General features: G+C 41.7%; 1 protein-coding gene across 1 annotated transcript; it reads left to right on the top strand.

Moving 5' to 3' along the window:
• Nucleotides 1-45,889: 45,889 nt before the first annotated feature.
• Nucleotides 45,890-71,431, top strand: NALF2 (NALCN channel auxiliary factor 2). Its single transcript, XM_087829278.1, has 3 exons — nucleotides 45,890-46,829; nucleotides 70,394-70,565; nucleotides 70,985-71,431. Exons 1-3 carry the CDS (start codon nucleotides 45,975-45,977, stop codon nucleotides 71,368-71,370), a joined length of 1,413 nt encoding a protein of 470 aa, XP_087685404.1. The 5' UTR covers nucleotides 45,890-45,974; the 3' UTR covers nucleotides 71,371-71,431.
• Nucleotides 71,432-72,089: the final 658 nt, after the last annotated feature.

Below are 72,089 nucleotides of genomic sequence, written 5' to 3'. Positions count from 1 at the left end.
AGCTTTTCCTCCATTTCCCAAACAATAGTCCCAGAGAGTCTTATCCTTATAATGTCCTTCTGTGAGCTGATCTCCCTTCCCCCTAAGGACTGTGCCCTGAGGGAATGTCTGGGGCTTCAGTGAGCTAAACCAGCCTTTTTCCTGTTGAGGGTGGTGTTCCTAGCCTGCAGGAGAGGTAAGTGTGCTTCACCTCTCCTTTCCAAGATCTGATTGGCTGATCTCACAGGGCGCTCAATTCAAACTCTCCACAGGGCAGACAGAAATCCCGTCTTTTGCTGGTTTGTATTCCCAGTGCAAGCCAGGAAGGTGGATGCCTGTTCAGCAATCAAACACTCAAAAATGCACAAAGCAACAAACAGGCAGAGAGCCCACCTTGTGACCCCAGTACCCCAGTGCCTAGGAACCAAGCAGGAGGGGGTCACAGTCCACCGCACACAGGTCCCCTGAGCAGTTGATCTCGGTAAAGCTGGGCAACTCCTTGGGTGCTATCCCAACTCCCCTCAGAGAAGGTGAAAAATCTCTGATTCACCCCACCTGCAGCTCTGGTGACTGGATACCCAATCGGCCCCACTGGCAGGTGCGGTCCTCTCTCTGGTGGTGAGAGGGCTTTCTTCCCCTTCCTGTGCCACACAGTTCAAATGCTTTCTGGGATTCTACACAATGCCTTACAGGAAAGCAGAGTGTCCTGAGGGTCTGTCCCTTTTCTGTTCAGAAACCACACACTGTGGGATAGCCTGTGATCAGCACCCAAGGGGAAAGTTTCCTGCTGTGGATGCTAGTAGGTGTGTTTTTTCACTGGGAAGGTGTGGTCCACTCCTAGCAGGCACCCTGTTCTCATGGCTCCCTCTGCCGGCCCTTTTTGGGCTCCGCTTCCTTTTCTTTCTGCTTCAGGTTTGAGATCCCAGCTTATGTTTGTTTTTAATTCTTCAAAATATTACAAATGTTCCTTTTTCTTACCATTCACCCATTCCACCCCTCCCCACCCCGTGCCCTGGTACCTCACCACACCATTGTTTGTGTCCTTGGGTTATGCATATATGCATATAAATTCTTTGGTTAATCTCTCCCCCTCTACCCACCCACCAACCCCCCTCCTTCTCTCTGGGATTCATCAGTCTCACACATGCTTCCATGTTATTGAATGTATTCTATTCATAAGTTTATTAAGTTCTTTAGATTCCACATATAAGTGAGATCATGTGATGTTTGTCTTTCTCTGCCTGGCTTATTTTTCTTAGCATAATATTCTCCAGGTCCATCTACACTGTCCCAAATGGTACCAGATCCTTCTTCTTTATAGCTGCATAGTATTCCATGGTGTAAATGTCCCACAACTTTCTTATCCACTCATCTACTGATGGGCACTTGGGCTGTTTCCAGATCTTAGCTATTGTAAATTGTGCTTCTGTGAACATAGGGATGCACATATTCTTTCTGATTAGTGTTTTGATATTCTTAAGTTATGTTCCTAGAAATGGGATCAGTGGGTCAAAAGGCAGTTCTATTTTCAGTTCTTTGAGGAACTTCCATGCTGTTTTCCACAGTGACTGCAGCAGTCTGCATTCCCACCAGCAATGTACTAGGGTTCCCTTTCCTCCACATCCTTGCCAGCACATGTCATTTGTTGATTTGTTGATGGTAGACATTCTGACAGATGTGAAGTGATACCTCATTGTGGTTTATTTTGCATCTCTCTGATGATTGGCAATGTTGAGCATTTTTTCATATGTCTTTTGGCCATCTGTATGTCCTCTTCAGAGAAGTGTCTATTCAGGTCATTTGCCCATTTTATATTTGGATTGTTTGTCTTCCTTTTGTTGAGTTGTCTGAGTTCTTTGTACACTTTGGAAATTAGCCCCTTACCAGATGTATCCTTGGCAAATACGTTCTCATATACCTTGGGGTTCCTTTATGTTTGGAGGCTAATTTCTTTTGCTGTGTAGAAGCTTTTTAGTTTGATGTAGTCCCATTTGTTTATTTTTGTTTGTTTGTTTCTCCTGCCGTAGATGTATCAGTGAAAATTCTACTATGTGAGATGTCTATAATTTTACTGCTTGTTTTCTTCCATGGTTTTTATGGTTTTGTGACTTAAATTTAAGTATTTTATCCATTTTGAGTTTATTTCTCTGTGTCATGTAAGTTGGTGGTCTAGTTTCATTATTTTGCATGTAGCCATCCGATTTTCCCTGCACCATTTATTGAAAAGACTGTCTTTTGCAAAGCTGAATCAGGAAGAGGCAGAAAACCTGAATAGGCCAATAATAACTAATGAAATGGAAGTAGTAATAAAAAAAACTCCCAGCAAACAAAAGTCCTCATCCAGATGGATTTACCAAACACTCAAAGAAGAATTAATACCTATTCTTCTCAAATTATTCCAGAAAATTCAAGTGGAGTTAAAACTCCCAAACTCTTTTTATGAGGCCAGCATCATCCTAATCCCAAAACCATATTAAGACACTACAAAGAAAAAAAATTACAGGGCAATATCCCTGATAAACACAGATGCTAAAATCCTCAACAAAATACTAGCAAACTGGATCCAGCAATACATTGAAAAGATCATACACCATAACCAAGTAGGATTTATTCTGGGGATGGAAGGCTGGTATAATATTCATAAATCAATAAATGTGATACATCACATAAACAAAATGAAGGACAAAAATCATACGATCATATCAATAGATGCAGAGAAAGCATTTGACAAAATCCAGCACCTATTTTTGATAAAGACTCTCAGCAAAGTGGGAATAGAGGGAACATACCTCAACATAATAAAGGCCATGTATGACAAACCTACGGCCAACATCATACTCAATGGGCAGAAACTATAACATTTCCCCTAAAAACAGGAACAAGGCAGGGATATCCACTTTCACCACTCTTATTCAACATAGTATTGGAAGCCCTTGCCACAGCCATCAGAAAGTAAGAAAACATAAAAGGTATCCAAATTGGAAAGGAGGAAGTAAAACTGTCATTATTTGCAGATGACATGATACTGTACATAGAAAACCCTAAAGACTCCATCAAAGTATTACTAGATTTGATAAATGAATTTGGCAAGGTACCTGGATACCAAATTAACATCCAGACATCAATGGCATTTTTATACACCAACAGTAAACTCTCAGAAATAGAAACTGAGTGAAACAATACCATTTACCATTGCATCTAAAAAAATAATATACCTAGGAATAAACTTAACCAAGGATGTAGGAGACCTGTACTCAGAAAACTATAAAACACTGAAAAAAGAAATAGAGGAAGATATAAACAAGTGGAAGAATATACCATGCTCATGGATTTGAAGAATTAATATCATTAAAATGTCTAGCCCGGCTCAGTGGTTAAGCATCAACCTAGGATCCAGGCGATCGGGGTTCGATTCCCGGTCAGGACACATGCCCAGTTTGCGGGCTGTGGCCGATCAATGACTCTCTCATCATTGATGTTTCTATCTCTCCCTCTCCGTCTCCTCTCCTGTCTCTGAAATCAATAAAGATATATTAAAAAAAAAATGTCTATACTACCCAAAGCAATTTATAGATTCATTGCAATTCCTATTAAAATACCAACAGCATATTTTACAGAGCTGGAACAAATATTTCAAAAATTTATAGGGAACCAAAAAATACCCCAAATAGTTGCAGCCATCTTGAGAAAAAAGAACAGAGTGGGAGGGATCACTTTACCAGATATCAAACTGTACTACAAGGCCCTTGTTAGAAAAACAGCCTGGTATTGGTACAACAGACATATAGATCAATGGAACAGAACAGAGAACCCAGAAATAGACCCATGACATTATGTTCAGTTAATATTTGACAAAAGGAGGCAAGAGCATCCAATGGAGTAAAGTGATTCCAGCTTTTGGATCCCAGTCCACACTTCCAAGGGGAGGGAGCTTTGCTGCATCTAACCCTCCGGCCTTGCAGCCCAGCACTGGCTTCAGGGGGGACTGCCCCTTCCTATGCTTCCCTCTCTTACCAGACTCTATGATGTTTCTTCAGTGCTTTTCCCTCAAAATATGTCCACTCAAGTACATTTCTCTTGTTTTTCCAAGCTGATTATGCAGCATTTTAGTGGTAAATCCAGTCTGTGGCTGGGAGTAAGGGCACTCTGCTTCTTGTCAGAGTGCTGCTATCTTCCCTCCTTCTCTTTCTATTGATATTAGGTCACACTTTCTTGTTCCTTCACATGTGTACTAATTTTTATTTTATCTTTGGCCTCATGCATTATGTATTGTGGAGATTGTAGATTTTGCTTTGGTCTCTGAAAAGTGCTGATTTTCATTCTAGTGGGCAAATAAATTGAACTTTGGGGGTATGGTTTTTTACTTTTTTTCATGTAGATCTCTTTCATTTTTGCCCTTAGTCTTAGGGTAAGTCTTTTTATCTTTGGATAATCTTTACACCAAAGTCAAGAGACTTCTGGTATTTCACTTGAAAGTTTGGGATATTTACCAAGAGATATTTACCCTTTTTACTAGGCAGCACTGACACTCTAAACTCTGTATTCCCTGCAATGGCCAACAGCTGAAATCTCTGCTCAGGATTTTTAGCCTTTTAGCTATCGCTTTCTTCCAGATCCATGGAGTACCCTCATGCATGTAAAGTTCAGATTCAGCCAAGGATTTTAAGGGAACCCTCCACAGTTCTCTTTTTGCCACACTTCCCTCTCTAATTTTCAGCTGCTCTGGCAATTCTAAACTCTCCTCTGATACTTCAAGCAAAAATAATGTGATTTCCTGCTTAAATTTAAGCCATTCTGTCACACAAAAATTGGGGATTGTTCTTAGGGGAAAATACATATAATTTTGGACCTCAACCAGTGATATTCTCTTCTTTTTAAGGGTCAAATTTCTTCCATTTTCTGCCTGGTTTCATTCAATCAATCTTCAATGCATTCTAATAGTTGGAGGTTTTTCAAATAGTAGTTTTCAAAATATTTGTCTATGGTTTATGATTGTCTCTGTGGGAAGGTAATCTGATACAACCCATTCTGCCATTACTGGAACCAGTACTCTCCCTTCCCCTCTCCTTTAACTCAAAGTCTCATAATCTCTGATCTAAGCTATTGTAATAGACTCCACACTGGTATCCAGTTGTTTTTGTAATCCATGCTATGCACCACTTCCAGAATGATTTTTCAACATAAAAATCTTTTTTGTGTTGTTGTTTTTCTTTTCTTTTCTTTTCTTTTCTTTTCTTTTCTTTTCTTTTCTTTTCTTTTCTTTTCTTTTCTTTTCTTTTCTTTTCTTTCTTTCTTTTCTTTTTTCTTTTCCTTTCTTTTCTTTCTTTTCTTTTCTTTTCCTTTCTTTTCTTTCTTTTCTTTTCTTTTCTTTTCTTTTCTTTTCTTTTCTTTTCTTTTCTTTTCTTTTCTTTTCTTTTCTTTTCTTTTCTTTTCTTTTCTTTTCTTTCCTTCTTTTTTCTTCTTTCTTTTCTTTTCTTTTCTTTTCTTTTCTTTTCTTTTCTTTTCTTTTCTTTTCTTTTCTTTTCTTTTCTTTTCTTTTCTTTTTCTTTTTTTCCTTTTCTTTTCTTTCTTTCTTCTTTCTTTCTTTCTTTCTTTCTTTCTTTCTTTCTTTCTTTCTTTCTTTCTTTCTTTCTTTCTTTCTTTCTTTCTTTCTTTCTTTCTTTCTTTCTTTCTTTCTTTCTTTCTTTCTTTCTTTCTTTCTTTCTTTTGTTGAAAGTATTACAGATGTCCCCTTACCCCCATTGATCCCCTCCACCTGGCATCCACCCCCACCACCCTCCCAGGTCTTCTCCACACTATTGTCTGTGCCCATAAATCATGTATATATGCATCTAAGTTCTTTGATTAACCTCTTTCTGCCCCCACTCCCCACAACACCTTCCCTCTGAAATTCGTCCAACTGCTCCTTGGTTCTATATCTCTGTATCTATCTTGTTCATCAGTTTATTTTGTTCATTCCACATATGAGTGTGATCATATGGTGCTTGTCTTTCTCTTACTGGCTTATTTCACTTAGCATAATCTGATTCTAGTATCTTCTGATTACATTTCTTCAGTGCCCTTCACCTTCCAACATATATGGAATACATTCAAAATTCCTTAGCATGGCCAAGTTCTTGCCTATATTTTCAGCTTTATATTTGGACAACTGCTCATTCCCCTTGACATCTATGTTCTAACTACACTGAATTACTTTCAGTTTTTCTATTATGCCTTGCTACTTGTTTTTGGACCTTTTTGCCCTGCCCTGTCCCTGATATTAAAACAAAAAATTGAAGAAAATATACTGATAATAATAATAATAATAATAATAATAATAATAGACAACTTATATTGAGTGCATTCTATGTGCCAAGTGCTGTGGTAGGAGCTTTTGAAGTATTTTTTTCATTTGGTTTTTACAATAACCTTATGAGTTAAGTACCTTTGTAACCCTCATTTCACAAATGATAACATTGGCTCAGAGATGGTAAATCAGATTATGCTCACTGTCTCCCACTCAAGCAAAGTGTACTTATAAGACTTGGAAATGAAAGAACTAAGAGTCACCCTTGAGAGTTAAACTGTTGAATTAACATACGATGAATATAAACAAAGATATGCAATGACATCTTAATAAGACAGAATAGTTCCCTTGTCAGCAAGGCTTGACTGTAACCTAATGGAAGTTGTTGACAAATCTAAGGAAATACTGTGTAAAACAGAAGGGCAGCTGTCCAACTACAGATGCATACACAGAAAAAGCCAGAGACAAACATGGGCAGCTCCCTCCAGATACTTTCTAAAGAATATAGTATCCTAGCCTAAGAACCTAACCTTGATAACCAGCATATTTAATGTGGAGAGGGAGATTTCCAAGTTCCTTGGCCAAATGTCTGTATATATTAAAATCATAAGACTAATTCCCTTCACTTTTATTTCATGCTCACTAGACAAGCTTCTCATTATAATTTTGACTTCTTTTACTCTTTGCCTATAGGTAAGAACATGCACAGGTAAAGTTTAGATGTATCTCTTGCAACCATGAAGGAACCCAGACTAAGAGAACACACTGAGCATAGTATCGTGTTTAGGATGGCAGAGAAAAAGGCAAACACATCCTGGGTCCTACATGATATTACAGAACCACTGAATGAAGCAGCCTGGAACCTTCCTGGCTACTAGAGCTTTTTTATGTGTGAGAGAGTACATGTTCTTTATTGTTTATGTCAGTTGATTTGGCATTTTCTGTTATATGCTGCCAAGAGCAACCCAATTTATAGAGTGAGGAAGCTGCCAAAGTCTTTAATGAATAGGGAGGTATTGCTGGGATGTTGGCAGATGACACCAGTGAGGAAAAGAAGGGGTGATATTGCTGATGGCATGAGCCTCATAACCAGGGATTTTCACACAAAGATTGAGAATAATTGCTTGTAAGGGGAAATGAGGAACAAGTAGGATACTTGCCTCACATTCCTGACTTGTGTAGTATGAAAGAAAAACCATATATAGGAGAGGGGGTTTGCTAAGGGACCATCTAGATTGTAGTTATAGCACGAGATTGATGGGATGTTTGAAGAAGTTGAGGGAATTGGCTTATCACAGGGTTTGAGTTCCAGAGGGTACAGTGGAAGGGTTTAGGCTGGATGCAAGGAGGGGAAGAAATCTGGTTAGTTAAGAAGAAGTACAGAGGAATATAAGATGAGTGCACTGGTAATAATGATGTGCTGGTATATTTAGCCTGTTTGCTTTTAGTTCCATTCCATACTTTTCTCCTGTATATGATATTACTCTATTGTTCTTGCCAACTTGCTTTGGCTAATGGGAAATGCTGATCAGAGATTGGAGTATGGAAGAAAGTACAAGCTAGGGTATTTCTCCCTCTCTGTCCTTCAGGGGGTATTTTCTGGAAGTGGCTACATCTTCCTCCATAGTTTCATCTCCCCATTGGGTAACTCCATCATGATCAGCTGACCTTTGTTTTACCTCCTTCTTTGTGTTCCTCCAGTGTTAGGGAAGGTAGAGACTTCCTGCTATGACTTTTGCTTTCTTATCTTCTGTTTGGTTTCTCAGCCCTCCATGACCTGTGTTACCAAGTCCTTATATTAAATTACCTCTGTTTTATATACGTAAAGTGGTTTATTTATTTATTTTCTCTGACTGATACTGGTATCTACATTGGCTTGGCTGTGACTGGTGTTACACCCTTCCAAAAATCATTTTAGAATTTGAATGCAACACTTGGAACTCCTCCCACATGCATTAGTCCTGGCCTCTGTGGTTTTACTTTTATAAGGAACATGTTTTTAAAACAAGAATATTTTCCTGGGATAAGTTAATACTGATAGTGTTGTTTGAACTATCTGTTTAGAAACCTATTGAGATACTAGTATGGCCTCTCAATAGCATGGCAGCTCCATTTATAGAGGCCTGTTAAGGGGGCCTTCATGGGATTAAAAATTCAGAAATGTTCCTGATGTAAGAGAAATAATTGGCTACTTTGAGTTTTGGAGGAGTGGTGTCTTTAACATCACATGGTACTGTCAAACAAATTTAAATTGTGGCATCTGCCTCTATGTCCCACAGCAGGCACCACAAAAAGGCAAGTCTCATCCCACTGCTGAAGGCTTTCATTTTGAACTACTTTCCTTATCCCATACTTCTTGATCCAATTTTTTATTCTCCTGATTACTGATCTCACCATTGGCTTCCTTTTGACTTATTTTACTCCTTGCCTACAGGTAAGAACATGCGCAGGTAAAGTTTCCATGTATCTCTTGCAACCATGAAGGAACCCAGACTAAGAGACTACACTGAGCATAGTATCATGCTTAGGATGGCAGAGAAAAAGGCAGACACATCCTGGGTCCTACATGATATTACAGAACCTTTAATTGGCCATACTACTGATTTCTCTGGCTTAAACATTTTTATTTCCTCATTGTCCACAATCTAAACTCTTGCTCTGGCTATGCTGTCTTTAGCTGCTTTATTTGACTCCTCATCCCACCCACCCTTTTGGTTGAGTCTGTCCAGGTTACTTGGCCACCTTCCCTCAGTTTGCCATGGATAGTACCCCACTAAGTTTTTTCAAGCCCTATGAGTTGGATCATAATTGGTGGGAGAGATGCATCTAAGTCACCTGTGGAAAGAGGAACCTTGAATATAATGGTCACATGCTTTTTTTTTTTTTTTTACCCAGCATCTCTTTGGGGTATTATCCCTCCTGAATTCTCAATTCATGTAATTTGAATGGGGAAAACCATTCCATTTGCCATAATCACAGGGTTGGAAAATGACCTAGGCCTGGCTAATTAGAGTCCTTCCTTGGCTATAGTAATTAGTCCAGGATGGGTTAATAAAAGCCTGACCAATGAAATTCTTCCTTGATATTTTTGTGCATTAAAGATGTACTCTTACTCTCTGAGATCAAAGACAATGGACCATGTAAGCCTGGAGCTGATAAAAGCTGTCACCACAAGCCCAAGGATAAAAGCCAGCAAAGAAAAGCAGATCCAAGAGCTAGAGAGACGCAGATACTTGCCTATATCATTTGAGGCTTGGTTCCAGCTGTACCTGAAGCCAGTTGTGTTGCTATACTTCCCCTTTTGTCTTATACAACTTTGGGGTGGGCTTCTGTCACTTACAACAAAGAGAGTCCTGACTGTAGCACTTAAATTCTTACTTTTCAAATTTCACCTTAGGGACATATTGATGGAAATAAGCCAAAGAAATTTAGATATGGTCATGCTAATTCATGAAGTCACAGAACTTACAAAAAAGTGATTAAGGCAGATTATAACTTTTTGCCCCTTTCTGCCCTCCTTACCACAATTCATAAATTTCTGGAAGACCACGGGTAAATTACAGAGGCTAAACCATTTTGAGTTGCCTGTATCTGATTTGAAAGACACCTCCTTTTCTTCTAGATCCTTTCAAGATTTTCCTTTATTTGGGCTTCCTGAAAATAGTCCAGGACTTGGGATCAGAAGTCATATATGGCACCATTAAAGACCAAGGTCAAGAGTACACAAAGAGCCCAGCAGGTGTGGCTCAGTGGTTGAGCTTTGATCTATGAACCAGGAAGTCAGGGTTTTGTACCCAGTCAGGGCACATGTCCAGGTTGTGGGCTAGATCTCCGGTAGGAGTCATGCAGGAGGCAGCTGGTCAATGATTCTCTCTCATCACTGATGTTTCTCTCTCTCTCTCTTTCCCTTCCTCTCTCTGAAATCAATAAAAACATATATTTTTTTAAAGTACAGAAGGATTGAGTGAGGAGAAAAGATAGCTGTGATCTAAAATAATCCTGTTCAGAGTCTTTGACGTCATACTCTGGTTTTGAGGAGGCAATGTAGTAAAGCACAAAGAACAAAGTTTTAAAATCATATAGGCCTATTTTCCAGTTCTATCCTTGCCACTTCCTAGTTGGGTGGCCCTGAAAAAAACTGTTTTACTTCTCTGAGTCTCAGGCTCTCCAACTATCAAATGAGGGATGTACCTTTCAAAGTTATCTGTGAGGAGCAAATAAAACATCAATACCTATTGAAGTGTTCAGATGCTTGCAATAACTTTCTAATGACTATCCTTGCTATTATTGCCCCTTACCATTCATACCCTAGAAAAAGACATAAAGTTAAAATTTAACTTTATTGAGTTATAATTTAGGTACAATAAATGACTCAATTTAATAGTACAATTTGATGGTACAATTTGATGAGTTTTGACAGATGTACGCACCCATGAAATCACCACTACAATCAAGATAAAGAACATTTTCTTCATCATCCCCAAAAGACTCCCTACTCTCCTTTATAGTCCATCCCTCATTTTACCTCTAGCTCCACAACCAGAGTGACTTTTTAAACATGTAACTCAGATCATGCTACCCTTCTATTTCATGTCCTGAAATGGCTTCCCATCCCTCAGGAAATTAAGTCTAAATTCTTTACCATGTCATTTCAAGGACTTTTGTGGTATAAATCTTACTATCTCAAATCATATGGCCTTGCTATCACTTACTATGTTCTAGCCCACTGGCCCCCTCTGTGTTCATGGAAACTGCCAAGCCCTTACCCACCTCTAGGCCTTTGCTGTTGTCTCCTCTATTTGACATCCTCTTTCTTCAATTAGAATCACTTCACTTGCTTGTCATATTTCAGGTTTCAGCTTAAATGCCACTCCCTCAGGGAAGTCTTTCATGATTATCCATCAAAAATGGATTCCTCTAATTACTCTTTCCTTTTCAATACCCTGTTTCTTCTGCAGTCTCCATATTATTTATTTGCTTACATGTAGTATTTGTCTCATTCAGCTGACTTTAGTCTCCATGATACAGAGATCATAAATCTGTTGCTCTCCAATGTATCTGCAGCGCCTAGCACATAGTAGACAAGCGATAAATATTTGTTGAATGACTTAATTATGCATTAACATACCTAGAAGAGTGCCTGGCATATAACATGTGTGTAATACCATGGAATACTATGCAGCTGTAAAGAAGGATCTTGTACCATTTGGGACAGTATGGATGGACCTGGAGAATATTATGCTAGGTGAAATAAGCCAGGCAGAGAAAGACAAACATCATGTGATCTCACTTATACATGGAATCTAAAGAACTTAATAAACTGATGATCAGAATAGATTTAATAACATGGAATCATAGATCAGACTGACAAATGTCAGAGGGATGGAGGAGGGCCGGTGGGTGGAGGGAGAAAAAAATAACCAAAGAATTTATATGCATATATGCACAACCCAAGGACACGGAAAATGGTGGGGAGAGGGACTGGGGAGGGGTATGGGATGGGTTGGAATGGGTCATTGGAAAGAAAAAGGGACATTTGTAATATTTTAAACAAAAAAAATTAAAAATTAAATTAAATTTAAAAAACACCAAAAAACAAACAAAAAAACATGTGTGTAATAAATATTTGTTTCATCTGCCAACCCCTAATCTCATCTTTCTCAACATGATAAAGGCCATATATAAAAACTTACAGCTAACATTATACTCCATTGAGAAAGACAGAAAGCTTTTCCCTTAAGATCAGAAACATGATAAAGAGGCCTACTTTCACCACTTCTATTCAACGTAGTATTGGAACTTATAGCCAGAGAAATTAGACAAGAAAAAGAAATAAAAGGTATCTACATTAAAAAGGATTTGTAAAATTACCTCTGTTTGCAGATAACATGATCTCTGTTTGCAGATAACATGATCTTATATAGAGAAAACCCTAAGGATTACACACACACACCTGTTAGGGATAATAAATGATTCAGCAAATTTATAGATACAAAATTAACATGCAAAAATCAGTTGCCTTTTATATGCTAGCAATGGATAATCCAAAAAGAGATTAAGAAACAAATCCATTTGCAACAGCATTAAAAATAATAAAATACTTGAGGCAGAAAACATACATTGAAAACTACAAAACATCACTGAAAAAAATTAAAGAAGACATAAATACATAGAAAGATATTTTGTATTTATAAATTAGAAGACTTAATATTGTTAATATGACAATAATAGCCAAAGTGACCTACACATTCAATACAATCCCTGTCAAAATCTCAAAATAGTTCTTTCTGCAAAAATAGAACAACTCATCCTAAAATTCATATGGAATCTCGGGGGATTCTGAATAGCCAAAATACAGTTGAAGGAAAAAAAAAAAAGTAATTACACTTCCTGATCTCAAAGCTGCAGTAATTAAAACAGTGTGGTACTGGCACAAAGACAGTCATATAGACAAACTTAATAGAATAGAAAGCACACAAATAAACCCTCACATATATGGTCAACATTTCATTTTCAACTCAAGTACCAAGACCATTCATTGGAGGAAAGTATGTCTTTTTCAAAAACTGGTGTTGAAAAACCTAGATACCCACATGCAGAAGAATGTAGTTGGACCCTTAACTTACACTATATACAAAAATTAACTCAAAATGGATGAAAGACTGAAATGTAAGAGCTAAAACTATAAAACTCTTAGAGGAAGACATAGAGTAAAATCTTTATGATTTTGGATTTGGTAATGATTGCTTGATATGACACCAAAAGCACAGGCAACAAAAGAAAAATAGATAAATGAGACTTTATCAAATTTAAAAACTTTTGTTCATTAAAAGGCACTATTAAGAGAGTGAAAGGTAACCCACAGAATGAGAGAAAATATTTGTAAATCACATATATGATAAGGGATTAATATTCAGAATATATAAAGAACTCCTACAACTCAACAACAAAAGAAACTAACATGAGTAGACATTTTTTCCAAAGATTATACATAAATGACCAACAACCACATGAAAAGATGCTCAAGTCTACTAGTCATTAGAAAAATACAAATCAAACCCACAGTGAGATACTACTTAACACCCCTTAGAATGGCTATTATGATAAAACAGGATATAACAAGTGTTGGCAGGGATGTGGAAAAATTGAAATCCTTGCGAATTACTGATGGGAAAGTAAAATGATGAAATGGCTGTGGAAAACAGTTTCATGGTTCTTAGAATTACCATGTAATCCAGCAATAACAATCCTGGGTATACCCAAAAGAAAGGAGGACTCAAAGAGATACTTGTATACCAATGTTTATAGCCACATTATTCACAATAACCAAAATGTGCAAAAAATGCAGGTGTCCCTCAACAAATAAATGGATAAACAAAATGTAGTAAATAAATACAATGGAATATTATACGGTCTTAAAAATGAATAAAAGTCAGATACATGTTACAACATAAATAAACCTTGAAAACATTATACTAAGTGAAGTAAACCAGATACAAAAAGACAAATATTGTATGAGGTCCTTAGAATAAGCAAATTTATAGAGACAGAAAGTAGAACTGAGTTTATCAGAGGCCAGGAGGAGAGAGGAATAAGGAATTATTGTTTAATGGGTACAGAGTTTCTGTTTGGGATGATGAAAATGTTCTGAAAACGGATAGTGGTGACAGGTGCACAATATTACTAATAAACTTAATGCCACTGAACTGTACACTAAAAATGGTTATAACCATGAAATTTATATTATATATATTACCACAATAAGAAAATGAAAAAAAATAAAGCCAAGATTACTAACATGAGAAAAAATTAAACAGATCGAGATACAGGCATACCTTGTTTTATCATGTTTGGCTTCATTGCACTTTGTAGATATTTCATTTTTACAAGTTGAAGGTTTGTGGCAACCACCAACAAAGATTATGACTTGCTGAAGGCTCAGATAATGGTTAATATTTTTTAGCCATAAAGTATTTTTAATTAAGGCATGTACACTGTTTCTTTTTAGACATAATGCTATTATACACTTAAAAGACTACAATATAGTGTAAACATAACTTTTATATGCACCAAGAAACCAAAAAATTCACATGACTGGCTTTACTGCAATATTTGCTTTATTGTGGTGATCTGGAACCAAACACATAATATCTCCAAGGTATGTCTGTATACCATGCTAACACTAATCAAAGAAAGCTGGAGTACTTACGTTAATTTCAGACAAAGACTTCAGAACGAGGAGAATTGTCAGGGATAAAGATGAACATTACATTATAATAAAGGAGTCAATTCTCAAAAAAGACATAACAATCCTTAATATGTATATGTGAAATATATGAGTAAAATACTGATTAAACTGCATGGAGAAATAGCCACATCCACTATTATAGGTGCAGGCTTCAACAAACTTCTTTTAGTAATTGAGAGATCAAACCAGCAGAAAATCAGTAAAGATATAATTGAACTGGATCTAATTGACATTTATAAAATAGTTCATCCAACAACAGCAGAACACACATTATTTTCAAGTTCACATGGAACATTCACCAATACAGATCACATTATGAGCCATAAAACACAACTTAAAAAATATTTAAAAATATAAATCATATGAAGTATGTTCTCAAGCCCCAGTGTAATTAAATTAGAAATCAGTAACAGAAGGATAGATGGAAAAATAACACATGGGTCAAAGAAGTCTCAAAAGAAATTTAAAATAATTTTAAACTAAGTGAAAATAAAAGTACATCTTATCAAAATTTGTTGCATGCAGGGAAACTTAGAGGGAAATTTGTATCATTAAATGCATACATTAGAAACAATATAAAATCAATAATCTGAGCTTCCATCTACACAACTAGCAAAAGTAGAGCAATTTTAGCAGATAAAATAAAATTTAAAGCAGAAATCAATAAAAGTAAAAACAGGGAAACAATACAAAAAATCAACAAAACTGAAATTGGTTTCGTTATGAAAGATAAATAAGATCAATAAACCTATAGCGAGAATGACCAAGAAAAAATAGAAGAAACAAATTTCCAATATGAAAAGAGATCATCACTACTGATCCCAAAGACATTAGAAAGCTAATAAATGAATAATATGAATATTTGTATGCCCACAATGTGATAACTTAGATGAAAGTGATCAACTCCTTGAATCACACAAACTACAAAAACCACACAGGGACAAATAATATGAACAGGCCAATATCTATTAGAGGAATTGGAATCAATAATTAAAAACATTACAAAAAAAGAAGTACCAGGTACAGATGGTTTCACTGGTGAATTCCACCAAATATTTAAGGAAGAAATATCACTTCTCTACATTCTCTTTTGGAAAATAAAACAAAAGTAGCACTTCCTAACTCATACAATTAAGCCAGTGTTTATTACCCTAATATTAAAACACATTACAGAAAAAGAAAACTGCAGGCAAATATCTTTCATGAAAACAGATGCAAAAATAATCTACAAAATATTAGCAAATCAAATCGAACAATGTATAAGATGAGTTATACACTACAACCAAATGGAATTTATTCCAGGTATACAAAGCTGGTTCAACATCTGAAAATCATTTAATGTAATTAATCACATCAATAAGCTGAAGAAACATCATATATCATAATAATCAATATAGAAAAAATATTTCACAAAATTAAAAATCCAGTGATGACAAAAACTCTTTAGCAAACTAGGACTAGAGGGGAACTTCTGCAACTTGATAAAGAATATCTACTCTATTCTTAATTTTTTGAGGAACCTCCATATTTTTTTCCATAGTGGATGTACCAGTTTATATTCCCACCAGCTGTGAATGAGGGCTCCCTTTTCTCCACAACCTCTCCAACACTTGTTATCACTTACCTTGTTGATAACAGCCATTTAACCAGATGTGAGGTGGTATCTCATTGTAGTTTTGATTGGTGAAATACTGCTATTTGCAACAACATGAATGGACCTTGAGAATATCATGCTAAGCAAAATAAGTCAGACAAAAAAAGTTAAGATCCATATGACTTCACTCATATGCGGAATATAAAACTGAAAGCAACAAATGAACAAACAAGACAAATAAACAAAAACTCATTGACACAGACAACAGTATGGTGGTTAATAGAGGGAAGGGGGCTAGGAGGTTATAAGGGGTGAAGGGGGTCAAATATATGGTGTCAGAAGAAGATTTGACTTTGAGTGGTGGGCACAAAATTCAATACAGAGATCATATATCATAGAATTGTATACTTGAAACCTATATAATCTTATTAACCAATGTCACTCCAATAAATTTAATAAAATGAAAGAAAAAATAGTATCTACAAAAATTCTACAGTTAATATCTTACTCAATGATGAGAAAGTGTATGCTTTCTCTTTAAGATCAGGAACAACGCAAAGATGTACTCTCTACTCTTAATCAACATTGCACTTGATGAAAGTCCTAGCTAGTGCAGTAAGAGAGGAAAAGGAAATAAAGGAATACAAATTGGGAAGGGAAAAATAAAACTCCCTTTGTCACAAATGACATTATTGTTTACGTAGAAATTCCCAAAGAATAGACACAAAAAACCCTCCTATAACTAATATATACAGAATTCAATTGCTTTCCTATATACCAAAAATGAACAATTAGAATTTGAAATTAAAAACACATTACACCATGGAATACTATGCAGCTGTAAAGAAGAAGGATCTCTTACCCTTTGGGACAGCATGGATGGACCTGGAGAAAATTATGCTAAGCGAAATAAGCCAGTCAGAGAAAGACAAATATCACATGATCTCAATTATATGTGGAATTTAAAGAACAAAATAAACTGATGAACAAAATAGATCCAGTGACATAGAAGTATGGAACAGACTGATGAATCTCAGAGGGAAGGCAGGGGCAAGTGAGTGGGTGGGAAGAGATTAACCAAAGAATTTATATGCATATATGCATAACCCCTGGACACAGACAATAGTGTGATGAAGATTTGGGGTGGAGGGTGGGTGCGGGGTAGAAGGGGGTCAATGGGGAAAAAAAAGGGACATCTGTAATACTTTCAACATAAAGATAGAATTAAAAAACCCCACAAAACCATTTATAATAGCACCTGAAATATATACTCAGGTAAAAATCTAATAAAATTTGTACAGAATGTACATACATAAAACTATAAAACTCAGATGAAAGCAATCAAAAACCTAAATAATTGGAGAAATATTCTATGTTCACAGATTGGAAAGCTTGATATTAAGATGTCAATTCTTGCCCTACCAGTGTGGTTCAGTGGTTGAATGTCGACCCATGAACCAGGTCATGGTTTGATTTCAGGTCAGGGCACATGCCCAGGTTGTGGTCTCAATCCCCAGTAGGGGGCATGCAGGAGGCAGCCGATCAATGACTCTTTCTCATCATTGATGTTTCTATTTTTCTCTCCCTTTCCCTTCCTCTTACTGAAATTAATAAAAACTTTTTTTTTTTTTTTTAAAGATGGCAATTCTTTCCAACTTGATTTATAGCTTCAATGTAATCGCAGTCAAAATCTCAGCAAATTAATTTGTGGCTATCAACTAACTGAATCTCAAGTTTAAAAGGATAAGCAAAAAAACAGAACGGCCAACATCATACTGGACAAGGAGAACAAAGTTGAAGGACGGACACTACTCAACTTCAAGACTGACTATAAGGCTGCAGTAACCAAGACAGTGTGGTAGCCGTGAAAGAATAGACAAATAGATCAATGGAGTAGAATAGAGGGCCTAGAAATCCATACAAATACAGGGTGGGGCAAAAGTAGGCTTACAGTTGTTAGTATGGATAATAATATAATAATTAATAAATAATAATATAAGAATAAACTGTTTCACATACTCACAACTATATACCTACTTTTGCCCACCCTGTATAGTTAACTGATATTTGACAAAGGAGCAAGGATAGTGCTGGAAATTTGGATATCCATATACAAAAAAAAAAAAATCTTGACACAGTTCTTAAACTTTTCATACAAATTAACTCAAAATGGATCATCAACCTAAAAATAAAGTGCAACAGTGTAAAACTTTCAGAAGAAAACATAGGAAAAAATCTATGTGATGTAGATTTTGACACAGAGGTTTTAGATATAACCCTAAAAGTGTGACCCATGAAAGAAAAATATGAATAAATCAAACTTCATTAAAACTCAAAACTTATCTGTGAAAAACACTGTTTAGAGAATCAAAAAATAAGCCAGACTGGAAAAAGTATTTTCAAACCACATATGTGATAAAGGACATGCATCCAAAATATATAAAGAACTCTTAAAACTCAACAATAAAAAAAAAGAACAACCCAATTAAGAAATGGGCAAAAGATCTGAACAGACACCTCACCAAATAAGATTAGTACAGATGATAAATAACCATATGAAAAATGCTCAACATCATACCTCATTTAGTAATTGCAAATTAAATCAACAATGAGAAACCTCTACACACATATGAGAATGGCTAAAATATTTTCAAAATATGAAAATAACCAATGCTAGAGAGGATGCAGAGCTATGGGAACTCTCATTCATTGTTGGTGGGAATGCAAACTGTAACAGCCACTTTAGAAGTCAGTTTGGCAGATTCTAACAAAGCTAAACAGTCTTATGGTATGAAGTATTTACCCAATTGATTAAAAAATCTATGAAGGGATTAAGTACAAATTGGTAGTTACAGAATAGTTATAGGGATGTAAATTACATATCATCAATAATATTGTAATAACTGTGTACAGTGCCAGGTGGGTACTAGACTTATCAGGGGGACCACTTTGTAAAGGCATATGATTGTCTAACTGCTATGCTATAAACCCAAAACTAACATAATATTGAATATCAGCTATAATTGAAAAATAATATAAAAATTTTCAAAAACCCTATGCCCATTTGGAAAACATTGTGGTTCCAATGGCATCTAGTGAGCTCTTGCTAGCTCTTGAAAATGCAGGAGAGAGGTGTAAATCTTGTGCTGGTCGAAACCTGTATTTGCAGCAGTTCTCCAAGGTGAACAGCCTCTTACATGTTGGAAAAAATAAAAATATATTAAAAATAGCAATAAAAATAAAACCTATGCTCACACAATAACAATAAAATTAAAACCTATGCCCACACAAAAACCTGCATAAATGTTTATAAGGGCATTATTAATAATCAAAAACTGGAAGCAACTAAGGTTTCCTTCAGTGGGTGAATGGTTGAACAAACTGGTACATGCATATAATGGAATATCACTTAATGCTAAAAAATAAGTGAGTTATTAAGCCACAAATGTCATGGCAAACCCTAAATGCATACTGCTTAGTGAAAGAAGCCAGTCTGAAAGAGCTTCATACAGTATGATTTGAACTATATGAAAGCCCTGGCCCATGTGGTACAGTGATTAGAGCATCAGCCCAAGCACTGAAGGGTGGTATATTCGATTCCTGGTCAAGGGCACACAACTGGGTTACAGGTTTGATCCCTGGCCCCAGTTAGTGGGTTTGCTGGAGGCAACCAATCGATGTGACTCTCTCACATTGATGTTTCTCTCCCTCCCTCCCTCCATCCATCCATCCCTCTCTCTTCTCCCTCCCTCCCTCCCTCTCTCTTCTCCCTCTCTCCCTCCCTTTCTCTTCTCTTCTCTTCTCTTCTCTCTCTCTCTCTCTCTCTCCTCTCTCTCCCCTTCCCTTCCACTCTTTCTGGAAATCACTGGAAAAAAATGTCCTTAGGTGAGGATTAACAACAAAGAATTTTATGACATTCTGGAAAAGGCAAAACTGTAGATATAATTATCAGTGGTTTCCAGGGGCTCAGGGGATGTGGGAATAAAGTACAGGTGATTCTTAGGGCAGAAAATACCTATATGATAGTGTAAAGTAATATACATTGCATTTGTCAAAATATATAGACCCTTACAGAATAAAATGTGAACCTTAATGTTTGCAGTTTTTTTACGTTTTAATTTATCTTTATTGTTGAAACTATTACAAATGTCCTTTTCCCCCCCCCATTGATCCCTGAACCCTGAACCCTGCCTCCAAGCCTTCACCACACACACTATTGTCTGTGTCCATGGCTTATGCATATATGCATATAAGTTCTTAGATTAATCTCTCCCCACTCACCCACCCACCACTACTGCCTTCACTGAGATTCGTCAGCCTGTTCCATGCTTCTATGTCACTGAATCTATTTTGTTCATCAGTTTATTTTGTTCATTAGATTCCACATATGAGTAACATCATGTGATACTTGTCTTTCTCCAACAGGCTTATTTCACTTAGCAAAATACTGTCTAGTTCCCACCATACTGTCTCAAAGGGTAAGGGATCCTTCTTTTTTTTACAGCTGGATAGTATTCCATGGTGTAAATGTCCAAGAAGATGCTTGATATGATTTCAATCTTCTTGAACTTGTAGAGACTTGTTTTGTGTCCTAACATGTGGTCTCTCTTTGAGAATGTCCCATGTGCAATTGAGCAGAATGCATATTCTGCAGCTTTGGGGTGAAATGTTCTGTAAATATCATTTAATCCATCTGATCTAGTGTGTCATTTAGAGTCACTGTTTCCTTGTTGATTTTTTTGTCTGGTAAAGTCAATGGGGTGTTAAAGTCTCCTACTTTGACTCTATTGCTGTCTATCTCTCCCTTAAAGTTCTCCAGAAGTTGTCCTCCCCCCCCCCCCCCAGCATGTGTGAGTCTTTTGTTCTGAGGTGGGTCTCATGTAGACACAATATATTTGGGTCACGTTTTCTTATTCATTCACCTACCCTATGTATTTTGATTGGAGTAGTTACTCCCCTTATATTTAAGGTTATTATTGATAGGTACTTATCTATTGCCATTTTATTTCTTTATGCCTATGTTTCTCTTTCTCTCTATTTTAATTTCTTACTGCAGCTGTCCCTTTAACATTTCTTACAATGCTGGTTTTGTGGTGGTAAATTCCTTTAACCTTTTTTTGTCTGGGAAGCTCTTTATTTCACCACCTATTTTGAAGGCTAGCCTTGCTGGATAGAGCATTATTGGTTTTAGATCCTTGCTTTTCATTATCTTGAATACTTCATGCCATTCCTTTCTGACCTTTAGAGTTTCTGATGAGAAGTCAGCTGACAGCCTTATGTACATTCCTTTGTAGGTAACAGATTACTTTTCTCTCCTGCCTTTAAGATTCTCTCTTTGTCTTGAATATTTGGCATTTTAATTATGAAGTGTCTGGGCATGGGCCTGTTTGGGTTCTTCTTACTTGGGACTCTCCGTGCCTCCTGAACTTGTGTGACTTTTTCCTTGACAAGGTTAGGAAAGTTTTCTGCCATTATTTCTTCAAACAAATTCTCTATCCCTTGCTTATTCTCTTCCCCTTCTTTTACTCCTATGATTTGAATGTTGTTATGTTTCTTGTTGTCCCACAGCTCCCTTAAACCGTCCTCCTGTTTTTTTAATCATTTTTTCTTTTTGGTTCTTTGATTGAGTGAATTTTTCTACCCTCTCTTCTAATTCGCTGATCCAGTCCTCAGCTTCCTCTAATCTGCTGTTTATTCCTTCCAATGTTCTTTTAATTTCTACTGTGTTATTCTTAATTTCCTTCATAGTTTCCATTTCACTTCTCATGCTGTTAAGCGTCCTATGATCAGTATTCTGAACTCTATATCTGATAGATTGCTTATCTTCATTTCATTTAGCTCTTCTTCTGGAGAATTCTTTTATTCTGTCATTTGGGGATTGCTTTTTTTTTTTTTTTTTTTGACTCCCCATTTTGGCTCTGTTTGGATTTGTTTCTATGTATTAGGTAGATCTGCTAAGATTCCCAGTCTTTTGGATGGTCTCTGATGCAAGCCAATGTCAGACACTATTTGTGACTGGCCCTGTTTGAAGCTTTCAGCAATCCACAGCTTGTGGCACCCCCTATTGGGGCTGCGTACATTTGGACATGACCAAGATGCACACCAAGGTCTCCTTATCCAAGCCCTGGGTCCATAAGCAAATCTGGGAAAGACTCAAAGCACCCCAATGTTTGCAGTTTTAAAAACAATTTAGGAGGCTGGGAATTTCAGGAAGTAAAACATACTGTGACAAGAGAATGTAACTGTATTATAAATATATGAGACAACTTCACTGAAGGGATGGGTAGGATAGGTCTTGACTCAAGTAACTTTGGAAATGACTTAAGACTGTAAGACTAAAAACACAAGTACCTGTACATACACATTACAATCTAGTTGATAAGCTTGTTTCCCGTGGGGGGTGTTAATAATTCTGATGGGACTATACATGAATACTAGAATTAAACAATTAAATAAATAGATAGAAGATGGTGGGAACCAGTTTTCTCATTGTTGGCATGGAAATTTATAGATAAGCAAGGGGGAAAGGCTAAAATGATCCATGTGGTAATAGATTAGAGTTGGAGACATAACTATGAACTCATGTTTAACTTAATATAGTTACATATAGAAGTGTTTATAAATGTGTGTATATAGATGGGTTAATATGGATACACGTATATTTCTTTGCTCTGTCAGCTAAGAAGGCCTAGAAGCAAAGAGACCAACTGAGCAAAGAGCACATCTAGCATATAGATTTTGGTTTCTAATACCATTCTACAATAAAAGGAATGAGGGCTCCTTGGATAAAGAGCTGATTCTAGGAATTTGGCAAGAAATATATAAGATGAGCCTGGCATCTCCTAGTGACAAAAAGTAAAGAAGTGATTTTTAAAAACCACATTGATAAGGATATATGAGAGAAGCACAGAAGCCAACAGAAAGTGCTCCTAGTGGCCAAAGTTAGAACAATTTGAGCAAGAAAATAAAGTTGTATTGGATTATAAACCAAAGTATAAAGTGAATTTCCCCAAGTACATAGTGATATGAACAAATAACTAAATAAGTTAACAGAGAGGGAGAAGAAAATCTCTCAAGCCGAAAATTCCAAATAATTTATGTAGATACTTTGCTCTGAAGGAGAGAGCATAATGCTTCACACCTTAGGTGTGGGCTGCATATTGTGACGTCTTTCCAAAGAGTACAGTATGGAAAGGAGAGAAAGCAAGTAAGTTTGCAGTGGAGAGACCTGAAAAACACTCCTTCATCAAGGTCAACATCAACAGATATAAATAATGTTGATAGTATGCATCCTTGATATGCTGTGGTGAAAATGGCACTTAAATAGTGTTCTCCCTCCCAATACAGTAATCTATAACTTCAGTATTATCTTATTAGTTGTCTACGAAAAACATCTGATGAATTCCAATTGTGGGGCACCCTGCAAAACACCTGACCAGTTCTCCAAGCTGTCAAGGAAAGTCTGAGAAAATACCACAGTGAAGAGAAGCCTAAAGAGACATGACAACAACCTGAACTGTGGTGTCCTGAATAGGGTCCTGGAACAGAAAAAGGACATTAGGTCTTCTAAGGAAATCAGAAGAATCTATGGACTTTGGTTAATAATTATATATCACTATTTGTTCATTAACTGTAAAACAAATATACCATACTAATGTAATGTGTCAATAATAATGGAAACTGGGTGCAGGGTGAATGGGAAATCTCTGTAATATCTTCTCAATTTTTCTGTAAATTTAAAACAGGTTTTAAAAATAAAGCTTATTTTAAAATATTTGATAAACCAAAAGTTGACAAAGTCCATCTTATCATGGTTCTTGTTTTCATTTCCTCGATTAAAGGTGATGTTGAACAGGTTTTCATAAGTTAATTGTCTATGTATATTTTTCTTTCATGATTTTCTTGTTCTTATCCTTTCACCATTTTTCTAATGGAGTATTATCTTTCTGTTAATAGGTTTTTAGATGAAGGAAATTAACCTTTGTCATATTTGTTCTTTTTCAATTTGTCATTTGTCTTTCAATCTTGTTTCTGTTGTACGGAAATTTTTTGTTTAATGTAGCCAAATCTGTCAATCTTCCCTTTATGGTTTGTGTATTTCATATCATTCTTGAAAAGACCTCTGCTACTCTGAGATTATAAAATGTTCATTCATATTTCCTTCTACTGGTTTTATGGTTTTATTTTTCACATTTTATATTGTTATATCAAATATGTGTATGGTATAAAAAGTAAGACATTAATCCAGCTCTATTTTGTTCCAATAGTACTTATTGAATATCTCTTTCCCTAGTAAATTGCAATGATGCTTTTATAACATAATAAATTCTAAATTTGGGTTTATTTCTGGATTTTCTATTTTAATTTTACTGATCTATCTCTCTGCTCCTAGGATAGTACTACGGTATTTTAATTATTGTAACTTTGTAATAAATTTTAATATCTGGTAAGGCAAATCCTCTTTTATTAGTTTTATTTTTCAGAATTCCCTTGCTATTCCTTAATGTTTATTCTTCCAGAAAACTTTAGAATACTTTTTTAAAGTTCCAAAACATAAGAACAACCCCTCAAAGTCTTGGAATTTTCACTGGGAATGTTTTTATTTTATAGATTAATAATGAGAGAACAGGCAGCTTTTACAATATTGAGCCTTGCTCTAGCCAGTTTTCTCAGTGGTTAGAGCATCAGCCCATGGATTGAAGGGTCTTGGGTTCAATTCCAGCCAAGAGCATGTACTTCAGTTGCAAGCTTGATCGCTGACTCTGGTTGGGGAGCATCCAATTGATGTGTCTCTCTCACATCGAAATTTCTCTGTCTCTCTTTTCCACTCTCTCTGGAGAGCAATTAAAAAAATATCCTAGGGTGAGCATTAAAGAAAAAATTACAATATTGAGTCTTCCTATCGAAGAAAAAGTTATGTTTCTCTATTTGTTAAAATCTTCTTTTATGTTTTTCAGTAGAGTTTTATACTTTTCTTCACATGTGTTTTGCACATTTTTTATTAAATTTATATTCCTAGGTGTTTATATTTTTCTTCATGAGTCTTGAACTTTTGTAAAATTTATATGCCTAAGTATTCTTTTCGTGCTATTGCTATTTGCAATTGAGTATTTTTCACCATTATATTTTAAAATACTTATTAATGATATATGAAACTATCAAGGCAAGAATAAATAAGTTTGCATGAATATGCATATATGTATTAATATATATACACCCTCCCCCCCACACACTTCATTGAAAAAGACCTCCAAGAGTTGGGGGTTGCTTTGTCCCTAGAGGATAAAAGCTCCTGTTACTTTCTCCCCTGAGCACTTTTCTCCACCTGCGGGCATTATCTCAAGTAAGAAGGAAAGCTATTAGCAATCAAAAAAAAGAAAAAAAGGGTACCAGTGTAGTGGTTAAGAGAAAGATCTCTGTGCTAAGACTACCTGGAATTGAGTTCAAGTTTCACCACTTTCTATGTGACATTGGATGAGTAACTTGATATCTTTATACTATAGTTCTCCCATCTATAAAATGACAATAATAACAATAGCATGTACTTCAGAGAATTGTTCAACATTAGATGAATGGATAGAGACAAAGTATTAAAAACAGTTTCCTAGAATAGTAAATACTACTTATTACTAAAATTACCATGAGCATCCCCTTTCTCGGTCCTCTACCATTCACTCCATAAAACATCATTGTTGTTTTTTTCTTTAATTCATCATACATAAGTTTGTAATATACAATCAGTGTGCATTGTAAGTTTATATTAAGTAAATCAATTTTACCTAAAATGTTACTGACCATATAGCACTTGAAAATGGAAAACAAATAGATTTACAATAACCTTTGGCTGTTTTGTATTCTGAAAGTGTACACCTACCATTTTAAACCAAATGCATCTGAAAAACATGTTTCCAGAGCATGTAGCTTAGATTTTACCATCTAGTTACTATGAACACAATATTGAGAGAGAAAAAAAGGAGAAAAGGGAAGAAATAAAATGTGTGTAATAAACTATCAATGTAAAAAGAGGAGCAATGGAATTAAGTGGCCCCCTTTTCCATTTTTACATTCTAAACAATTATCCTATCAAGACATATCATTAAAAAGTGCAATTCATATAACATAGTGTTTTTAAATCAAAATCAGGGTTTGTTTGTGTGTTTTTTTGCCAAATCCCCAATCCATATTCTAGCCAATGGATGAAGGGCAAATCAAGCCCCACATACACTCTTGGTAAAAACAATTATAACTTTCTACAAGGAAAATACAGGCCTATCTCAGGAAACAGGAAAAATCTCTAATAAACAATCTAACATTACACCTAAAGAAACTAGAAAAAACAACAACAAAGCTCAAAGTGAGTACAAGGAATGAGATTATAAAAAATCAAAACAAAATTAAATGAAATAGAGTCTAAAAAAATACAAAAGATGAATGAAACCAAGGACAGTTTTTTTTGAAAAGATAAACAAGATTGATAAACCTTTAATCAGGCTCACCAAGGAAAAATAAAGTGAGGATACAAATAAATAAAATCAGAGATGAAAGAGAAGTGACTGACACCACAGAAATACAAAGAATTGTAAGAAAATATTACAAACTACATGCCATCAAAATGGACAATTTGGAGGAAATGCATAAATTCCTAGAAACATACAATCTACCAAAACTGAATCAAGAAGAAACAGACAATCTGAACAGACCATTTAACACTAATGAAATCAAAGCAGTAATAAATAAATAAAACTTCCAGGAAACAAAAGTCCTGGACCAGATGGTTTCACAGGTGAATTTTACCAAATATTCAAAGAAGAATTAACATTTATCCTTCTCAAACTCTTCAAAAAAATTCAAGAGGAGGGAAGACTCCCAAGCTCATTTTATGAGGCCAGCATTATCCTATTCCAAAACCAGATAAAGATGGTACAAAGAAAGAAAATTATAGGCCAACATCTCTGATGAACATAGGTAATTAATCCTCAACAAAATATTAGTAAACCGTATCCAGCAATACATTAAAAAAGTCATACACCATGATCAAGTCGGATTAATTCTTGGGGTGCAAGGTTGGTACAGTATCCACAAATCAATTAATGTGATACGCCACTTAAACAAAATAAAAGATAAAAATTATATGATCATATCAATAGATGCAGAAAAAACTTTTGACAAAGTCCAGCAGCAGTTATGATAAAATAAAAACTCTCAGCAAAATAGGAATAGAGGGAATTGGCTTCAACATAATGAAGGCTCTCAATGACAAACCCACAGCTAACATCATACTCAACCAGGAAAAGTTAAAAGCCTTTCCCCTTAAGATCGGGAACAAGATGGGGATGTTTACTTTCACCACTCTTATTCAACATAGTACTCAAAATCATGAAACTCCTAGAAGAAAACATAGGCAGTAAAATCTTGGGCATTTCCATTAGCAACATTTTTTTCTGATATGTCTCCTTGGTCAAGGGAAACAAAAGACAAAATAAACAAGTGGGACTACATCAAAATAAAAAGATTTTTCACAGCAAAGAAAACCATCAACACAATGAAGACAACCCACTGAATGGAAGAACATATTCACCAATGATACATCTGATAAGGACTTAATAAACAAAATTTATAAAAAAAACTCACACAACTCAACAAAAAACAATCTAATTACAAAATGGGCAGAGGAGCTGAATAGACACTTCTCCAAGGAGGACATACAGAAGGCCAGAAATATGAAAAGATGCTCAATGTTCCTAATCATCAAAGGAGTATATATTAAAACCATAAAGAGATATCATATTAAAACCACAGTGAGATGCCATCTCACACCTGTTATAATGGCTATCACGAATAAATCAACAAACAAGTGTTGCTGAGGATATGGAGTAAAGGGAACCCTCTTGCAATGTTGGTGGGAATGCAGATTGGTATAGTCACTATGGAAAACATGATGGAGGTTCCTCAAAAATTAAAAATGGAACTGCCTTATGACCCAAATATACCACTTCTGGGTACATACCCAAAGAAATCCCAAATACTAATTTGAAAGAATAATATGCACCCTTATGTTCATTGCAGCGGTATTTACAATAGCCAAGATATGGAAGAAACTCAAGTGCCCATTAATAGATGAGTAGATAAAAAAGCTTTGGTACATATATACACAATGGAATAGTACTCTGCCATTAAAAAGAAGAAAATCTTACCTTTTGCGACAGCATGGATGGACCTAGAGGGTATTTATGCTAAGTGAAAGAAGTCAATTAGAGAAAGAAAAATACCATATGATTTCACTTATATGTGGAGTCTAAAGAACAAAATAAGTGAACAAACAAAATAGAAGCAGACTCATAGGTTCAGAGAACAGACCAATGGCTGCCAGATGGAAGGGGGCATTGAGAGGCTGGGTGAAAAAGATGAAAGGATTGGAAGTACAACTTGGTAGTTATAAAATAGTCATGATATAAAAGTACAGCACAAGGAATATAGTCAATAATATTATAAGTATGTATGTTGCCAGGTGTGGAGGGTCATTTTGTAAAGTATATGATTGCCTAACCACTAAGCTGTATGCTTGAAACTAATACAAAATAATATTGAATGTCAACTGTAATTAAAAATAAAATTTAAAAATTACTATACCTGGGGTTTGGGCAGCTACAAATATTGGTGCCTTAACTGGTTTGGTTCAGTGGTTGGAGCATCAAACCTCAGACTGAAAAGTCCTGTGTTTGATTCCAGCCAAGGGCATGTACCTCAGTTACTGGCTCAATCCCTGACCCAGTTGGGGCTTGTGCAGGAAGGTAAACAATCAGTGTGTCTGTCTCACATCAGTGTTTCTCTCTCTCTCTCTCTCTCTCTCCCCCATTCTCTCTGAAAAGCAATGGAAAAAATATCCTTAGGTGAGGATTAAAAAAAAAAAAGATTAACAAAAAAAGACTGGTAACACCCTGCTCTTACAATGGGACTCTACGGTGATCAGATCCAATCTTGGAGTAATTCATGGCCCAGAACATAATTAAAAACAACAGAGCAATCAGTTAGCAATTAGTTGAAGCTAATAACGAGGTGGGATACCAATAGAAGCAGACCAGCCAAAGCATTCAGGTAGACTTGACAGTTGCCCAAAACTGTGCCTCTGAGGAGTTACATAAGAGGTGGTCTACTGTGGGAGGAAAATATATCACTTCTCTGAGGCTCTTCATTCTTTTTTTTCTTTTTTTTTTTTTCTGTCCTCACACATCATTAAGTGTGCCAATATACATGTAATGGGAGTACCAAAAGAGAGGACAGAGAGAAAGGAGCAGAAAAATACTCAAAGAGATAATGACTTAAAACTGCACAAATTTGATGAAAAGCATTAACCTATATATTCAGAAAGCTTGACCATCTTCATACTTAGACACATTATAGTCAAATGACAAATACAAGCAAAAAATCTTGAAAGCAGCCAGAGAAAAACCAATCATCACATGCAAGGGACCACAATAAGATTAACAGCTGACTTCTAATCAGTAACAATAAAGACCAAGAGGCAGTGGGGTTACACATTCAAAGTGATGGAAGAAAAAAATTATCACCCTGGAAACATAAATTCAGCAAAACTATATTTCAAAAATGAAGGAAAAATTGAGACATTCCCAGTTTGGCAATTACTCTAAATGTAAACATGGAGTTACCATATGAAACAGCAATTCCACTTGTACATGAATATTCATAGCAACATTATTAATATTAGCAAAAAATATGAAATATTGGAGAAACTCCAATGTCAGTCAATTGATGAAAGGATAAATAAAATGTTTTATATGCATACAATGAATAGTATTTGTCCATAAAAAAGAATGGATGAGACTTGAAAACATTATGCTAAGTGAAAGAAGTCTGTCACAATAAAAACATATTTTATTATTTCATTTATATCTATATCCATAGAGACATAAAATAGATTAATGATTGTTTAGGGCTGGGGGCAGGAGTAAGGGTATCTGGAGGCTGCAGGGTTTCTTTTGGGGCTAATGATGGTTGCATGATTGTGAGTATACTAAAAACCAGCGAACTGTACATTTATATGGACAAATTGTATAGTATACAAATTATATTTCAATAAAGCTGTTACTAAAAAGGAATAACGTTCCTGATATACTCAACAGCATGAAGAATATAAAAACATTTTATGACCCCAAAAAAGTAAAACATAAGGGTATATTTGTTATTCCATTTATATGAGAGTTTAGAACAGGAAAACTAATCTTTGGTAACCGAAAATATATTCATGGTTGTCTATGGGGGCCAACGATTAACAGAAAGTAGAAATGAGAGAACTTTCAAGTGTGATGGAAATGTTTTATATCTTGATTTAGAATGGTAGAAATACAGTATATACATTCACGAACACTCATTGAGTTGTACATTTAAGATATGTACATTTTACTGTAAGTACACTTTATTTCAATTAAGGGAATATATAAGAGAGAGGAGAAAGGAAGAGAGGGAGGAAGAAAAAAGGAAAGGGTAAGGATAAGATATAGGAGACATTTATAAGGTAGAATCTATAAATTTGGCATTTGATAGGATACAAAGGATCAGAGAGAGGAATTGATCTAAAATAACAAAACGTGATGGAGTGATATTTTGTAAGAATCCTGACTTTGAAGTCAGATAGATATGGAAGAGATTCCTCCAAGACCTAGCTCTGGGACTCTTTGTCAATCATCTCACTTGTCAGAGCCTTGGCTTATTCATCTGTAACAATAATAATTATCCCTCTTTCACAAGAATTTTATGAAAATTGATGAAATAATACATGTAAAGTTCCTAGAGGGCTTTATTATTATGACTCCAGATTTCTAACTTTGCCCTTAAATAGGTCCAGCTCTGCTTCTGAGATGGGATAAGGGTCTCAGATACAGGAAAGTGTTGTACAAGGGATACGCAAAGAAAAGAGCCAGAAGTGAGGGTGAGCAGCAGTTTTCCAGCATGCTGAGGGGTAAACTTGGAGACCAGGACAAAGGTCCATAGATCTAATTCAAAGAGCCCTCTTCCTACCCAAACCTCAAACTGGGAGTTGGGATACTGGTGGTATCTTCACTGCTAGCTCATACTCAGAGAGGCATAAAGCCTCCAAACCTGTCCTCTTATCTCTTCCTGGGTGGTCAGACTTGGCCTTCAACCCATTTTCTAGCTCTGTAGGTAGAGTGGTACTCTCTTCAAGAGCAATGGGACATTTCCCTGAGATCTGTGGGGAAACCTACATCTTTTGCTTCAGATCAAGAATCTGCTTCCTCTTTTATCCATGTCCTGATGCCCAAAGGTGTACAGAGCCCATAAGGGGGAAGGTGGGCCAATGAGGCTCTGGGCCACCTCTGATCTGCCAGACTTACCTGGCAAAAAGCAGTAGAAGCTGAGTCATGGCTCCTGGGTTAATTTTGAGGCATACTTGGGAAGGATCATGCTCTTAGACTTTGAGATGGGTGCTTGGGGATCCTAGGAGGCTTCGGGCTGGTAATTTCAAGGTTGAGCACACTCTGACAGAAATTATCTCATTCTCAGTATCTTGAATGCCCTCTTTCTCCATTCACTTCCCACAGCCCTAGAAGAGATCTGAGGTAGGGAGTTTGGATATAGGCCAAAGTGGGCGGCAGAACCTCCCAGTCATGGCCTGAATCTCCCTAGTCTCAGGACTTGGCCGAGTTGTGTCCTGCCACTGTCCCAAGAGAAAACCATGTCCCTGGAAACACTTCAGAGAGTGCAAGGCTGGTTATAAGTAGCTGGGGAAAGTGGTTAATAATTTGGAGGTCTGACAGTCTTTTTTCAGAAACCTCAGGTGAAGAAAAGTAACCTTAGTTACCATGGGAGGGCAGCAGAGGCCAATTTACAGTACTGTTTGCTTAGACTCAGAACTGGGTTAGAATCTGTTTGCATCTGTACAGGAGTCATAGCCCAGCTCAGCTCAATCCCAGGCTGCATCACCACCCTTCAGTCTAGTCCAGACCTGACCCAATGTAGGGCAAAGCTTCCAGAACAGTGCAGCAGCCTTGGGCACTTAAAATACCACAATAGAGAAGTCCAAAATACAGCAAGGGAAGAATAATGCAACTATTTGCATATAATTTAGTTCAGTCTGTGCACAGAAATATCTCCCTCCCCAAATGAATTTCACATAGAACCATTTTTCCTCCGCTTTTGATACTCTAGGCTGAGGCTAGAAGAATCTTGCTCAGAACAGCTGTCTCAGCTTCTCCCCCAGATCACTCTAGCAATGGTTTTCATGCTGGCCTCTTTGGCCTGCAAGAGACACCTTCTTACTTCTATGGTCCATAAATTTAAGGTACCCAGATTTTATAAGAATGCAATTCAGGGATTGTAGAAAGAGTTTCACACCCACCACACACCAAAAGGTGAATCATCAGTGACTTCTTAGGGAAGAGTGTGAGTCCAGTGACCAGTGATAGCTGGATTAATGACTAAACTCAGAAGACATTGGACAGCCACATCCTGCAAATAAACTAAAAGGAAGACGTACTCCTGAAAGATAGGTTCTTACTGGGAGAGTCCAGAAACAAACTCAGACTTCAAAACAGAAAGAGAAAGCCCTTTAACTAAAATATCAGTGCCCAAGAGGGCATTCACTCAAGCAACCACGTAAATGATATAATAAACAGGCCAATATGAGTTTAGGCCAATCACAAAGGTACTGAGCTTCCCTGAGGGTTACCTTAGGGAAGCCTCAGTGCTTTTCCTCTTAAGTTCTCAAACCATGTGTCAGGTTCAGACCAACTCCAAGAGTTATACTGGCTTTCTGCCTGAAGGCTTAGGCATTCAGCATCTTTTCCTTTCATCTCTAAAGCTGCCCTTGGCACTCATCCCATTGAGTGGGGCACAGCTCTCCACTGGGCTGGCTGTAGAGTGAAGTAAAGTCATCCTTGCACTCCCCTAAAGATAAATCTAAAGACAATCCTCATGTAAAGAGCTCCACTGACTACCATCAAAGCAAAACAGAACAAAAATAACAAAAGGAACACATTACACATACTAGGTTTGGTGAATTACAGTGAAATGAACATAAAATGGCAAAGACTCCATTTTCCACAGTCCCCAGAGGAGACTGAGATTGAAGAAGTTGAGCTCTATCTCCTGACTCCCTTCTGAGAAGGCCACTGGAAGCTCTGTGAAGCTTTCTCCTTCTGCATTCCTTATCCTGAGCATGGGGATCACTTCCCCTAATACCCCTAACGTGTTCCTCCCAACTCATATCTGAGAAACAAGGGCATGTAGGCCCCCTTTCTCTGCATGGGTGATCTGTATCTCTGAGGATGTTTGCCCTGGGGGGTGAAAACGTGCACCCAGTGCACAAGCTTCTACTATACACAGAAATCATCCCCTCTGTGAATATCCTCCCAGCAGAGAGCCAGACTAAATAATCTGCTGGTGTATGTGTCTTAAGCAACAGAACATAAAAAGAAACCATTAGAGAATAAAAAAAGAAAAGAATGAGTACTTTGTGGTACAAAGAACACTTGAGGGTAGACTCATATACTGAGGGCTGTGTATGAGGCACTTTAAAACCATCATGACATTTTATCTAGACAACAACCTTATGAAGGAACTATTTTTCCTATTTTACTGATAGGGAAACTGGTAGGCTCTAACTGCTTGTACTCAGAAGTGCTGGGATGGGATGAAAACCCAGGCCTACCTGACACCAGTCTGTGCTATTTCCACTACCAATGTGCTGCTTCCTGAACAGGATGGGAGCCATTGACTAGAGCCTACAAGGCCAGCTGAAAAGGTAACTTCTAGATCCTGGTAATATGCCCCAAACCTCAGGAGGGGAACCACAGACCCTCCAGGAGACAAGACAGCTACTGAACCAAAGTACAGCACATGCCAGGGCATGGGCCCCCCACTCAGAAGCAGTGCAAGAGCAAGTTATGGGAGGGACTGAGGGAGAAGCTCGAGTCTAGGCACCTGAGGCCTTCCTTGGGTTAAAGTCCCAGGTCATGCATGGACCATCATCCATGATGACTTGGACTCTAGTGCTAGGCAGTTTGGCTGCTTTAAGACTTCCACTCAGTTCCCTTCTATATCAGTAGAGGAGGAGGCAGACAATGAGTTTGTAATGAGTTGTGGAGATGGAAGCCCTTCCTTACCTGCTGGGCCTACCTTTCACCACCTTCACTAGGCAGTTCCCTGTGGCATAGTGAGGCAGGAAACTGCAGAGGGGTTTCCTTGCCTTCACAAGAAATCTTCACCAGGTCCCAGACCAGGAGCCTTTTGGCGAAGGCCTTGCCCAGCCTAGGGGCTTGGCTCCAGAGAGGATCTGAAGAGCAGTGCTGGAAGGCCCCATTTGCCCACTGCCAGCTGGAAAATCTACCCCTGTCTCTACAGGTAGATCCCTTCTTGACCCATGAGAAAGTACTCGGTAACTAAAGAAACTGCTTCCCTTGTTAGGAGAAACCCATTGCACTGAAAAGAGAATCTCCATGGGGGAAGAGGCTTTGGCGGTCTCCCAACTCTGGCTCATTGAATCTCCCCTCTTCCTTAGGGCCCTGGCTCTTACTCTGACCTTACCACTAGCATCCTCTTGGTAAAAAAACAGAGTCTCCCAGATTGGAGCAAAGAAGACTTTGGGTAAGAGGCATGCAGGAAGTACTCTCACTCCCAGACCCCCTTAGTGGGCCCCATGGTAGGACTTTACCCCTTTCTTATCGCCACTGCTACCACATACTCAGCACCAGGCAAATGCCACTCTCTTTTTAACACTCTGGCCTAAGAGGGCCACAAAGCCCATCTTTGATTATTCCTGGGAACAGTGGAGACAGTAGGAAATATATGCACAAAGAACTTCCTGAAACACTCAGGGGAGCACAAGGCAATGCCAGAAACCCGAACAGCCCAGCTTCCACAACACGCATCTCTGAGCAACCATGGCTAACTTTTTTCTGGGACACACATACTCTGTCTAGACTACATCCAGACTCCAAAGTGGCAGGGGCTGGTCTCCCTCCTTCTCTGCCCCTGGCCTATCTTCGCAGGAGAGGCACTGTTTACCTCAAACCTCAGTGAGCAAGTATTTGAGGATTGGGTTCCCTCTGCAGCCAATACTAAAAACATCTGAGTCCCAGACTTCCTAGAGGCCTCCTCCTCAGCCCTGGTTTCCTCTCTGACAAATACATTTCTTTCTCAGGTGATCCTCAGGACTCTACAGTGATTGATACTATTTATCATCCCACAGTTCAGGTGAGAGCCAACCCCCTACTTTGAGAGGCACAGCTCTGACCTGTACAGGCCCCACAGTCTGACAACACTTCAGCCTTACAAGACCCTTAACATCTGAATAGCAAGAATAACACATGTACAGTATAATAAATGGCACCTCAATTTTCTGTACTGTGAAATGTGGGAATTTGCACTCAACCCAAAACAGTAATATTTATTTAAAAACTTTTTGGATACAGATAGGCAGTGTACTTCTTGCTAAGGGGAGCATGAAGAAATAGCTTTAAATTTAAGCAGGAAAGATAAAAATTGGAAGTAAAACTGGCAGTAAATGATGGAATTGAGAGAGTTTTGGAAGTTGAAGAGCCTACCCCATGGCAATCTTCAGTGTAAAAAAAAAAAAAAAATTGGCCCTCTCAAGTATGAACTAAGAGAGAACTTCTTTGGGGAATGAAGGGAATGAATGGGGTGATCTCAGTAGGGCTAGGATCCTAGACTGCTTTCTTCTGTGTCTTTTCCATTTTCCATCCCAGAGGGTGTCTGAATCCTCTTTGTTCTAGCTACCCTCTCACTATGTGTCAAACCCTAGAACCACAAATTTTTGGATGGCAAAAACTTTAGAAATCATCTATTCCTCTTGTGGCTGTTTAACCACTAGCAGTCATTCAACTTCTGCTTAGATACCTGTTCGAAGGTATCTTCACTGAGGGGAATTCACTACCTCTGGAAGCAACTATGAGAGGAAGACCTTCTGTTTCTAGATGTTGGGGTTCATATTTTTTATCAAACAGCCATGCTAGCAGATCTTTTAGAGTAAAGCCACACCCTGTGATGGGGTGGGGATTGTTCTCACTTGAAGTGTCTGTTCACCCACTCACTCATTCATTTATTCATTCATTCATTCAACAAACAAACACTGAGCATGTACATGTTAGGAACTATACTTGCTGCTTAAGGAACAGGGAGAAACAAAAACAGACATGGTTCCTGCTCTGATGGAGTTTGGAGTGTAGTGGTTGAGATGGTAATAAACCAAAGAATCACACAAATAAGGGTGAAATGCGACTGAGATTAGTGCTATGAAGAAAGGAAGACAGTTCTTTGAGAGATATAATGAAAAACCTAACCTAGTCTGGAGGGACTGGTCTAGAAAACCTTCCCTGAGGAAGTGGTGCTGGAACTGAGATCTGAGTATTAAGTAGGATTAACTAAGCAAAGCAGATAGAAGTGAGAAATGGAGAGAGTCCTCCAGAAGAAAAGAAAACATGTACAAAAGCCCTGTGGCCACAAAGAAATGGTAGATTTGGAAGAAGGCCAGTGTGGATAGAGAACAGAGCATGTGGAAGAAAGTGATGTGAACTGAAGCTGGAGATATAAATTTGGACAAGACCTCACAGAACCTTGTAGGCCACATTAACAATTTTCTTTTATGAGTCATAGGAAATTATTCATATTTAACTTTTGAAAACATCATTCTGGATGCTGAGTAGAAAATGGATTGGAAAGAAGACAGTGTAGATGTGTAGAGACCAATCTGTTTTAATAGATAAAATTAAAGATGATGGTAACATGGACAAGGGTGGTGACTGGCAGTGTCACAGGAAAAAAATGAATGTACTAAGAAACTTTTTTTTTTTTTAATTTTCATTTCTGTTTAAACTAAGAAACTTTTAAGAGGTAAAATAAGTAGAACTTAGTGATGATTGGATATGAGGGAGAAGCATCGCCAGAATGACTCCTGGGCTTCTGAATTGCATAACTGTATAGTTGGGGCTACCATTCACTGAAAAAGAGGAAACTGGTAGAAAACAAGATCTCGAAGAGGAAACCATAAGTTTGGCCTTGGGTATACTGAATTTGAGTCACATTTCAGTCATTTCAGTAGAGATATAAACATGAGATCCATACCATGGGCACGAATGAGATTTCCTCATGAGAGAGTATAGAGTGAGAAGATAAGGAAGCTTTGAGGAACTCCAACATTTAAAAGCCAGTTAGAGAAAAATGAGCCCCAAAGGAAACCAAGGAGTTCTCAGAGAAGTAGAAGAAAAACAAAGAAAGGAGGCTAACAAAAGGAAGTGTCTCAATAAAGAAGAAGTGGTCAATAATATCAAAAGCCACTGAGACATCAAGTAAATTAAAGATTGAAAGCATATTTTGGTATTAATGGTGAGGTGAGTGAAAGCACTTTCAGGGTAGTGATGAGTCAGGAGCATGATGGGAGTTGGCTGAAGAGTGAATATAGAGAACTCTTTTGACAATTTTATTTGGAAGGGCTAAAGAATGAATGATAACTGGAGAGGGGTGTGGAGTTGAGGGAGACATTATTTTAAGATGGAAGAAATAATTTTTCCTGCTACTGAGAAGAATACAGTTGAGAGAAAGGAGTTGAATACATAGTTGATAGTGTGAGCAGCTGGGAAAGGATAAACTACAAAACACCAGTGGAAGGAATGGGCCTCCAGGAAGAAAGGACCCATCCTGCTCTGTTACAGGAGGAAAGTCCTACAGAGGGATGAGGTTATATGGGGAGTAGAGGTCCTGCTTGATACATCAGTCTTCCCAATGAAGTAAGTGATGAGGGCTCAATTATGAAGTAGTATTGAGGACTCAATTGAGACTGGTGATTTATAGTGGAGTAGATTCAGTTTGTGATAATGTGGGTAGTGGGCTGAGGTGAAGTGGAAGAGATGAGGATGTTTAGGAACCAGGAGGTCCAAGTGATGGCTGAATCATCAACATGGACAATGAAGTGCCTTAGGATGATGGCAGGACTTGCAGTGGGAGGTGGGAAAGCCAGTGAGACCAAAGTCTTCATTGAGAAAGAGAGTGTATTTGTTTCCTAGAACTGCTTTAACAAATTGCCACAACTGGGTTGCTTATAATAACAGAAATGTATTCTCCAACAGTTTTGGATGCCAGGGAGTCCTAAATCAAGGTGTTGGAAGGATTGGTTCATTCTAGGGGGCTCTGAGGGAGATCTTTTTCATGCATCTCTACTGGTTTCTGGTAGTTGCCAACAATCCTTGGCATTCCTTGGCTTGGCTTGTGGACCCATTGCTCCAATCTCTGCCTCTGTCATCACATGACCATCTTCCTTCTGTGTGTGTTTCTGTGTCCAAATTTCTCTCTATTTGTAAGGACATCATACCAGAAGCCCACCCTAATCCAGTATGACCTCATCTTAACTTGGTTACATCTACAAAGGCCCTATTTTCAAATAAGGCCACCAGGGTTAGGACTTCAACAAATCTTTTTGGGAGACACAATTCAATCCATTACAGAGGATATGACTAGGAGGTCTATACTTGACAACAGTGAGAAAGAATGAGTGTTGTTTCAAAATAATGTGAGCCTCAAAAGAACTGTAGTTTTTGAATAGGGAGAAAAACAAATGGTTTGAAAGCAATGAGGAGCAAAGAAGACACCTAACCCACCTCCTGACCCTATGGTACTGGAAAAGAAACAAGCAGCCTCACATAGGAAGACAGCAGAGGAAAGAGATCCCTTTGAGTAGAACTAACTTTCTGTTAGGCAAAAGAGGTTGAGAATGCTGATTAGCGAGCAGCTGGTCCAGAGGGCTTTGGTGGAAGGCTTGCAGAGATGGAGCAAAACTGCAGTGATGGATTGGGTCAAGAAAAAAGCAAAGTAGTATGAGAATCAATGTGAGGGTAGAGGTGAGGCTTACAATTAAGGAGTGAAATAATGATTTTGGGAGATATGGGGCAGGGCTGATTTAATCCTAGTATCTTTGAGAAGTTATTAGTCTCTCTCTCAGCCTGGGTTGGTGACAGCTGCAGGAGACACAGACTCTGCATACTACAAGCTCTAGAATAATGGTGGCCCAAAGGGGTCACCTCTGAACCTTTGCAACCCAGAGTAGGATGGAGTCTAGGGCGAAGTCACTGTGTCAATTATCTAGGAATGAGGCTGGATTCCTCATACTACAAATAGGAAGCGAAAGGAAAAGCCCAAGATGGGCTACAATATGGTCATTTTCTTCTCTTGGTTTTTTAAAAATATGTTTTTCTTTTATTGATTTCAGAGGGAGGAAGGGAGAAACAGAGAGAGATAGAAACATCAGTGATGAGAGAGAATCATTGATTGGTTGCCTCCTGCATAACCCCCACATGACCCCCACTGGAGATCAAGCCTGCAACCCAGGCATGTGCCCTGACTGGGAATCGAACCATGATCTCCAGGTTCAAGGGTTGACGCTCAACTGCTGAGCCACACCGCTGGGCTTTCTTCTCCTGGTTTTGACTGAGAAGGTATTGAAATATCTAAGAGGAATCCCCTAGGTTGTAAGTCTTAAAATGGGGCCCTCTATCCCTCTGCCCCATCTGCGCTAACTCACCCACCACAGCCAAACAATCAAGAAAGCTGCAAATGCTATCTGGTATAAATCCAGGCAATTATCCAAAACCACTAACCTCTTCTGAGCGGAGGTAAAGTGAGCATGAACTCTTGTGTTCAAATTCTGCCTCAACCACTTGCTAACTGTGTGGCCTTAAACAAGTGACTTAACTTGTCTGTCCATTATTTTCTTCATCTGGAAAATGGAGACAATAACAGTTTCTACCTCACAGAATTGTTGTCATGGAAGATTAAGTGATTGTTTTTATTGTTATTAATTCACCCTCCCATCCTTCCACTTAATTACTTGATACTACCCTGCTTGCTGAAATCTCCTGGGCTCTGCACCCTCGCTTGAATAACTGCTTCTGATCCTCCCCCTGTGGGGGCTCTTCCCTGTTTACCTCTAGACCAAATAAACCCAGGTCCTTCAACTGTTCCTCATATGATGTGGCTGCTTGTGTACCAGCTTAGTGACTCACATTGGGACACTTTGCACTCTGTCATTATATCCCTGTTTACATGGAGCACAGTGCTCTCTGAGTGGGATGTGACAAGTGTAGAGAAGGGCAGAACCATCTTTTCTCTTGTTCTGGTTCTATACTTCTATTAATGCAGTCTGAAATCTAATTACCACTTTTGGCAGCATCATCACTCTGTTGGCTCGTATTGACTTTACAATCAAATCAAGGTCTTTTTTACATGTGCTGTTGTTAAACCAGGCAGTTCTCTTCTATCCTGTGCTAGAAGAACAAGCCAGCTAGTTGCTGGGAGAAAGTAAGTCCAGCAGCCAAAGTCCAGTAACTAAGGGGTTTAGTAAGAAAGGAAAGGTGGTCTAGGCAAGTAGTTGGTGGTTGCAGTTCGTCGCAGATGCTACCAGTTGCTTTCCCAATAAAAATTTCCCTCTTCTTCCTTATAGAATCCCAACTTTTTACAGAGTAACAATGTGCCCAGCTAAAAGCATTAGATTTTCCAGCTTCTTTTGCATCTAGGAGTGTCAATATAACACAATTCTAATCAGAGAGCTGTAGGTGTGTGACACTGGGGAGAGTGATCCATTCTGAATAAAATGGTAAAGCCTCTCTAGAAGATCTTTTGTTCTTAGCCTTTTTGCCCTGTAGCTGTTTCCCTTTCTTCCTATCTATAATACAGACATGAGGCACAGAGTTGCAGCAGCTATCTTGTGACCACGAGACAAAAAGTAAATAGATAAAAGCCTGCTCTGAGGATGGCGGACATGAAAAGCCAGAGTCTTGATGGCACTATTGAACTGCCTTATCATCTCTGGACCATGCCAGGAAATTTTTGTTGCATAAGACAAATAAACCTCTATCTTTATAAGCCACTGTTGCAGAGTTGTCTATTATTTATGGCCAAAGGTATACCTAACTGAAATAGTGTTACAGCATAGGAAAACTGGAGGTCTAATTGGAGGGTAAACATCACTACAGGAATTTAGGCATTAAAAAATACAAGTGGGAAAAGAAAGAAATACAAGTGGGCAGTTAGGATCAGAAGAGTCACTAGGCCATTGGGCCTCAGCCACTGGGTGGGGCTCAGGATCTCCCTGGATGGTAGAGTAAAAGAACTTGACTGGGTCTAGGCCTTGACAGGGGATTGGTGGTCAGGCAGGGTCTCTGACTGGGAAACTCAGATATAGGACATGAGACAGATGGCAAGGGATCAGAACTGAGCAATAGAAGTTCAGTGGAAACTTGAGATCAGACTGGTGGCAAAGGAACTACTTGATACTTAGTTCTAGTATGTAAGGCCAAGTTATTTCGATCCTTCCTGTCTTAGGACAGGTGCAGTCTGCAGGTGGGGGGAAATTACTCCAACTACAGAAGAAGTAGGGGAACAGAGGGTGGGATCTAGGCAGAGCCCAACAAGCTTCAGCTCAAGCTGTGCTTTAGGCATCTTGACACTCTTTTTACAGGTTCTTACATTCACCCTTAATTTCTTGTTTCCATCTTTTGCCCATGACCTTTTAAGATCTGAACTTAACAGAAAGTTAACAAATGTGTAATCACATTGGTCTTTCTAAACAGTTACCACTTTTTCTTCTTCCTAATTGTAAGAATTTCACTGCGGAAAACCTTCCCCTCCTCCTTCTACTCCAAGGGGACTTCACCCAGTGGGTTTGAGAGCACTCTATCACTCTTCCTGAGCACTCTGCGTGCCCTCAGAAGTGACTCACCTTTGTCCTCTGCTGACCTGGAAGTGGGTGGGGAGAAAGGTCTGGGAGGAAGGCTGGCCAGGACCTACCAGTTCTGGAGAGCAACAACCCCCTTCTCACCTGGTTATTTTGCTCTAGGGTCCTGATTCGAGGCCAGTGCCTTCCCTCCCCCCATCCCAATTTCTTATGTCATCTAGAGGGAGAGAATGAGCTTCTTCTGACCACTGGTGTGCTACCTCTTCTCTTTCGTGTGCAGCGGGTACCGTGTGGGTTATTACTATATTGTGTTCTTGGGAGAAATGGACCTTTGTGAGACACTTTGCCCTATGTGTGCTGGGGGAGAAGAAGTGGTCTTGCTTGAGTGACTTCCCACAGAAAACTTCAGAGGTGCTTGGAGCTGATAGCCTAGGCCTGGCAGGCTGCTCTTTCATTGACACTCAAGAGTGTCAATCACTGTGGCTGTGCCAATCAGCTCTGAACTAGGTATCTAAGCCATTAGCGTTCTTTGTTAAAACAGAACACTGAACCCTCCAAGCACTGAAAAAAGAATTGCTCTGGAAAGAAGCAGTTGCTCGGTGGGCAGGGGCAGTCATGACAGTGTCATTAACTCACACCCTTTGGTTTCATCTTCCTTCTTCAGGCCCTGTCTCTACTTTATGCCTTACAGTTAAACCAGTCCTAGGTCATTTCAATTTTACCTCTGTTATTTCCCTCCCATATGCACTTCTTTGTCCCACCCCTAATACTGCATTCTTTGTTCATCCCTATTATCTCTCACCTGGACTACTAACCAGTCTCCTAACCAGTTTCCTTGCCTCAAGTCTCCTCCCAACCCCTGTTCTAATCTAGTCTCCATCCTGCAGCCAAATCAATTTTCTAAAACTACGGATCTGCTGAAAATCTTTCAACCTCTTCTGTGGCTCTTTGTCCCCTTGGGATAAAGTCCAAACTACTTAGCATGGCACCCAGGGCCTTTTGTGATTTGGTTCCTGCCAAATCCTCAGCTTCATTTTTGGAAGTGCTCCTCTTTCACACCTAGTCACATTGAACTACTTTGCAAGTTTCTGAGCATGCCATTCTTGGCTTTGCTTCTGGACCTTTACACATGGCATTTCCTTTGCATGGGACATCCTTCACATACCACCTTCTCTCCTATCTAGTCAATTCTTACCCATTCCTTAAGACCTCAACTAAACTCTTTCAGCCCAAGACATGTATTTTACTCATTTCTATATCTTGTATGCCTAGTACAGTGTCTGGAACATAACAGATCCTCAATAGACGTTTGCTGAATAAATAAATGAACAGATTCCCCCCAATTCAAGTGACTGTGTGCAAAATCATCTCTGAGGGAAGCTGACAGAATTGGTCAGTGCTCACCTCTATGGGAGGAAGCCCCCTCCTCCCTCCCATTCATATCATTCTTGTTCCACTTTGTTGCAATACCTCCTTTAAAATGTCTGCTTCCTTAATTCACCTGTGTCCATGTCGAGGGTAGAGCCATGTTTGATCCACCTGAGCCTTCTACCTATCCTCCAGCATAGTACTTGGAACATAATGAATGAACAGGCCTGCCAAAGACCTGACATTCTTGTCCTTTGTTTCATATCCCTCTATTCCATTCCCCACAAGTTCTCACCACCAATACAGCTAAACTGTCACACTCATGGCTTCACAACCATACAAGGCTCCTTCTCATCCCTGAAATCTTTCACCTGCATCTTACTCATCTACCCAAATCCCACTACTTCTTTAGGAACCAGCTCAAACCCTCCTTATTCCAAACTTTTCCTGCATCCACCCCAGCCTACCCAGGCCCACCTCTGAATAGTGCTAATGATTCCCATCCATCTAGCTCTTGGCATTCCTTCATGTTGCTCAGGGAAAACCAAGACTCAGAGAGAGAAAGGACTCTCTCAAGGGGACATTGCATGTTCAGTGGTAGAACTATTACCTAAACTTAAGTCTCCAGTCCATGAATCCTCCCCCTAGCCAACATATATGCCTTGTTCCCTCATGTAGACTATAATTTCCTGTCAGTCAGGAAGGACTGTGTCTTCTATCCCTTCATTTTTCCACGGCTTTACTAGATCCAAACTGCCTGGGTTTCTATCTTGACTTCATTGGTTACTAGTTGTGTAATCTGAGGCAACTTAACCACTCTAAACCTCAGTTTTCTCATATATAAATGAAGATGACAGAAGTGCCTACTTCATAAGATTGTTGTGAAGATTAAATTAAATAATGTGTGTAAAGTGCCAAGAACAGTAACCGAACACCTAGTATACACGCAAAAAAAGAGTATTTTCTTTATTGTTATTATTCTCAATATTAGCAAATCCTTAATGCTTGATTAAAAATTAGAATGTGGGAGTTACTGAGAGTGGGATGGAGTGAGAAAAAGAAGTAGACAACCAGACCACTTTGAGATTTGGTGGAATCCAAACAAGGTTAGTGGCGCTGCAGGACGTCTGCTCCCGAGTTCCCAGTGCCATGTGACGTTGTGAGGGCCCCAAGCACATGGTTCCACCCAGGCAGTGCAGCCTCCCTAACTCTCGCTCGGCTATTCTCAGCAGCCTATAGGGGGAGCCAGGAAGCTAGGACGGAGGAGAGGCTGCTGGAAATCTTACTAAGGGCAGAAACGACACCCCATCACTACAAACCATCTTAGCCCACAGACTTGCCCTCTCCAGGACTCTCTTCAAGCTCTGTCCTGCACTGCTGTTAAGCTGGGAGCTGTCCTTCAGCACCAGGGGCAGCCTTGGCCTCCAGCAGGACAGTGAGGGAGACAGCGGAGTTAGGGACACGGTACTGATCCGATCCGCAGCCACTCCAGCCTCCTCCAGTCACGGAGACGGGGGAGGCAACCAGGGGAGGCAGCTGGGTGTTACGGAGCTGCCTCTTGCCTCCAAGAATCGCCCCCAGAAAGCCCCCGAGCCCTCGTGGGGAGTGAGCGACGGCCCCGGAGAGGAGGGCGGGCGCCTGGGTTGGCGAGGGAGGAGGAGCTTCAGGGCCCGAGGCTCGGCTTGTGCCGTGTGCACCCTGGGAGCGGGCAGATGATCAGAAGCGCTGAAGTGAATGGAGTTGGGGGTGGACTGGGAAACATCCCCAAACAGTATAGGCTGCGGCCCGGGAAAGCTGGGGGGTGGGAAGAGTCCTGAGGCGCAGGCGCAGTCGCGGCCCCAGTCCGGCTCCCTCCTCCTCCTCATGCCTCTTTCTCCGCCCCGCTCCCCACCAAACACACTCGCACCCGGGCTCTCAAGGTGTTCTCCGCACAGTGGAAGATGGCGACAGACTGAGGGGGTATGGCCAGCGGGAATCATGGGGCCATACCGCTTGGTTGCCGCCCCAGCGGTGCGAACGAGAGGCGGAAGCGAGAAGCGCACTAAGTAAAACCTGGCATTGGCGTCCGGCGCCTGTGGCCAGGTGGCCCGCCGGAGCCGGAACTCTGGGAGCAGCAGCCGAGAAGCCGGAGCAGAGCCGGCCTGGGACCAGCCCTGGCGAACGGCCAGAGCGCGAGCGAAGCCCGAAGGGCCGGGCAGCGGGCAGGTCTGAGGGCCTAGGAGGGCGCGAGTGAGGCAGGGAGCGGCGAGGAGCGGGCAGCGGGCGGACCGGCTGGAGCGGTGCGGGGCGAGCGAGCGGAGCGGAGCGGAGCGCGGCGGCCAGGCCCGCACGGCGGCGCTGGGGGGCGCCGAGCTGCGCGGAGCAGAGACGGCCAGAACGAAGTCCGAGGAGGGCGGCCGTCAGCGCCAAGCGGAGTATCTCGGAGCAGAGGGAAGCTGCGGGGCCCGACACTATGAGGAGCGCGGCGCTGCCGCCGCAGGCTCCACCGCCCCAGAGCCCCGCACCGCTCCCCGCTGGGACGCCTGGCAGCGCCTAGCGGGCCGGGCGGCCGCGCCCGGGCTGCAAGCGAGGGAGCGCGGGAGGGGCGCGGGGACGGCACGAGAGCGCCCCGCGACTCCGGCCTGAGTGGGGCCCCAGGGCGGCCGGCCTGCCTCACCATGCAGCCCCCGAGGTAAAGCCTGGACGGCGCCGAGGAGCGCGGAGCGGCGGGCAGCCCGCTTGCTCGCCCAAGACGGCCGGCCTCGCGCCTGCCTGCTTTCTCCAGCCCGGACCCCCCTGAAATATGTTCAGGGGCGCTTGGATGTGGCCCGGGAAAGACGCCGCCGCGCTGACTATCTGCTGCTGCTGCTGCTGCTGGGCTCCCAGGCCGAGCGACAAACCTTGCGCTGACTCCGAGCGGGCGCAGCGATGGCGACTGTCCCTGGCGTCCCTGCTCTTCTTCACCGTGCTGCTCTCTGACCATCTGTGGCTGTGCGCGGGGGCCCGGCCCCGGGCCAGGGAACTAAGCAGCGCCATGCGGCCGCCCTGGGGGACCGACCGTGAGCGGCAGCCCGTGCCTCCTCGTGCGGTGCTGCCACTGCCACCGCCTGGCGATCCCAGCGCACCCCCTGGCACCTGCGGCCCCCGATACAGCAACCTGACCAAAGCCGTCCCCGCCGCCGGTCCCGGGCCGGACTGCGGCGGCGTCCCAGAGCCCACGGGGCTGGACGCAGCTTGCACCAAATTGCAATCTTTGCAGAGACTTTTCGAACCAACCACCCCAGCCCCCCCACTGCGGCCCCCTGACTCCCCTTCTCGTGCCCCGGCCGAGTTCCCCTCCGCCAAAAAAAACTTGCTCAAAGGCCACTTTCGGAACTTCACTCTCTCCTTTTGCAACACCTACACGGTCTGGGACTTGCTGCTGGGCATGGACCGCCCTGACAGCCTAGACTGCAGCCTGGACGCCCTGCTGGGGGACCTGCTGGCGGTGGTAGCCAGCCCGGGCTCCGGGGCCTGGGAGGTGTGTAGCAACTGTATCGAGGCGTACCAGAGGCTCGACCGACATGCTCAGGAAAAATATGACGAGTTCGACCTCGTGCTGCATAAATACTTACAGGCGGAAGAGTACTCAATCCGGTCTTGCACGAAAGGCTGTAAGGTAGGGACTGGCATCCGTGGCCATGCGTTGGGAGCGGTGGTGGTGGGCCTGGACAAAAAAAAGAGGTCTCCCCCTCTGCTCACCACACCTCCTCCCATCACCCCACCGCCACCATTCTCAGTTCTTCACTATGAATGCTGCTTTGGAACCCACTCAGGAGAAGGGGCCTCAGGGATTCAGGTCAGGTCACCACCTGGCCAACTTATATTAATTCCTGGTCTGGGCACGGTCTGACTGGGGCCTCCTGGCATCCCTCCCCGCCTGAGGAGGGAGGGTGTCTCCAGGCCCTCGCTGGCAAAGGGGTGGAAAGAGGGATCTGGCTCCCCCAGCTTCCATCTTCAGCCAGCGGTGCCCTTTTCCTTTCTTGGGCTGGAATTGGAAGTCTTGGGACTGGCTGGTGCAGGGGGAAGGCCAAAGGCTGAAGGAAGAATATTTGGCAACCTAGCCCTCACCCTTTGGTCCCTGCAAATGGGCTAGAGGAGGGGCACCCCTGCTGGTGGGGCACACCACACTGTTGACCTTATATGACCTGAGGTGGCCAGTCAGGTGGAGCCCAGGGATGCCGGTCATTTCCTTTCCAGCTCTTCTTCCCTGACAAAAGAAAGAGCTGGGAACAGAGCATAGTGACTTGTGGGAAGGCCACTGAAGATTGGTGCATTACCAAACTCCCAGTGCCTTTCTAGCACCCTGAGGTAGCAGTGGGAGACAGCTGGCTTTCTGGCTGCTGGGAACAGAAATCCAGAGGAGAGAAGAGGCCGCTGCAGAACTGGCCTGCCTATAACAGAGCTGAGTTGAGAAACTTCTTGACCCTCTCAGCAGGGTGGCTCTGCGTAGTAAGTGTATGGGGGCTGTAAACATTTGGGATGTGGTGCTACTGCCTTGTTGGCTCATCCTGGCCAGGTGGCTTGCTTTTGGGAGGAAAGAGAACAGCAAGGTCAAAGGGTCAAGTGACAAGGAGACAGGTTGGGATGGTGGCGGCCTCACCCACCCTCAAGCAGGGATGGGGGAACTGAGAGCTGGAGAGGGAGTTGATTGCCTCTTAGTCTAGCTTGTCTCCCACCAAGGCTTTGGGGAGGGGCAAGAAGTGCCTCTTTCCATCCAACATGACCCCTGTGGACTTCTGCAGGATTCCATGCTCTTGGTGGGCTCCTTAGGGGTTTGGGGAGGAAAGGGGTAGCTTCTTGCTCCTGACTTTACTTTCTCCTTCTCCTTTTTCTTGTTCTTGTAACCTAGCTGTCTTCCTCCCGCCTCCCTCATTCTCAGCTGACTCACTGCCTCACTCACACTACCAAATGAGATATTCCATTTCTTAAAGGTATACAGATACACACACACACACACACACACACAGCCATGCACTACCATTACCCCGGGCAAAGTCACATAGAGATACAGAGAGGTTGTCACACTAAACAGTGCTACAGAAGCAGACACCCTGTCACATACATACATCTCCCCAAAATCTTAAAGACACAAAGACAGAAGTCCTGTCACATGAAAAAGGACATATTTTGTCATATAGAGATAGAGACACACAGCCTCAGTGCAAGCCACAGTACACACACTCAATGGGAACAGACAGACATGGTCCAGTAGCAAAATCAATAAAGAATGTATGTCTTTTGTGGCCTTCAATTCAACCCTGTGGCCCCAACTTTCCTTTTCTTCAATCACCAGGATGAATGAGAGACCATGCCACAAGTTCCCCATGGGTTTTCCCCATGTTATAGTTGGCTTCAAGCTGTATCTGATCCCACACTAAATAATAATCTCTCATTTTGATTATTTTTACCAAGCAGTTTGGTGTAGGAGAAAGACCACTGATCTCCAGGATTTAGGCCTTATCAACCTCTACCCCTTGTTAACAGTGTAACCTTGGGCATGTCACTTCACTTCTCTAAGATTTTATTTGCTCAGTTGTAAAACAGGGGTAATAATCCTTGCTTTGCCCACATCCTGAGCATTTTGTGTGAGATTCAAGTAGGAAGAGGTAGCTGATAGCATTTTGAAATAATAATATAACACCCAACATTGATGTAATGGCTAGGGTTTTAACCTCTCTCCAATATATTATGAGATCACAACTGCCCAAGGAGACTGGTAATCCCAGCACCATTTTACAGATGAGGAAACTGAGGTGCAGGGGGGTCAAGCCATTTGCCCAAAGTTCATTCAGCTAATGAGCAGGAGTGCCAGGCCTCCAACCCACATGTTCTGGTGCTAATCCCATGTGTTTTCCAGTGTCTCCCATTAAGTTCCCAGTGGCTGGTGCCCTCCCTCCTCTCCTTTGTCTCCTTGTGTGTCGCTGTTGCTCTCCCTCTCTCACTCTCCCTCTCAAAGGAACTCTGCCTGCTCTCTTGCTGCCTGCTGTGCCAGGAGAAGGGCAGTGCCAGCTCCATAGCTTTCTTATCTTTCCCATCCCTCTCCAATGCTCTGTCCCTCAACTCAGGCCTAGACCTAAAGGGCTCTTGATTCCAGCTGTATTATGGGCACTAAGGGAAAAGACATCCCTGCTCTCTTTCCTGCAGCCCTTCTATCTTCATCCCATCACCCCACTTATAACCCAGGCCTTCTCTGTTGATCCCTGATCCCGCTCCCAGACTCCAAGCCTACCGGTTCAGCTCCTACCCCAAATGGAATCTCTTGGAGATGATAACCATCCTCAAACTTTTCCTGGGTGGAGAGCTCACAGCCCCAGGCCAGGATGAGAGGGCTTTCTTTTCTTCTGGAAACCAAGCCTGGACCTTCTTCAGGGCCAAATGACCCCCATCCCTGATTGTGTCTCAGTCAGATCTTTCCTGGGAAACCCCAAAAACTCTGTTCTTTCCCTTTGCAATGTCTGCCCCTGTTTTGGGTCACACAAGGCCCCAATAATCATACCTGTCTTCACTGTTGCCTGTGACACCTCCCAATTTAGTACCAGTTGTAACATTTGCTTAATGCACGAGTCGCTTCCTCTCCCAGGGCAGGGCAATGTTGACTTAGTCAGGCCATGCCTATCTCCACCCTGGTCTCTCCTAACCTTAGGGACCATCCTCCACCTCCTTAACCCCCCTGTGCACACCTCCAAAACACTTACCTCCTCCTCCCCTTGGTCCTCTTGGCCCTGCCTAAGGTTACTGGACAGCCACCTCACTCCCCACAGCTCTCCATCCTCCCAGCCCTGCCATGCCCCTGCCTGGCTCTAATTGCCTCTTCCCCTATCTTTGCACTTCCCTCCTCTAATTCAGGGCATTCCAATTGAGGGGAGTGGTGGAGATGGGAACAAATTTCTGGCCTCTTCTCTCATAACTCTGATCCAAGAGGGGCTAGAAGCCCAAGAGAAGGGCAGTTCTCAGCTCTCTTACCAACCATTGGGCCACAAAAGTAAAGGTTAGTGACAAGGAAGAATATGATAGTTCTGCTCTGTTCTAAACTGGCCCAAATCCACCTGGAAGACCATGTGTTTGGTTTTGGGTCTTACACTGAGCAGGTTAGGAGGAGGCTGAAACCCAAGTTCTCTTGGACAAAGTCGAAGGAGCTGTTTCACCTGGAGAAGAGGACACTCAGAAGGCTGTGGTCTCTGCTTTCAGACCTCTGAAGAGTTGTCATGATGCAAAAGAAGAGGCATATTCTGCTTAGTCCCAGGGGTACTTTATAGTTAGAAAGTCCTGGGTTCAGACACAACTCTTTCATTTATTATCTATGTGACCTTGAGCTGTGGACTTTTTTCTCAAACCCACACTTTTCTCATCTATGAAATGAACCTCAACCCTGTGAGGTCATTATTAATGAAAAGTATGCACAGTACCTAAGCCTGGCATGACAGAGTTACTCAGTTAAGTTTTTTTTCTTCAAAAGAGGGACAAGACTGCCTTAGGAGGAGGAGAGCTCCTGTTCCCAGGAAATGTCTGGCCTGATTCAGGCAGACCCCTAGAGGAAATGCTGTGGATATAACTCTAATTCCAGATTATGGTGAGAGATGGACCAGGTCTGTTTCAGCCCAAAGTTAAGGCCCATGAGCCTTAACTGCTCCCTGAACACCAACACTGAATGGGAAGGACTGGGGCAGGAAGCCTAACACTCACTCATGGTGGGGAGGGGGTGCCAGATCCAGTGCTTCACCTTCTGCCCGTACCCATTGATTCTTCTTCCACTCTGGCTGGCAGCTGTTTCTGCCTCGTTGCCTTCCTCTCTCCTCCCACCTACCACAGCTTTCCTGCTATAAGGGACTCCTGGGCTAATGCTGGTGCTGAGAACAGGGAGCTCAGGACGCTGGGCAAAGGGCACGATCCCCAAGTTGGCCAATGGTCCCTGTTGTTAAGCTCGCAGGCGGGAAGCAGGGCCCACAGTCAGCCTCTCCAACCCAGGGTTCTTGTGGGCAGAGAAGGTGCCCTGGTCCCTGTTTGGAAGTGGAGGAAAGGGGCTGCAGTCAAGAAACTGTCTTCTGGAAACTATGGCAAAGCCACCTCTGGGGGGGGGGGACCTCTAGATCCACAGAAGCCCACTCCTCAGGAATTTGAGCTTTGGGTTTCCTAGAAGAAGCCAGGGCAGAAAAGAGGCAATGTTTATAGCTCGGACAAGGATGCACCGGGTTAAATGTGGGACTGGGAAAGTGGCCTCATGCAACCCACACCTCTCTGGGCCCCCTGACCCCATCCTGACCCACCCCCACTATTACCCCTCATATTCCTCTTAAATTTTTGCCCACACTCAACACCCCTCATCCACATACCAGTGACCCTACAACCTTCCCAATCTTCTACTTGAAGATCACCCTAGACCCTTTCCAGACCACATTCCACACCTCACTCTCTAGTCCTTTCCCTTACACGTACACACTTCCGGCCCCCACTTCTCCCAATAGTTACCCCCACTCCTTCCCACCTTCCTTTCCCCCTGTCCCAGCCTTGCTCCTCTATTAACAGTTGACCCTTTCCCATTTCCTATCCCTCTCCAGTTCTCTCATCTCCCACCTCTTCTTCATACCCCTCCCAACCTTTGCCCAAACCCTTACCCCCAACCCTCCTGGCACTGCACCTCTTGCCCTTGACACCTCCATGCCTCCTCACCCTCACATCCCTCATACCCCACTCACACTTCACTCCCTTTTCCCCATCCCTCCTCTTGCCCCCTTTTCATCCTCTGGTCCCCTTTATCCCCCCCCCCTGCTCTTTTTTTCCTCTGTCCCTTGTCTCTTCCCCACTCAAGGCAGATATATGCATGCATGCATACACACACACTTAGACACATAAACTCACACAGACATGCAGTCTTCCTTATGGCTACTTCCCATCCTTCCCACAGGCTGGTTCCTGACTACTATAGTCACCATAGCAACAGGAACCTCCAAGAATGATACACTGGTATCTCCTGGGTAAAGGGAGTTAAATGTAGGTAGGGAGCCTGGCAGCCGCCCACCCAATCTCATGGTCTGGCTGGAAGTCTGCTGAGCACAGTGGAGGCAGGGGGTGAGGAAAGGGAAGACAGTGGGTGGGGCTGAGATTAAAGGAGGGTCAAGGAGAGCTGGGTTCCATTTTTGGCCAGGGCACATGCCCAGGTTGAGGGCTCAATTTCCAGCAGGGGGCATGCAGGAGGCAGCCGATCAGTAACTCTCATCATAGATGTTTCTATCTCTCTCTCTCTCCCCCTTCCTCTCTCTAAAATCAATAAAAATATATTAAAAAAATAAATAAAACAAAGTAAAGGAGGGTCAAGGGTCTCCAAACACATCACAAGCATGAGAAGGTGCATGGTAAACCATGTAAGGATCTAGACAAATATAGACTTTCAAAAGCACCATACTCTGATGCTGACCTGGGAGATGTCTGGGGAACTGGCATGTCATGTTCCTGTGGTTATGCAGACCATAGTGTGTGTAGGTGGCCAGGGATGCTGGACTAGACTTTTTTCCATGGGCATAAGAAGGGGCTCAGAAAAACCTGGATTTTTGACACCTTGAACCAGGCAAGTACTTAGAAGAGAGAGCAAGGGCACCAAGTGAGCTGCAGCTTTCCCTGGAAAAGGAAGGGGTTACTATGGAGTAATGGGCTGCCAGGGCCAAAGCTCCTGCTTGAATGGATTCTAGAGAAAGGAGCTGCAATCTAAATCACAAGTCCCTGGGCCAGAAGGCTGGAACCAAAGAAGAAAGGGAAGGGGGAAAGGAAACAGCAAGCTTTTGACACACAGAGTACCCAAGAGATGCCAAGGTCTTTGTATGTGTCCATGAACTCATTTTATTCTGACAGTCATCCTAGCAGACAGGTACTATCATTATCCCCATGTTGCAAGTGAGAAAACTGAGGGTTAGTGAGGAAACATGACCTACCCCAACCATGTAGCTAAAAGGTGGGAGGACTGGGATACACCCCCAGGTCTATGTGTTCCTTCCCCAGTGCACATACATATAAAAATGTTAATAATCTCCAACTGTCAGAGGTAGTTAATGCCCAGATGGCTGCGGAAAGACTGTAGCAAGAAGCTGGACTGACAGCAGGTGAAGTCCAGCAGACCTTTTGGTAGCTTGTAGGGGTCCCCTGGAGCATCTCAGACTGAGAATGGGGACTCACCAACATTTTCTTTGTTTAATACCCTAGTCTCATATCTTTGAGACTCAGTGCCAATCACTAGTATCCTCTTGGGATAGTGATGGAGGAAGTCATGAGGAAGGGGGATATTTACTCCCTCCTTTTTCTACAGGCTCTGCAAATGAGCTAGGAGGAGCTGGGCTCTTCCTGCCTGGAGAGAAGGTATCTATTATAGTCTCAGCCTCGATCTGCTAGAAGGATCAACTGGGGCAGGTGGACAGAAGGTCCTCTAGGCAGGCCTAGTGCAGGCCTGAGCCCCGTCTAACACCTGCTGAGTGGGAGAGCTGAAAGGGGAAAGAGTGACACCTTTTCATCCCAGAGCCTTCTTAGGCCTGGCCTGGGCTTTGGACATCTAGTTTCCATGCCAGGGTTTAGGTGAGTCCTGGCCTGGGATGGCTAGGCTTCTCTTGGGGGAGAAGGAAGTGCCAACTCATCAAGTTTTGCCTGGAGAGGGGCATGTGATAGTGGTAGGGATACCATCATTTCCTGTCTTTTTGTTTGGTTTTCAGTAGATAGTTTAGCTACTTGTGAAAGGTGAGCCTGTCTGCTTAGTGTTGAACTCAACTAAAACTTCCAAACATGTTAATCCTTCAGAATTTTTATAGACTTGGAATCTTTTACAAATACCTTTTTTTCCAGTTACAAAAAAAATGGTGTTTGAGAAATTTTGTAAAATAGAAGTATAACAGGAAAAAGGTCACAGAAACACTCTTAATGTTATAGTGTATTTCCTCCTGATATGTCTGTTTGTGGCACGTATGATAGATACATAAATATAGATATATAATCTTTTTAGTTTTTTAATATGGTAAAATATACATATAAAATTTACTGCTTTAACCATTTTTAGGTGAACAAATCCAGTGGCATTATGTACATTTGCACCGTTGTACAACCATCATCACCGTCCATTTCTAAAACATTTTTATTCTCCTAAACAGAAACTTTATACCCATTAAGCAATAACTCCCCTCCCTCCCTTCCCCCAGCTCTTGGTAACTTCTGTTCTACTTTCTGTTTCTATGAATTTGACCACTCTAAGTACATCATATAAGTAGAATCATACAGTATTTGTCCTTTTATGTCTGGCTCATTTCACTTAGCGTAATGTTTTCAAGGTGAATCCGTTTTATAGCATGGATCAATACATCATTCCTCTTTACGGTTGAATAATATTACATTGCCTTGTTTATCCATTCATTTCTATGGACACTTGGGTTGTTTCCACTTTGGGGAAATTAAGAATAAAGCTGCCATGAACATTCATGAACAAGTTTTTGTGTGGGCTTATGTTTTCATTTCCTTCCACCTATTGTCTATTGTGAATGATGTTATGAACATTGTTATACAAATATTTGTTTGAATCCCTGCTTTCAATTCTTTTGGATATATACCTAGATGTGGACTTGCTGGGTCATATAGTAATCTTATATTTAACTCTTTGAGGAACTGCCACAGAGTTTTCCACAGTGCCTACAGCATTATACATTCTTAACAGCAATGCAAGAAGGTTCCAATGTCTCCACATCCTCACCAACACTTGTTATTTTTCATTTTTTATAATAGCCATCCAATAGGTGTGACTATATATTTTTACATAGATGAAATCATGGTTTCTTACTCTGCTCTTTTTAACATTTTATTAAAAGTTATACTGAGTATATTTCCATGTAATTAAATGTTAGTAAACATCATTCTTTTTTTTTTAATCCTCAACCAAGGATGTTTTTATTGATTTTGGAGAGGAAAGGAAAGGGAGGGACCAAGGGAAGGAGGGAGGGAGGGAAGGAGGGAGGGAGGGAGGGAGGAAGGGAAGGAGAGAGAAAGAGAGAGAGAAACATCTATGCAAGAGAGAAACATGGATTGATTGCCTCTCGCACGCTCCCTGACCGGGGATCGAACCCACAACCTAGGTATGTGGCCTGACTTGGAATCGAATCTGCCATGTTTTGGTGTATGGATGATGCTCCAACCAACTGAGCCACCCATCTAGGGCCATAAACGTCCATTCTTTTTTCTTTTTTCTTTTTTAAATATATATTTATTGATTTCAGAGAGAGGAAAGAAGAGGGAGAGAGATAGAAACATCAATGATGAGAGAGTCATTGATTGAGCCCACAACCTGGGCATGTGTCTGGCAGGGCAACATCCATTCTTAATGAGTGTAGAATATTTCATCACATAAGTATAGTGCAATTTATATATAGTGCGATATAGTCCTCTGTTGTTAGATATTTACTGCCAACTTTTACTATTATAAATAATGCTGTGAAGAGTATTTTGTTCATAAAATCTTTTTCAGACTTGTTTCTTTTTAAAAAAATAAATACTATCTCAATTATTTTTTATTATTTCCCTACTTTGCTGAGTTTCTTAAATCACAAAATAATGCATATTCATTGTACCAAATCTAACGATACAGAGGCTAATAAAGAAAACATTAATCCTCCAGTCCCTCTCCTCGCAGTCCCACTGCCCTGAGGTCACTGATGTTAACAATTTGTGCAGCCCCTCTCTCAGAGCTACAGAAACATTTACACACAAAATGCCTTCTTCTTTCCTTTGTTTTGCATACAAATGGGAGCATAAACATTAATTCTGTAGGATGAACATTTGGGACTAGTCTTAGAAAATCAGAGTGTTAACCCTTTTAAGGCTTTTGACATGCAGATTTCTTTCCTAACAAATTTATTTCCAGAAGGATTATTCTAGTTTATACCATCACCAAAAATGTAGGACTAATTTACCACTGTTTTCAGTATTGAGTATCATATTTTTGAAGCTTTACTAATTTGGAGTTGAAAATGGTATAGCATTGGCTTTTAATTTGCATTCCTTGGGGTCAAACATTCGTTTTTCTTGTTAATAGTCCATTTCTATTGTCTGTTTTGTGAATTGCCTATTCATGCCTTGTGTTTTTCTTATTGATTTCTATGTACTTTTTTATATGTATTAATGGTTTTAACCTTTTCTGATCACATTTGTGGCAGGTCTTGTGGGTGGTTTTTTTTTCCCATTTGTTATTTGAATCTTAGAGATGAAAGGAGGGAATGGGGGGAAAAAGGAACTATCCCATCCACTTTTTATATACTTTATCTCACTTAATTCTTGCATCTGCCTTGTGATGTGCATATGTATTTATCTCCATTTGATATAGGAGAAGACAGGCTCAGAGAGGTTAAGTAACTAGCTCAAAGTCATTCAGCTAGTAAAACTTGGAGCTGGGATTTGAATCCAGGTCAAATCTAGGGATTTGATTGCTGGAAAGCAATGGTACTACCCAATCCGTGTCAGTGTAATTATACTATAGGTAAAGCCTTGTGGTAGTTGCTTTACAGACATCATTTACAGAAAGGTAAGGATAGGTGCTTTTATTATCTCCATTCTGCAGATATGGAAAGTGTAGATCAGGGAATTTAAGTAACTTGCTTGAGGTTTCATAAGTGGTAAGAGCGGACCCGAGATTTGCCTGCAGGACTATTTGAGTTTAAAAATGTTTAACCCTGTCTTTTTCCCATATATACTGCCACCCTAATGACCATTTTTTTGGATCCAAATTGAAGCCCAGAGAGGGAAAGTACTTTGTTCACAGTCACACAGCAAATCAGTAGCTGAGTCCCTGCCTCTTTATTGGTGATATGTCTAAGACCACATAGCTAGCGGCAGGCCCAGAATCTGAGCTCAGCTCTGGCTAACTCCCCATCTTAACTGGAGCAAAGGATTTGCAATGAAGAACATTTATGGGACAAGCTGGGGAGAAGGAACAATTAGGTAGAGTGTGCAGCTGCCCTGAGACCTTTCTGAACAAATGGACTCTGGCATTGGAGTTCTAGGGCAAGGAAGTTCCAGAAGCCCCTAAATGATAGGACCTGGGAGAGGAGAACTCATGTACAAAGGCAAGAAAACCTTTCCACAAGGAGACAGCTGCTCTCCCTTCACCAGTTGCCAAAGATGATAGCAGGAATAGTGAGCTCAGGGCTCTTAGTAGGAAGCTGGTGGGTTTTGAAGAAACAAAGCAGCAGTTGCCTCTTTTCAACATCTCTGTCTCCCAGGAGAGAGACCAAGAGAGAGAGAGAGAGAGAGAGAGAGAGAGTGTTAGTTTAGAGGAAGAAGGGAAGGGAGTGCTTTGATGGGGGAAATGGTCATTTGTATTCTCTAGTACCCAAATGTTTTCCCCCAACACACACACCCTTACAAAGAAACCCTTACTCATACAGGGAATGGGATGCATATACTGATTTTATAAAAGTACCCTCCCATCCAGTCCTAGACATTTCTCCCTAACTTGACCTGAAATTCCATAAAAAAAGAGTTGAGTAACAAGCTAATTATTTCCATGGTGACAGTGAAATTGTAGGAACCATCCAAGGAGCAATATGGTGTATTAGAGCTTGGGCACTGAAGTCCAGGTAAACCTGGCTTCAAATTTCAGTTTGAAATCTGTCTTCTCCATAAATTAGTTGTTTACACCTTGAATATATTCTTTCATCTCTCTTGAAAACTCATTTTCTCCGTATTTAAAACTAAGAAATAGGATCATTTACAAAGCTTAAATGACATACAACATGCTAATCTCTTAAGATCACAGTGTCTGAAATCAAAGTGCTCGAGACATGGTAGCCACCATTATTATTATTATTGGATGTGTGGCCTTGGGCAAGTTTATTTATACTCTCTTGTCCTTCCTGTCTTCTCACCTGTAAATATATTTCCACTTCATGGGGTGGTTGTGAGGATTCAATGAGTCAATGTCAGTTGTTTAGAACAAAGTCTAGCATATAGTAAGCACTTAATAAACGGTACGTATTATTCTCACCTTAATTAGATCTGTTAATCCAAATAATTGCTTAATACCCAATTGAGATTGACAACACTGGGATGGACTACTTAGGAAAAAGGAAAGGTAATTTGGGAGCAGGGGGGTGAAATGTCTGTTGTGGGGGTTGAAGGTCAGGAGCCAGACGGCAACTGGAGATATTCTAGTGAGTGAGGGCACAAATACATGCTTAGATGGGCCAATGCCTTGATTTACCTAACCTCCGGACACAGGCACAGCTGACAGGTCCTGTTATCAAGTCTCTGTTCTCCCCAGCCTCTCATCTGTCTAGCAAGGCATTGCGTTTGGGGAAGGAGGTAAGGCAGGGACAGGAAGATGGTTTCATGATGATCCCTGCAGAAGACTGGAGATTGCTTCTGGGAACTTGGCTCAGCGCTAGCAATGAGTGGCAGACAGGCGTGCCTGGGAGGGTCAGTGGGATTTTATGCCAAGCATATCTGTATGCAACTCAAAGGAAGCAATGGTTGTCACTGTCACATGGGCACCATTCCTGTGGTAGCCTACACAGCCATTGAGCACAAAAGCCCCCAAAGCTCCCATCTGCTCATATTACTTCCTCTCTTTGACTGTGGGACCACTCATTCATTCTCTTGGTATATTAAGCTTACCTAGCCCAAGCCTTTGGCCCAGACAGTGGTGATGGAGTAGTGATCTAGCAGTGGGCAGTGCAGGGCCTGGGGCTTTGGGGCTTTGGAGCTGAGTCTGGTGAAGTTGGTCAGGCCAAGTATTACAGATTTTGTTTTATTGTTTTTGAGGTTCATGGCTATAAATCAGTTTATATTTTTATTTTATCAGAGTAATATATTTCATAATTTTAAAAGGTTTATAAGCTCCATTATATACTCACTCTTCAGAGTGAACACTTGAAACTCTCTTAGCTTTTTCTTTTGATATTTATCTCCACATTTTTGTTTGTTTGTTTGTTTTTTATTCTTGGTTTCAGATACTTGCTTTTCATTATCTTGAATACTACACGCTATTCCCTTCTGGCCTGTAGAGTTTCTGATGAAAAATCAGCTGACAGCCTTATGGGAGCACCTTTGTAGGTAACAGATTGCTTTTCTCTTGCTGTCTTTAAGATTCTCTCTTTGTCTTGAATTTTTGACATTTTAATTATGATGTGTCTGGGCATGGGCCTCTTCGGGTTCTTCTTGCTTGGGACTCTCTGTGCCTCCTGGGCTTGTGTGACCTTTTCCTTGACCAGGTTAGGGAAGTTTTGTGCCATTATCTCTTCAAACAGGTTCTCTAACCTTTGCTTACTTTCTACTTCTTCTGGCACTCTTATGATGCGAATATTATTATGTTCATGTTGTCCCACAGCTCCCTTAGACCCTCCTCCTGTTTTTTTAAATTGTTTTTTCTTTTTGGTTCTCTGATTGAGTGATTTTTTTCTGCCCTGTCTTCTAATTCACTGACCCTATCCTCACCTTCCCCTAACCTGCTGTTTATTCCTTCCAATTTTTTATTTTTATTTCTACTATGTCATTCTTAATTTCCTTCATATTTTCCATTTCACTTCTCATGCTGTTCAGCATTCTTATGGTCAGTATTCTGAACTCTATATCTGATAGATTGCTTATCTCCATTTTTTTTAGCTCTTCTTCTGGAGAATTATTTTGTACTTTCATTTGGGGCTTGTTTTTTGTCTCCTGGTTTTGGCTGTCTGTTTGGCTTTGTTTCTATATATTAAGTAGATCTGCTAAGACTCCCAGTCTTTTGGATGGTCTCTGGTGCAGGTCAATGTCAGACGCTGTTTGTGGCTGGCCTTTAGTACTGTGTTTGAAGCTTTTTGCACTCCACAGCTTGTGGCTCCCTCTGCTGGGGCTGGGTGCGTTAAAAACTCCACATTTTTAATGATACACCAGTACTGCTATTTCTTGACTTTTCTGTTTAAAATATCTGTGTGTGTATGTGTGGGTGTGTATATCTATCCTATATATGCCATTGTTAGCATATATATATGACATATAGGGTGTCCCAAAAAATGTATACATACTTTAACAGCTGATAACTCACTTAATTTTCACTCCTTTTCAGGTTTAACTGATTTGAAAAAAATTGGTGAAGCCAGACTAAGCCTTGAACAAAGAAAATTTATCCTGAAGTGCTACTAGACTTTTTTTTTTTTTACAGGGATACATAAAAGATAAAGTTTACAGTATAAAACTGGCAACAGGCTATGACTTGAGGGTGCACAAATACCAAGGGAAATTATTCTTGATGTTTGCAATTTCATTGCTTCATGTTATCAGCAGTGCCTGGACCAGAATGGTCATCAGTTTGAAAATAGATATTGACAAAAACAAGTATTCATTTATGTAATTCTTATAAATTTTGAAAATGAACAGTGTGTTAATAAACACTGACTTTATAATCATTCAGAGTGTATAGACGTTTTTGGAGGAAACACCCTGTATATCCTTGTAGTTTGTACCATTTTTAAATAATAAACTTAGATCTCAGTGCTTATAATTAAAACAAAAGCCCTCTGCTCCAACCCTGAGCTTCACTCTGCAGAGTTAAATACTTGCAAATCTCTTAGCTGTTTTTTCTGATATTTACCTCCACACCTTGAAATGGCATGTTAATACTACTATTTGTTATTTTTTTCTGTTTTAAATATCTGTTAACTTTTTATTTTATTAAAAGGATTTAGCTGTCTTACTACAAGCAGCATCATAGATGCAAATATACTTCCTCTTCCCTCAGACATCCAATATGGGTGTATCACAATTTCTGGTTGTAACAGTAGTCCATGTTTACATTATTAAGATTATAAATATTTTTCACAGCTGAGTGATGTAGAATACTGTGATTACATTTTCTTCCTTGGTCAACTTGTTTTCCTAGAGTTAATAATTGCCTCTTTTTTTTCCGGTTTTCTGTGATGTTTTGCTAGTGCATCCCCAGTGTCTCCATCAGAGCTATAAAAATCCATCCAAACACGTTAAACAACCCATTACTTCTACCATTTTCTGGGAGATCTTCGCCTTGCTCCAATGTTGGCTAAATGCTGGAAGCTTGGTTTTTAAGTACTTGGATTTCAAGTACTTAGCAAGCACCTCTTCTTTATACCCAGCTCCTGGGAAACCCTGAGGGCAGTATACAGATAAATAGGTACAATCCTTGTCTTCAGGGACCCTAGGTCTCAAGGTTGTTTAATTGATACAGGTATCTCACCCGAAAGCTTTGTCTCCTTGCAGGGACTTTAATATAAACTGTCTTTGATCCCACATTCCAGGGAGACCTTCCCCTCTCCATCTCCAATGAATACCAGAAGAATATAATACTGTCTATAGGAAGGCTCACGATTCTATTTGACTTTGTGTTGATAAACTCTGTCTTGGGATTATGTCCAGTTGCAAAGGATACAGGAAAATAGGAACTAGTCTGGCTATGGGCAACCAGGATAGAAGAGAAAACTGGAAACCACATCCCATGAAATAGTTGAAAAAACTGGGAGTCTTTGGCTTCTTGGAAGAGTAGTCTACACATAGCTATCTCCATTTTTCTTCCCTCATGCTCCTTTTAAATTGGCTACAGTCTGGTTTCCACCCCCACTGCTCCACTAAAACTGATCTCACCATGGTGAGACTACCAACATGATCCTGTCTAAGCCCTTATCTGCTGACCATTCTTTGAAACTCTCTCCTTCCCTAATTTATAGAATATCACTCTCTTCTGTTTCTCCTCCAATCTCTTAAACCACTCCTCCATCTTCATCAGATTCCCTTTCTCCATCTGCCCCTTAAATGTTGGTGTTTTCCAGGAATCCACTGTTGATCCTATTTCTCTCTGTGCTCACTCTCCATAGGCAATATCATCACTTCCTTGGTCTCCACTATTGCTTTATCAGTCAGGAGGAGCTAGTTTATGCTCTGGTAAAAAACAACTCCCAAATATCAGAAACACAACAGTTATTCCTTGCTTACCATACGTGTCCAAAACAGGTCATCAGGAATCATGTACGCGTGATAGTTTCCAAGAGACCCATGCCAGTAAAGGATTCATTTCAATACTGCTTCCACAGTCAGCAGCAGGGGGGAAAGAATGTGGTAATTCATATATCAGCTCTTAAAGCTTCTCCCAAGAGTGATCCATGTCACTTCAACTAACATTTCATTGTCCATGCTTAACTTCAAAAAGTGTGGGAAAGTACAGTCCTACTATGTTTGTAATGATTAACTCCTTAACTCTTTTTTTTTATTATTAAATATAACTTTATTGATTTCAGAGAGAGGAAGGGAGAGGGAGAGAGAGATAGAAACATCAATAATGAGAGAGAGTCATTGATCGGCTGCCTCCTGCACGCCTCCAACTTGGGATCGAGCCCACAATCCAAGCATGTGCCCTGACAAGGAATAGAGCCGCGATCTCCTGGATCCTAGGTCGATGCTCAACCGATGAGCCACGCCTGGCCAGGCAACCCCTTAACTCTCGATGATTCCCAAGCCTTGATGTTTAGCTCAAACCCTCCTTCTGAGCTCATACCAGTATGTCCAACTGCCTCCTTGACATTTCTACCTAGCTGACCTACATAAGCTTCAAAGTCAACATGACCAATACTGAATTCATCTTCATCACCCCCAAATCTACTCTTCCTCCTGGCTTCCTTTCCTTAATGAATGAAACTACTATTTATCTTGTCACTCAAGCCAAAAACCTGGTAGTCATCCTGGACCCTTCTTTCTCACTCATTCCCCACATCTAGAAGTTATCTTAATGATTCTACCTCATTGACATCTCTTCTCATATCCACCCCCTTCTCTTGATTTCTTAATTTTGCTGCTACTGGCTTCATTGAGGTCCCCATTACCTTTCCCTCAGATTGTTGCAATAGTCTCCTAACTGGTGTCTCCACCAGTCTTGATGCCTACAGTCTGCACATAGTCTGTAAAGTTATTCACAAGAAGTAGTAAACAATCTTGAAAAAGCAATTATTTAAAACTTGTTAAAGGCTCCCCCTTGCCTGTAGGGGAGAAGCCCAGCTCTTCCTCAGCATCTGGAGCATATCATAATATGGGCATGGCCTTCCTCTACTTATTACTGTGACTTATAGTGATTGATTCACATGATTGTCTCTCCTGCTTCTTGAAGATGGCAACCTTGTCTTACTCATCTCTATGATCTGTAGCTCCCCAGCACAGTGCTGGGTAATCAGAGGATGTTCAGAAAGTGATCATTGCATGGAAAAATGGATGGGAAGACCTGATTCAGAGAAGCTGACAAATACCTGCTGGGCTGGCATGGGGGACAGGAAGCTGACTATTCTCTGTATGGTCCCAGAAAAGCTAGTAGGAGCCATGAGTAAAGCCACATAGGCATTATCTCAGCTCAGAAGGAGGAAGAACTTCTTTAACTGCTAGAGTTGTCTGAAGGTATGGGCTGCCCTAGGAGGAAGTACACTCTGACAGGAGGTTCACAATAAGTAGCTGAATAGAGCTTGGCGGTGATGTTTGAGTGGAAATTCCAAAAGCAGAGAGGAAAATGGAATGATGCCTCTCACAGTCCCTTCCATTCTGGAGTGGTCATGAACCTGCCTCCTCTGCTCACCTGATTGATATGGATCATCCAGGCTCCTTAAGAGCTGCCCCTGCAATTGGGACACTGCTTCTCCATAACCAGGCTGACCCTGGCCATGCCAGGCCCACCTAGCCACTGGCCTTTGAGCAGATGGCCTAAGGTACTTGGAAGCATCAGGGCCCTCTGGAACTGCACTTGTTCTACGTTTTCACCCATCTCTCAAGCCATCTCCCCCACCTTTCCTCCAAGCCAGGCCAGGCCACTTTGACTCGTGACTGCTCATTCTCAGAAGCAGAAAAGCTGTTGCTTATTTTTATAGCCACTTAAGTAAAGCCATGCCATGCACCTGGATTTGCCCTATAATGCCTCTAATCCCAGTGTGACTCTGTCAGTCCCAGTGAACTGCTGTCACCAGAATTATGTCCATGATCTCTGTCCCCTGTGTTGGAGAGACTGACATTGATTTTACCCTGTTCTGATCCAGAATCAGGAATAGGTGCACAATTCTAGCTGTGCTGGTGGATGCACTGCAGAGAGGTATCAGATTAGTCATCAGAGTGCCTGCCTTTTAACCCTGGCTTTTCTGGGCCTCAGTTTCCCCCTAGGCAAAATCTGAGAGTGGAGTGGTTACTTCTGTGCTGTGGACAGTGGGTTTCATTCCCAAGTCCAGCCCAGATTGCCGCTCTTCTTCCACAGGCTCTGCAGCTGCAGCTCTTGGCCAACGGTCCCAGCGGTACATTAAGAAAACCAGTAGCAGTGAAGTTCTGTAGGGAGGATTTGAATGGGGAAACAGGCCCTAAGGAAGAGAGCCTGTTGGAATCCAAGAAGGAAACTGCTGACTTCCTGGTTGGCAAGAAATAAAGCTCTCCTCTCTAGAGGGTTTTCCAGCCTCCAAACCAAGGAATCCAGGATGGCTTCCTCTTTCTAAATCTTCTGACCCTGAATCTTGGCTTTGGGCTTTGTGTGTATGCTCATGCACCGTGTGCATTCACACAGCACCCTGGGGGCCAGAAGTCAGGCATTTCTTTCCAGAGGAGCTTTGGGATGAGAATGCCCTAGCCAGGGTTTCAAGACAGGGAACAGGAAGGTGATGCTCTCCAGGTCCTCCCACTTCTCTCTAAACTGGCAGCTGCAGAGCTCAGGAGGGGTGGGGATCTCCTTCATCTTGCATGCTCTCATTTCAAGAGTAGCTGTCACCAGAATTATGTCCATGATCTCTGTCCCCTGTGTTGGAGAGACTGACATTGATTTTACCCTGTTCTGATCCAGAATCAGGAATAGGTGCACAGTTCTAGCTGTGCTGGTGGATGTACTGCAGAGAGGTATCAGATTAGTCATCAGAGTACCTGCCTTTTAACCCTGGTTTTTCTGGGCCTCAGTTTCCAGCTGGGAGGAGGGATGGGACAGCCTTTCCACCTTCTTTTTTGGGTTAATTGGTGTTCCCTCTAGTTACTCCCTGCTTCCTTCCCCTCCCAGTTCCCATAGCAACTTGGCAGCAGCCAGAACCTGATTGAGCCCAGCAGTGGCCTCACTGAAGTGGGAAAGGGGGGTTCTATAGGAAAAGGACGGCACTGCCAGGCCAAGGCTTCCTACCCTACCCATCCTCTGCTGCTACTTCGAGGGCCCAGGATGGGTAAGCTCAGAGGACAGGGCATGATGAAGCTTTTTCTGCCACATCTGGAGTTTGAAGAGCCTGAAAGCCCAGAGAAGGCGTGGTCCTTAGCTCTTCCCCCTACCCATGCCCTTGTGTTCTGCCCCGAGTTTGGACTTTAAAGTCACCGGTAGGATTGCCCAGTAGGAAGAACCCTGGAAGTGGAGTAGAGGAACCAGGTTTCAGTTTTCTCCCTCTGCTACTATTTTATGTGTCTGTAGACAAGTCCTCCCCCCTTTCCTAGGCCTCAGTTTCCTTTTCTATAAAATGATGTACTAAGGCTACGCTGATAGTTACATGCATATTAAAATTTCCTGAGGTGTTTTGAGAAACTACAGATGTGTGGGCCCCACCCACAAGGATTCTGACTTAGTTGGTCTGGAGTGTAATGTGGGCCGAACAAGAGCATTTTAAAAAGACTCTCTGAGTGATTCTAATATGCAGCCAGAGTTGAAAAACTAGAGCAAAAGATCTCCAACCCTCTGGCCCTGAGTCTTGGCTCAGTGGGTCTCTCAACTGACTATTATCTGGTTCTAAGAAATTTCCTTTTCTCTGCATGCCTCAGCTCCAGCAAGCACCTCAGGTCTCCTAACCTGGCTCTTCCCTGTCATTGTGGATGAGTGCCCAGCTCCCCTGTGCCTGTGCAAACAAGCCAGTCCCCTCTGGCTTAGTCCTAACACTGATGAGACAAGGCAAGCTACTTAGACCTGTCTAGGGAAGAAGGCTGCAGAGACTAAGGCAGGCTTGCTGCCCAGGTGGTAGCATTGAGAGCCAGACTTTTCACCTGAGAAGAATCCCAGGCCACCCCTGAAGCAGGTGGGCCAGCAATGGTCTCAGCTGGCTCTGTGTGGGACCAAGGAATTGAATTACCTCTCAGCCCCTTGTTGCTCTTCTTTCTCCATTCCCCTCATTAGCTCCTTGCCAGTTCCTGCCTCACCACCCACAAGCCTGGTGTCCTCCTCAGGCAATCTGCTGGCCCACTTGTTGTCATGGTGACTCTGGCTGAGAGTGTGGGGCTTGAGGGAGGGTCATCTAATTAAGGAGAAAGGTCTCACTCTCAAGGTCAAGCCACCCCTCTCCTCCTGCCTTCCTCTCACCCTCCTGGACTTCTTTCCTCTTTCCCTGAGCAATGAGAGGAATGCCCAGCCACCACAGCCTCTCATTAGGCTAACTGCAGTTGCCTGAGAGGAGAGCTGGAACCCCAATGGAGACTCCTCACCTAGGAACAGAAATGTTGAACTGGAAGAGCTGAGGGAGAATCCCTTAGGGGTCTCTGAAACCCACTGGTGAAAGAGGGGGTTATTCCACATAGTTTGGGGTGAGGCTTGAGGTGGACTTTGAGTCTAGGCTGTAGAGATTGTGGCAGAGGCTATGGACACAGCTTCATCTTGGCTCTCTGGGGTCCGAAAGAGGGCAGGAGTCTCTGAGGCCCGGGGGCCTTTATCTCTAGGGGCTTCCTTTTCTTTCCTGCCTTATTTTTATTTCTTTCTCCTACCCTCCTGCTCTCATATCTCTCTTTTTTACCCCTGCTTTCTTGCACTCCTACCTTCCACACCCACCTTTCTTCCCCTGCTCACTCTTACTCTCATATTTCCTACTCTCCCTTTCTTGGCCCTCATCTTCACAGCCCCTCTCTTACCCCCACCCTTCTGCCCCCTGCTCTTTCTTACCTTTATCTTCTTTTACCCTCACCACACCTGTTTATTTCCCTTACACCTTCCGTCTCTTATTCCCCACCCTTTCTTCTTAACCCTGCTTTTTCCTACCCCCATTATCACCACCACTTCTTACCCTCCAACTCCCTACTCTTTCCTATTGTCTGTTTCTTATACATCTCCTCCCTTGTACCCCCTTACCTCACTGCCACTCTCTCTGACCCCTTGGCTCTGTCTCTGACCCTTCCAGCTCTCTCTTACCCTGCCTCTTACCTTCACTGTTCTTTCTGACTCTCTTCTCATTTCCTTCTCATTCTTTTGTAGATATCTTTTATTCCAATAATTTCACTTTTAGTTCATATAAATAAAATGTAACACAGGTATGCAAGAGATAAGTGTACAACGATATTCACTGAAGCATTGTTTAGAATAGTGAAATTCTGGCAATAACTTAAATGTCCATCCACAGGAGATTGGTACCATTTCCACTCCATTCATACAAAATCGTTCTCTGTTCTTTTAGCACACCTTGTATTCAGTCACCTCCATAGCTTTCTTGGAGCTGTTGCCTCTGCCTGAAATCCCCTTTTGTCTCATCTCTACCCAGCTGTCTAAAATCCTACTAAGTCCTTGCTCAGCTATTATCCCCTTGCTGAAATCTTTTTCTTCCTTTTTTTCTTTTTTTTTCTTTCTTTATTTTTTCTTTTTTAATACTTTTAATTTTTTTTTGAATTTTTAAAAATTTTTCCCCCTTGCTGAAATCTTTCCCTTTTCTATTTGCTTCCCTCCAATGGCCAGTTATTTAGCCTCTTTTATAGCATGGATCATATGCCAGAGATTCAAGTTAGATGTGTCTACCCATGAAACTAGATTTTCTCTGAGAGTAGGGACCTGTCCTTATTTACTTGTCCAGCTCATTCAATCAACAGACATTTTTTACATATATTGTGCTGAGTACACAATGGTCAATAAGACAAGCCCATGTCTGTTTTCATGCATCTCACATTTTTGTAAGATTGACAGAGAAAAACAAAACAAGGATACAGCCAAAGTCATACTTGTGGTGAACAGTTAAGAAAAAAAGAGAAGGATGATGGGGCGTCCTCTAACTAGACTGGTCAGGGAGACCCCCTCTGAGGAGGTGATATTTGAACTGAGGCCTGAAAGATAAGAAGGACCTAGCTATGCCAAAGCAAGGGGAAGAGCATTCCAGGTTAAGACAACAGTATGTGCCAAAGCCCTGAGTTGGGAAGAAGTGGGTAATGTTCAAGAAAAAGAAAGAAAACCTCTGCATGTGGAACATGATGAGCTTGAAGGGAGAGGTAGAAAATGAGACTGGAGAGACAGACGGGGACAAGTTATGCAGGGGTTTGAGGTCTGTGGCTTAAGGTTTGGATTTTATTCTAAATGCTTTGAAGAGTTTGAAGCAAGGGAATAACATGATGTGATGTCACATTTTGAGATTGCTCTTACTCCTGTGTGAACAGTGGATTGGACAGACCAAGAGTGGATGCAGGAAGGCCAGAAAGGAAACTGGTGACAAATGACAGTGGCCTGAATAAAGCTGTGAAAGTGGATGGACTTCGTGTGAGGATGCAGGGAAAGAGAGGAATGTAGCCTTACACCTAGGTCTCCAGCTTGGATACCCAGGTGGATGGTGGTAGCACTTACCTGAAATGGCCAAGACTTGGGGGTGAGAGCAAGATTTAGAGTAAAAATAAGTTGAGAACTTTATTTTAAGATTTAGAGCATGTTAAATTTCAGATGCCAGTGAGATATCAAAGTCCCAAGCAATGCTTTGTTCCTTATGTGGTTGATTTGCACCATATCCCACTACTACCCATCACTGATGGCTATGGAAAAGGCCAATGTGAAATTACATTGCCAGAGTCTATGTTCACAGTGGAGTTATTTGTATTTTAGAGTAAATGTTTGAAGTTGGTGTAAAAAGCTGACCATGTTTTTCAGAGTGTGGGTGAAAGGACTTTGGCAGCAGAATGATCTGGACCCTTGTCAAAATGCAGATCCCTGAGCCCACCTCAATCCTTTTGAAGGTGAATTGGATGGGCCAGCTGTATATTTAACAGGTGCTCTAGGGGATTCTGAGGCACACTGAAATCTGGGAACCATTGCTGTGATGAGCAACTATGAGAAGGTGCCTCTGAAGAGATGAAGACTGGGTGTGGGCAGTGCTCTAACCTCAAGTGTGAGTTACAGATGCTGACTTGGGTCTGGGGCAGGGCCTGGGCTTTTGTACTTCTCACAAGCTTCTACGTGGGTGATAGTATTGCTGCAGGCCTGGGTCCATACTTTCTGTAGCAAGGAGCTAGATTAGTGGTTGTCAATGGGAGATAATTTGACACCCCCCCAGGGGACATTTGACAATAGCTGGAGACATTTTTTTCTTGTTACAATTGGAGGGGGCTACAACTGGCAACTGGTAGGTAGAGGCAAAGGATGCTGCTCAATATCCTACAGTGCACTGAACAGGCCTTACTACAAAGAATTATCCAGGCTAAAATATCAGTAGTGTCACTGTTGAGAAAACCTAGGCTTGATGATAATAAAAGAGTATAGAGCAGGGAACCTTTCTTAGCTAGGACCCAGCACCTGATAAGAGTGGGCTAGATAAGGGACAGAAAATATACCCATGAAATGAAACGGCAAAGCAGAGTTTCCAAATGAAGTATGGTGTCTGCCCCCCACCAGGGTTGAGCATGGATTAAGTAAAGCTTGAAGGTACATGTGGTATCTGGTAAAGCAGATTCCTGTTTTTATTCAAAATAACCCCTCACATTTATATTGCACTTTAGAGTTTACCAGACATTTTCATATGTCATATTATTTGATCCACACAACAACTTAATGAGGTAAAGCAAGGATTATTCTCTCTTTCTTGAATTTAGAAAGTTACCATCATCAGCCAAATGAATGTTTGCTGAATTGAATAGAACTGAAATTGACCCTGTTATAGGTGACCTCAGACAAGTCAGGACACTTCTTTGGGCCAACTGTAAAATGGTAGGGTTGGATGGGATGATTGGTAAGGCCCTTTCCAGTTCAGACATAGGAGTAATTTTGTGACTCTACCAATGAACAAATTCTAAGTCTTAGATGATTGCAGACTCAGGAACTCAGGAGTCCTGGCTATGAGTCCTACCTTAGGGTAGGATGTACCGGTCTTGACCCAAACCCTTCTTCTCTTGGATCCTGTAGTTGGGTTGGTGAGCACATACCCCATCCCATAGAGTACAAGTACACCCTCCTCATCCTTTTTTTCTGAGGTGGGAAGGGGCTGATGCCTGGGCTGATGCTCTGTCCTTTCCCCACAGGCTGTCTACAAGGCCTGGCTGTGCTCAGAATACTTCAGCGTGACCCAACAAGAATGCCAGCGCTGGGTGCCCTGCAAGCAGTACTGCCTGGAGGTGCAGACCCGGTGTCCCTTTATACTCCCCGACAATGAGGAAATGGTGTACGGAGGGCTCCCTGGCTTTATCTGTACAGGTAAAGGCAGGGCACTGGGGAGGAGGGAGGAGGCCGGGGCCCAGGGCAGGCACCAGGCCTGGGATGTGGTAGCAGGGAGGACAATAGGGAAGTCAGGTTAGAAGAAGTTTAGTAGCTGGAGGAGCAGGCAGGCAATGAGGTCCCCAGATTGGGATAAGGGCAAGTGGAATAGGGGCAGAGAGCAGAGTGGCCCTCTCGCTGTCCAAGACATGCCTGTCCAGGGAGTCATCCCAGAGAAAGCATCTGGAGCCCCTGAGAGAGAACAGTCCAGAAAAAGAAGGTGGCAAGGGGCAGGGGGAAAGGAGTCTTGGGCACGGCTACCCAAGCAGTCAGTCTCAGCTTTGAAAAGCTCATCTTTAGGAAAGGCCTAGGCCTCAGCCCCCTGAGCACCCCACCACACCTTCCTTATCCATTGGCAGGGTTGCTGGATACTTCGCCAAAGCGGCCGGAAAGCAAGTGCTGTGACGTGCAGTGGGTCTCCTGTGAGTCGGAGAAGAAGAAGTTCAAGGAGTCTGAGTCCCCCAAAACCCACCACCAGCAATTCCACCATTCCTATTTCCACCACTACCACCAACAGTTCCGCCACTACCACCCCCGCCATGACCTCCCAGGCCGTATCAGCCACAAGCCCTCCCTGCTGCCGGTCTCTGGGGGCTCCCGCCTCAGCCCCAGCAGGATCCGGCTCTATGTCCTTGTTCTCATGCTCCTCCATACCATGGTGTCCATCTCCAGCAACCAGAGTGGTGGGGGACTGGGGCTGGAGGCACTGCCTGCCCTAGATGAGGGCTTAACTCGGGAAGAGTGACAGCAGGGAAGGAAGACAGACCTCCACCACGCAATGACATCAGTTCCAGCTCCCCCAGGGGCAGGGGAAAGGGGGCTCCTCACATGGGAGATACAGAACCAAGTGGGGGGTGGGGGGAATGAGGGACTACACATGGTCCCCAACCTATTCCCACCCAAGAAGCAGCTCTAACAGAACAGCCAGAAGGTCCCATGGAGCTGCAAAACTCATTCAAGAGAAAAAGGCAGGAGCAGCAGGTGCCCCCTCCTAAGCCCCACCTATGGGGCTTAGCAAACAAAAAAGGGGAAGAGTGGGGGCTAGCATTGCCCACTCTTGCCAAGAGCCCTGACTCTAAAGAAGGAGGCTGGTTGCCCAGCCTTGGCCCTGCAGGGAATGTTGGGGGGCCCAGAGGGGAGAAGTTCTTTCCCCTTCCGCATTCCTTTTGTTGCCAAGATCCTTAATTCCCTTCTGCCCATACCCCTATAGGCAATGGCAGACGGTGCAGTGGCCCTTCTCCAGCGCACCTTGGCCTGCATGTGCCCACCACAGGGAAGTGCCAGGCTGGGAGGTGAGGTGTGCATAGTCACAGCTGGGTCAAGATCCCAGTGAAACTGTGCCCTACTACCCTATGCAGTGAGGGAATGGGGTGCAGAATGAGTGGTGAGAGAGTGGAGATAGAGAAGAGTTGTAGTCAGAGGGCGTAGCAAGATGGCTAAATGGGTTATTGCTACCAGACTTTG

This window comes from Miniopterus natalensis, chromosome X (genome assembly GCF_054644295.1).
Source record: "Miniopterus natalensis isolate mMinNat1 chromosome X, mMinNat1.hap1, whole genome shotgun sequence".
Lineage (NCBI taxonomy): Eukaryota > Metazoa > Chordata > Mammalia > Chiroptera > Miniopteridae > Miniopterus > Miniopterus natalensis.
The sequence above is the reverse complement of the archived record's forward strand: the minus strand, read 5'-3'. Positions and strand labels throughout refer to the sequence as shown.

Bases quoted from the DNA above. Each gene is read 5' to 3' on its own strand.
- NALF2 (XM_087829278.1), top strand. From the start codon at position 45,975: ATGTTCAGGGGCGCTTGGATGTGGCCCGGGAAAGACGCCGCCGCGCTG. The intron at 46,830-70,393 runs GTAGGGACTGGC...CTTTCCCCACAG, and splicing joins CTTGCACGAAAGGCTGTAAG to GCTGTCTACAAGGCCTGGCT. The intron at 70,566-70,984 runs GTAAAGGCAGGG...ATCCATTGGCAG, and splicing joins CCCTGGCTTTATCTGTACAG to GGTTGCTGGATACTTCGCCA.